The following is a 72,089-nucleotide window of genomic DNA, read 5'->3' as shown; positions in this document are numbered from 1 at the left end:
TCTTCCACTGATTTTGATCTTATTGATTGCAGAATTAGACTGTGCAAAATGTTGAAACTTGCCATTTTATTGCAAACTCACAAAGTGAACGAGCCGGCAGGAGGTTTACGGGGTGAGCATTGCAGAGGGGTTCTTGGCTTTGGCAGGACGGCATGGAAGGCTTGGTGGTTTTGAGCTGAAAATGGGCAAAACTTCCCCTTTCAGCCCTTCTGTGACTGACTTGGCAGTGCTGGGTTGGGAGAATTTACCTTTTGCCTTTCTTTCTGTCAGCAAATAATCACCTTTTTGTCAATTAATGTTCAGTAGTGAGGGACAAACTGATGGACTTTGGCTTGGCTAAAAGAGGAGACTTGACACCCTAAGGAAAGAGCAGGTGAACAATTGGCTGTGAGCTCTTTGTTAATGCAGAGCCCTCCTCTGGGGTTATACGTTTGGCTGCTTCACCGTCAGACTCTGTATATTTTGAAGAGGATTTTGTGCTCGGCTCTGAAGGAACCCTCCTAAAGACGGTTTGATTGGAAATGACTCTGGAAGGCCAGTGGGCGATTCATCATCCAAATGACTTATCCCTCCCCCAAAGTTTCTCTGAAGTTTCCTGTCAGGGCTCACGTGCCCTGAGGAAAAGTGCTTTTTCTTTTTTCATTCCTTCACTCTTCACTAGCTACTTGTGTGGGTGTCCTGAGGTCTCAGAGAAAGTGGTGCTGTGTCTGGATTTGTCCCAGCTTAACTCCACTCTGTTTCCATCCACCTCCATGTGAACCTGGAGTCACATAGTAAAGTTTATGGCGATCCACTCACAGACAGACTTACTGGCACATCTGTCAAGTGGGGGCTTTAGCCTTCTCCAGAGCAGCTCTCAGCTGCTCCCCCTCCACTGCCGCGTGGAGACGCTCATGCAGGTGACAGGAGAATGAGGATCTCTGGGTCCTAAACCTGCTAACCCTTGTGAACAGCCACCTTGGCTTGGGTTCAGCTCTGGCTGGGATTTGCGCCTGGGTATGGTGCCCAGCCCAGGAGCAGAGCCTACATGGGGGTGCTTGGAGCTTACAGCCCTAATGGGACCGGCCGGATTAAATCAGGAAGGGTGGCAAGTTTTCCTTCTGCTGTCCTGCTGTGGGTAGTAGCTGCCAGCTCAGGGACGGTAATAAGCAGTTGGAGAGAAGAGACTTGCAAATTGGGGAGGGAAGATAATGCAAAAGCTGAGCAAAGACATGAAGATCAGTGTTTTGGCCCTGGGAGCATCAGCCTTTTACCTGGAAGCGTGCTGTATTGCAAGGGGGAAATACCTCAGTCTCTGTGCTCTGCTCTTCCTATGAACGCATAAGAAATTGCTTCACCGAAGAGGGCAAAGCTGCCAGAGAGATGCAAGAGGCTTGTGCAGGGGAGGTAAGGTCTGCTGCATCCTACCCCACTCCCTTTTCCTCTCTGTGGGCAGACAGGGTGGCTCGCAGTGTTACCAAGCATAAACGGTGCAGCTCTCTGAATTGGCAGGGAGGGAATTTTATTTTATTTTTTTTTATTATTTTTTTGGTCAGGATTGCACTTGCAGTTTACAACAAGCTGGTTTCTGCTGAAAGGCAGCTGTGATGGCTCTGTCCTGCGAAGCCAGCCCCCATCCCTCCTCTTTCCATCCTGGTGGAGTCCTGAGGCAGGGAAGGCCGTGTACGGCTCCGAAGGGCACACATTTCCTGTCTCTTTGCTCCTGGCAGGTTTTGTCTGCAGACGCTGGCTTGAGTACCCTGTAATTACATTTTCGCATTTTTTAATATAGTAACACATGGCTGGGCTGTGGTAGAGAGCCAAGTGATGTCTTTGGGCCATGAGGACTATAAATAACCAAAGGGATCATTTTATTTGGTTATGGAAGGAAGAAGGTCTTTCTTCAGCAGTTACTATACAAACACAGCTTTGGAACAAATAAAGAAGGATCCTTTTTTCTATATGTTTGGAAGATACCCATGGATTCAGCAGAAACCCCCAAAAGACAAAAATTCTTTGAATTACGTTTCTGTACAGAAGGCCTTCACACACTGTCAAGCCGTCCAAATTATAGCTTTGTTTTCATTTTAGTTGTGGCAATTATTGTGCTTTTGTTAAAAATATCATTCTGTGTCAATTCTAAGCTCTCTGTAGCAAGGACTGTCTTAAAATAAAAGTATGTACAGTGCCAGGCACAAGAGGCCTCATCTGTGCCCGGGACCTTGAAGCACAACTGCCATATATACAGCAAATAGCTGGTTTGTGTAACAAGACGCAGCTTTTCAGGTCTGGATCTTGGCTCTATGAATCTCGAAATCCACGATTCCTCCTTTCCCTCCACAGCGTGCTCCTGGGCACAGGGGCGTGAGCTGTGCCAGATTGCACCCTGCTGCCAAGCAGCCTTATGTCCCCTGCTGTGGTGAAGCCCCTTGCCCGGTGTAGGGCCCCGCTTTCCACATCCAGGCAGCCCCGGGGTCTGTGTGTTGCTCTGACCAGAAATACTGACCACCGGGCAGGATGGTGCTGCCCTGCCACCAAAGGAATTCCCCCTCCCAGCAGCAGCCAGATCCTTTGGCATTTCTCCATTGGGCGGGTGGCCTTGTGTCACACAGACCTGGGATGCACCTCACTCTGAGACCTGGGTGCAGGACACAGCTTTAGTTCCGCTTGGGAGTAAGGTTCCCATGACCTAGTATCTGGGCCGAGTGCTGGATCTGCCATGAACAGTTCGTAGAATTTGAATACAAGCGTCTCCTAACAGAAAAGAAAGATGCTTGTAGCGGTTACAGAGGTATATTGTGCATCTGATATAATGGGTTTGTTTCTACCCTGATTTTGTGCATACAAAATGTGATCAAAGTGTACTCTGACTCTGATAACCAAGCAGGGGAAGAGTTTTTAGCACAGCCTTTCCCATTTCCTTTTGGGGAATGTTTTCTCCTGCACGTGATCCAACTCAGCATAGATGAGTGCCAGACCAAGAGGTTTCTTTCCTAGCGTGTGTGCGAACCGCTACATTTCCGAAGGGAAGGCGCTGTTCCTACGATTGCATCGTTACAAAGAGGTTATATTTGCATGATTGTCCTCAATTAGTGGTGCTGCCAGATCATTCCTAATGTTTTGTTTAGGTAGGCACAGCAGTGCAACGACTCTGCCAGTGTGTATGTTTTGATGTGGCGCAGTGACAGCGGCAGTGTCTATCGAGAACAACAATGACAGATTAAATAGCAGGGTCCTCTCTCTATCACGATGGGGCAGTTATGGGGGAAAATGCTCCCATTGTTTCCCCGGCCATATCGACCAAGGCCTACACAAGGCCCTCTTGATTAAATGAACTGGCAGCAGAACAGCAAGTTCTTGTTAACCATACATGCCAAAAGGCCCTAACACAAACAATCCCCATTATAAATTAGGCCTTTTACAAACAATATTTCAAGAAACTACTTGTCCGTTTTCCATGCCATTATGCATTTTTAGGATGATTACATGTTTCTGCTGGATAATGGCCTTTTGCCAAGGGCAAAATGGAGTTTCAATAGGACTCATTATGAAGTGAAAAGTTTTTCTATTCCTACCCCCTGGAAGGAAAAAGCCACTCACAGATAAAGCCTGTGATATAATTACGTTGCTTTAGATAACCAGTGACATTACTTCCCAAATGATAAGTACTTGTTTTTATCCTTTCTTAATCTCACAAGCCTCTTGTAGTCTTTTAATAGGAAGTGGTGGCAGCTGTGAAGGCCACTTGATCATTTGGGTCCTAGCAGAGCGCGAGGCTGCCCTGCTGATAAACGTTGAGACAGCTCCAGCTATCAGGATCGCTATTAGAGGAGGAAGTGCTGTCTGCAAGGGCAGACCATGCCAGGCAACTTTTCAATGCACTGCTAAATAATTATGTTCCATTATAAACCTTTCCCTTCCCCCTGTTGATTTTACAGAGCCTGATCTTCCCTTGAATTGAGACATGTTGTTTGTATCTGCAATGGGAAGTGAAACGCTGAGCTTGCGGAATGGGGCTGTCAGGGTTGGATCCTACATGGGGCTGAATGACCACAGTATTAGGGGCCGAAACTTGGATCCTGGTGCTGTGCACAGGAGTTCAGCAGCGCTCAGTGTCACAGAGGGGTTATGCAGTGGCTTCGTGACTGGGATCCCGACAAAGGCAGAGGTTGACTGGGGACTGAAAAAAAAGGGGGGCTTATAGTTTAAGCCCTGATCTAGGTCTCAGGAAATCTGGCTCAGTTTCCCGTCCTTGGTTTTGATCTGTCACTCACTGCCCTCCTTTTCCATTTCTTAGATGTCAATGGAAATTATTTCTCCTTTTGGCCAACTCTTAGGATTATAGGATCTTAAGATAAAGACTCTGTCATCCGTACAGAATATCAAGATCAGCAGGCTGTCTGTCTTAGTTGGGATATTGAGATGTTACTGTACCAGAAATCCCATTTCTCTGGTCTGTGACTCGTGTGACCAACTTTCTTTGTAAAGATGCCCATCATTCTCCATTACAAGCTTCCCCCATCATTTCTGCAGGAATTTCATCTGAAGGGCAAAAAATAACTTGATGACCGTGACAACAAAACCCCCATTCATGAAAATTCATTTTGAGGTGGCAAAAGCAATTTATTATACCCATATAGCAATTATTGTCGACTTACTGATTCCAAGATTTCATTACTATTTTTAAGAAGACAAGCCATTTGCACTTTTATAGTCTGAGGTCTTTAGGAACACTAATTAGAGCTTTTCAGCACTCCTGGAAGGGAGTAGATTTTATTGTGCACGGTCACTAGGAGGGGAGCAGGGAGTTAAGCCACTTGTCTGTGTGACAGTGAGAAGTCTGTCCTGACAGCTAAGGAGTTAGGGGACCCTTCCTTGGCTTTTGTTGCCTGATTGTTGCCCCTTGGCTTATCCAAGGAGATGGTCCTTAGGCTCCCTTGGAAGAGCAGAGAAAAAGACACCTCCAGGTGGCAACTCAACCTACTGAACATCCACACCTCCACTCACTAAAATAAATTTCCGAGGACCCTAACTAAGGTGCTGCTGGCAAATTACTGAAGTTAGATGAAGTGAAGCTGAGCTGAGGCCACCTCACCCTAATTCTGCTTCCCTCGAAGCCAGGAGAGCAGAGAGGAGGAGTAACTCTGGGGAAGGTATGTACTATCCAAACCCAGGGTGGTTGCGTGAGTTTGAGTGAGACATGAAGGAGTGGGAAAGGGAAGAGTGGTCCTGGGATTTAAACAGCGAGATGCATCTCTCATGCCGCCACAGTGGACGTGTATGAGGTGAGATGCTTTTATCGCTCTCTTGGCTGGAAGCCCTAAGGGCATGTTTTTCTGTTTCTGGGTGCTCCATCTGAGCTCCATCTGAATTGCAGGTGAGCTTAGCGCTTCAAACTTTGTACGTGAAGAATGCTGTAAAATGCAACGTACTTTGAAATCTCATGCTCTGGACATGCAGCGGTTTTGCCCTGTGCTGGTGTCGTCCTCTTTTCCCTGCTCACGAGGGGAATAATTGTATCTGTTTACACTGCAGAGGAGACAGAGCCACAAGAAGCTCATGTGGAATTAGGGCGAGGGGTCAGAGAAAAAGAAGACAATGGGAGTTTGACAAGTGGGTGTTTGACGGGCATATAAGGAAGATGACAATCTAGGCAATTCCTGTGCTCTGAGCGTTGCAGGAGAATCGAGAATGGGTAGTTACAGACTGTTCACTCAGACAGACAGAGGAGTTGAAAGGTGGTTGCGGGAAGTTAATTTTTAGTCTTTTTTCAACATAAGTGTGTTTTATAGAATATGTGTGTATATTAACACTATATATTTATGCTTATTTAGGAAAATAAGAGATAAAACCATATATGTGTATAAAGAAACACATGCCTGGTGGGGTGTGCCTCTTGGACTATGAAATCTAGTTGTCTCATGCTGTAGGCAGAGTCACCTCAAGGTCTGGGTCACAGAGGCAGCTGCCTGGGCGCCCTGTGGAGGGACAAACATACCACGCATTGCCAGCTCCTGCCACCTCTCCTAGGCAGACTGAAGCACCAAGTGGCGGCAGGTCACAGTCAAGGACCTGTACGCTGCCAAGGGAGTGTCAGAAGATACTCAGGGAGGGTGTCCCTTGTGGTAAGTGTTACCACAGCCTTGTGCAGCCAAGTCACATAACCCCGCTCCTAGATTTACCAAGCTCCGCCTGAAAGTGCCACAGTGATCAGAGGAAGGGGTTTGCAGGCCTGATGGAGTGCTGTCGTTGGCAGGTCACACTTTTAGACAGCCCTGATAAAAGCAGCCATGCTGTTAAATGCATTAGTCATTAGGCATTTCATTACCTCTTTTCACCTAGGACTCAGCCGACCTCTAATGACCAATATTTGTGTTCAGAAGAATAGGGTTGAATTGAAACAAGCACTGTGAGAAAGTCTAATGGCAATTGAAGTGACTTCTTGCCTAAGGTCATGCAGGAAGCCTGTGGCAGAAACCAACTCAGCCATGAAACCAAAGCCATTCCTTGCTGCTGGAGTCACTGTGTTCCATCTACCAGGCTGTGCTCCTGAGGACAAGTGAGAAGGAGGAAATCCTTTCACAGTCCTGGAAACTGGGGGCTCCGTCCCCTTGCCCCTGGAGGTGGTGGAAAGACTCATTGTCTCCTGGACACCAGCCATAGAGACGTCCTGAGGCTCTCCTGCAGAGCACAGGGAGGGAAACTGCAGGCCAGAGGGAGGGCCCACGGCTGGAAAATTTCCTGTGATAATGGGAAGAAGGAGAGAGGAGAGGCACCAGTGCCTGGGTCGAGAAGAGCCCTTTCTGTTCTTCTAACAGCTGCCTCTGGGGCATCACAGCTACACACTTCTGATGTGGGGTCCTGTCCTCCAGAACAAAGCGAACCACATAGAAACTTTGACCCAGAACTTGTGTGTGGAGACCCTTTTGGCATGGGAAAAATGAAGAGCGTCCAAAAGGACGCTACAGAAATTCAGGTATATAGATACTACACTGAAAAGACTGGGGTACTCTCTCCCAGTTAGTTGCCTGAGCCAGATGGTAGAAAGAAGAAGGATATTATTAGAAAAACTAAGCTTTTTCGAGGGGGGAAAAACTGAATAGAAAACAGATTGCTGCAAGGCACTTGAATTCTCTGCTCATTTTTGGTGTCAAAATTACCTAAAGGATGTTGACAAACTAAGAAAAGCTTAGGAAACCAAACAGATAATAAACCCTGATAACCAGCAGGCTCCTCAAAGACCCTGCATGCCTCAGGAAGGGGAATTCCAGTGAAAATCACCACATTTCCAAACTGCTGGGTTTAGTGTTAATCTTCTGGAGCTGTTTTTAAACAAGGTCTGCAGCAGCTTATGTAGCCAGCTGAGCAGATGATGTGAATAAAAGAAATGAGCCACAGATCAAAAAAAAGTCTACATGGTTTGGCTTTTAATTTTACCTCTTCGTCTTTTACCCAGATGTGGTTGTGGGTACGTATCAGCCAAGAAATTGCAGGTGGCATGGTTATCTTGCTATTTACTGTGCGATGATGCTGCTACCAGCTATTCAATAATAGGAAATGACTAATGATGTGGTGGAAATTATGAACCAGGATTAATAAAACTTGAAAAGGAACAGTCTGGTCCGTTTGATCCTCTGAAGAGGAAGTCTGTCTGTGTACAAGTCTTTTCCCTGAGGTGATGTTCTTATTAGTCTGATCTGAGTAGGGAGCAAAGGGAACGGAGTTTGGAAGTGGCTTAAAAAGAAGACAGTAAAAGAGGACATGAAGTATTGTCAAACATCCCTGGGTGACAGGCTCCTTTCTAATGCTGCCTTGCAGGAGGGTGGTGGTAAGTCACAGAAAAGCAGTTCCAGTCTGCATGTCACTTGCAAGTGAAAAGGAATTTCTTGGAGAGCTGCATTTGACTCTGGTCCGATTTTGCTGCTCTTTCTCCTGCCAAGTCCTCCTTGAGTCATTTTGCTTGACGAGGGACTGCAGTGCCGGGCTCCTTCCAAGTGCGGCTCAGCCTTGGGAACAGGAGGTGCCACCTTCTGAGTGCCGTAGCAGCGATGTAATTTCTTGGTGGAGAGCTGGAGGCAGATGGCTTTTCATAGGGCTGTTGCAGGTGCCATGCTTTGAAAGCAAAAATGTGCCTTTAAAAATCAGGCCCAAGAAAGGGAAGCAGAGGGCCTGAATGGAGTAAAATCCTGAACTGAGCTTAATGGAAGAGGGTTCTGGACATATATCCTAAAATGAGTGCGGAAGTCTTGGAGAACTGATTTTCCTGGGTAAAACCACCACCATCTGAGACGGCACCGAGATGGAAGTGTGTTTGATGTGGCAAGGCTGACAGCGAGGACACATGGTGGATTCTGGGTTGTTACCACAAACGAACGGTCCCCCATGTCTAAGAGCTGTGTAGCAGCGGTTCTAGGTCTATCTCCAAGTCTGTAATGGACAGGGTGATGTGGCAGGGTAGGAGATAAATAGGGCCATACAAGTCATGGTAGTGAGGATATAAGGGAGCTCTTGAATAGAGGCTGGGGAAGCTGCCCCCCCCAAACCCCCTTCCATTTCCCGGAGAGGAGACTTGGGGTTTCGTGGTCAAAACTGATGGCTTTCGCTTCAACCCGCTGAGCTCGGGATTGTACTGGATTGAATTAGAGAGAGGGGCTTAGGGGAGGCAGGAGGAGTGAGAGCACAAGAGAAGGGAAGAATTGGAAGGCAAGAACAGACTGCTGTACCCTTGTCCCCAGGGGAGCTCTTTTTGGTACACGCTGGTGCGGAAGCATGGCCCACAGCCCTGAGTTTCAGACCCTGAACTGCATTATAGTGGTTCATTGCTTGCTGCAATTTTCTGTGAAGTCCCCAAAGTCTCTCCCTTGGCATGTATCAGGCATAAAATATGGACCATCATGTAACTGAAACTCAGGCCGTTTAAAGAGAGCATGAGCAATCACAGGAGAGGATTGTGCTTGCTCTGGTTCACAGGACGGCAGCTGCCTGCTCATCCTACCCTGCAGTTTACTCATTGCCTGATAGAAAACATCTTTCTGTTGCTGACATCGCAGGAGCGTGTCATGGTGGCCACAAACACTGGCGAGGTGGGGCCATGCAGCTACTGAGTGTGTCCACAGGGCACTAATGCAACCCACTGGCAAAAGAACCAGCATTCTTTATTTTTTTGAGTGGCACTGTGAGCACTCAGAGGTTTATCTTCATGGTAGTCTCCAAGTTCACTAGGTTCATTAAGATAGTGTAAATCAGTTGCATCCACTCCGGCCACACTTCTAGCAGCTGAGGATCTGGCTTCAGTCTCATCTGCTTCATCAATCCAGACAGAGCGGTCGTTACCTGGTATTTGGACCTCAGGCTTTTAAAGGAATGAACATGTGGTTGCGTTTCAGTGTGTGTGTGGAGGACAAGTCGCCCCCTTGGATTTCAGAGTTTGCTGCTTGGGCCAAGGGACAATGTCAGTGTGTGAGTTTGAGCCCCAGAGGAGTGCAGGTAGCCCCCAGGTAGGGGGGTAGTTTGTGAGAGGCCGCACACCCCTCCTCTCCCATCTCTTGGGTTGTCTCCTCCTCCTTTCCCCTATGCCAGCTTTCTTTTTCTCACTCCTCCTCTGGCTTCCTCTTATTCTTTCAAATAACTTATGTTTTAAAGTGAAACTCGGCTATACAACTGGTTTTATATTTATAAATTGTATTGGGCTGACCCTCTCCTTACCTCTGAGCTGGTATTTTTAAAAGCCCCATTGTTTCCCGCTGCTTCAGAAGGTTAAAAGTCCAATCTCATTACAAATGCCGTGCATATGTTGTTGTTTAGTATTATATCATTACCTAAAACTGCACAGCCAATCATAACTCTGATGGACTGTGTCTCACGTCATCATACGGGTGGGATGGAGCCACTGATCTTTTTTTAAAGACATTAAATCCTGGTCCCTGCTTTGTAATATCTGAGGATCTTCCTTTTGTCCTTTTGGTATCATAAAGCATTTTCCCTCTCTGCTTGGGCAAGACAAAGAAACAGTCAGGGCTTGAAATCCCAGAATCAGCTTTGATCATGCTGCTTTTGGGAAAGTAAGGGCAGATGACTTTGTCTTGGTGGAATGTTCCTCCCTGTGAATGCTTTTGAAGTTATTTTTCTTATTATTTCCCCCTTGATTTAAACCGACCTACTAGATTTTTGTTGCTGTTGTCTTATTCATAAGCTATGCACCAAGTTGCTCTTTTTCTTAGTTTTTTTGCCCAAAGAAGATTTTCTTGACACCAAGTTCATTATCTACTAAGGTGAACAGAAACCTGCCTAATACTTTGATCAAATTAAATTTACAATGTCACCTGTACCTTTTTCTAATTCACCACTAGGAGTTCTCAATACTGAATCTTTAGTTTCAAAAGACTTTGCTTGTGTTTAGGGTGGACCTGGTCCTGTCATGCTTAAGTAACAGTTGTATCTAGGCCAGCGTATTCACAATATACTGTAACTGGTCCCCAGAAAGAAAATAAATGATCAGTCCTTGATTGTGGGGAACAAATTGCAGCTTAGTTGAAGCCAGAAGGAACAAATATAATGCCCTGACCCCATTGCTATTGAACTACAGGAGATTTCAAGCCAAAGACTGCCTCCGTTGAGCGAATCTTACCCCAAAAGGTTAATGATAAAGGTAAGGCTCTCACATACAGCCTTGGCGTCAATTTTGGAAGTGGTAATAATGGGAATAACATCTTTGTGTTACTGCTTCATCCACAAAAGCAGCCTGGGCTCGGCAGTGGTTCCCTCTCTCTATTCCTTCCGTAGAACAGAAGTATTTGCAGAACAGTGTCTGCTCTTTGTAGAAACAGATGCTCAACCTATTTGTTTTTCTTCTTTTTGCTCTAAGCTAGACGAGTATAATGTTCTCTTGAGTTGTAAAAGACTGGTTTTGTATCTCACAGTCACGTTTCAGTATCAGCAAATATTTTAGATATGAGTTAAGAGAGGTACCCCACTGACAGAAGAAGGCTGGCGGAGCTTGTAGTATCACGTCGTAAATTCCCTCTTCTGCTATGAAAATGTAATAAAATATGTGCCACGGCAGATTTACAATGACAATGCTGCTGCTGTGTTAAGGCAACTATTTTATCTCCTTGTTTTAAAACACCGTTTTTACTGTACTACACACAATGAGTACTTCCTCCAAGAAACAATGCCTACGAGCTTCACGTTAAGCCAATATGATATCATAGTGACTCTTCAGCAGCTTGTTACACCATTATCTCTCTCCTGCTAATAAAGTTCAGGACTGAAAATTTACATGCAAATGTTTTATTTCAGCTATCATTACACTCAGCTTATCGTGAGCCTGGTAGTGCCCCCACCCCCTTACATCATCCTTGGAAAAATTTAGTTCAATATGTCTTTTATAGTCTTACTGCAATGTTATATTTTTGAGCCTGACCACACACATGTCATGGGCTTCCCAGTTAGCTACAGCCTGATCCTACCGGGTGGTGCGGGTAGGCAGGGTCTTGCTGGCCTGGGGAGCTCTATTAACTCAGGGTGATTCTGTACAGGATGGGGGTAGCATGGGACAGGGCTATGAGTAAAGTGGTCCGTGTCCCCAGGTAAATCACTTCACTTCTCATTTGTTCCGGCTCTACTTAGGTGTCTCTGGCTGTTTCCCAAGTGCCTCATCCAGGCATATCGGTGTTTTCCTTCTCACTGCCTTTTTTGTTGTTGGGTTCTGACTTGAAAAAGAGAAGTTGAGATGACAACCTTTTTATTAAATATTAAGGCTTCTCCCATCTCCCCCTGTTAATGTTGTCCTAGAGGTGTCAGAGCTTGTCTGATGTTGCTGCCCATCTGATTCAGCAAGTGCTTATGTCTGTTGCGGTCCTGTGAGCACTCATTCATCCTACAAACTGCAGTCAGAAGTGAGAAGAAAAGAAGAGAGGTACCAATGATTGAGCACATGTAATATCAAACAAATAAAACAGTATGGCTTCTGAGCAGCTCACCAAAATATTCCAGTAGGTCATATGCTTTCAGAGGGATGGTGGGGGGCAGGAGCTGGCATCTCCTTCATGTATATTACTTTGGCACTCGAGAGGCCTTGCTATAGATCCAAAGGCCTGAGAGATAAATAGATGCTGTTACGCTAGATCCTAGATGCTGTTTGGTTTGGTCTGTGTTGGTATTGTCATTACAGCATTGTGACTTTTAATGAGCAATGTGATGGGAAATTCTACATGCAACAATAATAAGCAATAACACAAGTACGTATGTGAGAATTTCGAGACGCTGAACCTGGGAGCAGGAAGGTGTAGTTATTTAGTTATTGCTGTTTTCATACTTAAGGAATGTGCATAACTTTTATCCAGATCATTTTTCCAGTGGACTAAAAAGGTCTGTGAATTTTTTCGTAGCACACTCACTGGATACATGAAAGTTGACCTTATTTAAAATTTTCTGACTCTTTTGTTGTTAAGATAATAAAATTAATTTCCTTTTAAGGCAATTGCTCTAATTACTAAGGAGATATCCCATGACTGTTGTGATTGACTTTAATTTGTTAATATGTGTTTATGTGAATGCCTTAGTATAATGACAATGATAAAATTGAGGTTTATGCCTCCATGCTTCCCAAAGACACAGGGGAATAAGCTGATCTCATGGGTCTTTTTTTTAAGTGCTCACCGACTATTTTTCCTTCTTTGTCCAAATTGTACTTACAAAATTGTACAACTGCTTCCTCTCCATGTTTGCAGCTCTAGATAGTCCGTACTGTCAACACCGAGGTAACTCCCACAGACTAGAAGATTGCTAAAGCCAAGCAAACCTTACCTTACTACTTTCCTACTCTGTCACTGAGCAGGCTGAAGAAGACTTTTTGGAAGAACAGCAAAGGAGCCTCCAGATACTAACATCAGAGGCTGTGGTCATTGTAATTCTTAGATAAAAAATATCACATGTAGTCATGGGAAGAGAGCGGGAGAGGAAGCAGCAATTGGAAGAGTGAGTAAAGATTAGCTACACAGATTGGCATTTTCAAAAATTCCTATCAGATTAGAAATATGTGTTACGTTAACTGACTTGTGATCCTTCATCATTCATACACATCTGGGAACGTCACTACAAGCGGTGAAGGGGATCACCTTGGAACGGCGGAAGAAGAACATAAAATCTGACATCAAAAGCAGTTGTCTGGGTAAGAAGAGCTTTCTACTGAGGAACACAGACAAGTTCCCGAGTCATGAAAAGCACATCTTTTTCAGAATTGCATCAAAATAGCTGCAAAATCTTGCATTTTGTTATTTACAAAATGAATTTTTCTCATTTTGACATAAACTAGAATTGATATTTTCATTTCTTCAGTGGCTGCAGCACATTGCTGTGTCACCGAATCCATCTGCTGCACAACTGTCGGGATTGTGGCGCTTCAAACACACAGTGGCTGAAATACCATTCAGTTGACAAATCCTTGCTCAGCAGATCAACGGTCACGTAAACAAAAGGCACCAGTAAGGAGGAGCCTGGGCCCCATGGTATACAAAAATATTGCAACTACAACTGCTTCTAAATCTTCGCTGTTTACTTCTTGATACTTAAGAGACCAGTGGAAAGAAGTAGCTACAATGATGTGTCTGCAGGTTAGTGAAAGCCTGGCTCTGTGTTTGAAGCAATTAGAGCAAGTCATAGAAGAACACTGATGAAAATGAAAGGAAGAGTCAAAACGGCTTTCACTGTTACTCCAGGTCACCAGAGGAGGCTCAACCAACCAGTGATTTAAGATTAACACGTGCATCAACACATACGGACAATTATAGTCAAGCCAGGAACTGTTTTTTTCTATGGCCATGAGGAAAGTTAACTATTGTATCCTAAGTCATCTGACATTTTTTCCCAAACAGCAGAAGTTCCTTTCTCCTTCTGGAGAACTTTGCATTTTGCAAGGGAGTGTGTTTACAATAGATTCCCACATCAGAAGTGGTGACATCAGTGATTCCTCTTGCAATTTCCCATCAGTACCCTGGGGATAGGGCTGGCCTTCCTTCAATAGCACATGCTGAGATGTGGGGACAGCAGGGGCTGTAACACACCAAATCGCTAGTGCTTTCACTAAGCATGAAAGCCAGTGAAAATGGCAGGAGTACCCACAATGCACAGCCTGTATCAGGCTCTGCTTGCTCTTAATTTCAGTGCTCAGTGACAATTAACATGTTGTTGCCCAGCAGTGACAGAAAGCAGCGGCTGTGTTGCTGTAGCCATGTAATAGAAGGAATTTTGATGTTCGGTTCCAAACTAAGCAGGAATGGAGGTATTTTTACCAGTGCAGCACGCACTTTATTTGTGTGGATTATCTCCAGGTGTGGGTAACACGAAGGACAGACGAGCGTGGATTCACTGGGTAGGGTGCTCATTAGCTCATCCTTCATTTGCTACTGCTCCTTTTGCTTTTCAGGTTCTGGGGGCAAGCTAAGGTGGCCTGAGCCAGACACTAGATTATCCCCCTCCTACACTTTGGTCTCTGCAGCCCCAGGAGAAGGTCGAATCCACTCCCTCCTCTCCCTTGAGGGGAATCCGTGTTGTCCCAAGAGGATCTGCATGTGTTGCCATGCTGGAAGCTCTGCATATTCCTCCTACTCCTGTATAACTCCACATGCTGATGAGTCTGCTGCAGGTGGTTTGGGGGTGTGGGTTATCTGCAGTTTTATTTCTAAGGGGGTGAGCTGTCTGGCAAATGAAAAATAGGCTTTTCACTGAGTTACGCTGAATATGACTTTACTCGGGTTTGGTTTTTTTTTTGTTTTTTGTTTTTTTTTGCATTGATGCATATGCTGGGGATGTTCATCTCCAGTGAAATGCTTTAATACGCACTTCACATGACTCCTGGAGACTTCAAGCATTGTCAAAAAGAGATTGGGCTTGTTTAGGATTTGAGAAACAACTTGTTGAGGTCATTTGAGTACCCATGATTTAGCAAACTGCTAAGTGGTTACTTGATAACATACCTGTTAGCTTGATGCTACTGTTCTAGGCATCTGATGAACATCAGCAGCAGAGCTGATAGGTAACTAATAATTTAATTTGGTTGCTAAATGCTTATTTGGCCACTGAGTTACCTGTTTGTTAGAGTTTCAGGTGGTCATCAGAAGCGATCAGTCTTTTGATCACTTAGTCATTGCTTGGATGTACAGTGGGATGGATCAGTTGTTAACAGCGCATTTTCAAACCCGATCTGTAGAAGTCAGTTTATGTTCCCAAACAAGGACTAGGACTCTAACGAATTTTAGACTATTATATGACTTTCCCAAGGCGACGCCCCTCACCAGAGGAACTTTAAAGGTTTGTTACAAAGATGGTTGGAGCTAATCCGACTGAGGTTGCCTGGGCGGAAAGCATGTGTGTGTGTATTTATGTATCCCCACACACCATGTGTTTCTCTTCTGTGCAGTCAGGAAACAGATTCCTCCTCCTGCTATGTGTATTCATCAGGTGTTATCTGACCTCAGGTCCTACTTGAGGAAACATTGAACTGAGGCTGATGGAAGATTTTGCCCAAGTAATGGCATCGTTAACAGCACCTGTGATAAAAGTGGAGTGTCACCCACCGTGATGGTATGGAGCATTGCATGATAGCTGGGATGTCTGTGAAATCTGTACAAAATTAACTACAGCTGCACAATAGGTGATTAAACTAGTTTTCTCGTGGTGTAACTCAGCCCTCTTTAATACTCATTTAAGAATTCTTTTTCTTTTATAGGACTGTAATATGCATGAGCCCATTCCTTTCCACCCTTCCTGTTACTCTACAGCAATGCCTTATTTAGTACCCTACTTTTATTTTTATTGCAGTCAATCTCTTCTCCACAGCCTCTGTCCTGGGAAGCTTAGCCAAGCAATGGGGAACTTCTTGGTTGGGAAAGTGATGGAAAAGTAACAGAACCACACCAAATTTGTTATACTAGTCCCACGGCAGAAGTAGCTTTCCCAGAGAAAGATTGGCACGGGGTAAATTCCTCTCCTGTTTCTGTCTTCACACCTCTGAACCCACCTATGTGGAGTCTGTGTGGGACACGATTATGTCACTTCTTCAGTCTCCTCAGGTCCTTTTGTGGGATAAGAGGAAATTCCTCCCAAGCCTCTGTGGAGCTGGTCTGTAACCTCTGCAAAACCTGTGAAATCTGAAGGATGAGGCTTTCTTGCAAATATGCTTGGATCTGGTAACCACTGCAGGAGCTTTTCCTGAAGGAGAGGAGAAATTGCTAGATCTACTTCTGGTAAAATCCTGATGTAGTTCATCTCAAGTCAACTGGCTACGTTTGCTGACAACTGAGGATCTATTTCCTATAAAGTGAGAAATGTCCTGTAAAAAGGGGCCATAAACAAAGCAAGTTTTCAAAGACATTGAATGCAGTGTATCAAGATTGCCAGCGTGTATCATTCAAAGCTCGTGAATTTGTCACCACAAGCACAAAACCAGAGCAATTTGGGTTCTTTTTCCATCAGTCCCCGGGAATGGTTGTGCGTCTCTAATCCGATCAGCAAAATGTGAGCCAGAGAATTTCACCGTGTGGTTCCTGGGTAGAGTTCAACAGCTCGTGTGTCAGACTGTCTGCTGCCTATGAGAGGATGCGTTATGCCATCTTGACTTAAAGACTTCAAATGAGAAAGAACGGAACATATCCCACAGGTAATTGTTCCAATGGCTAACTGTCCTCACTGCTAAAATACACCTTTTGCTTTTTTGCCTCTGTGATTAATCTTTTAAGATTTTCAAATCTGTGAGGATTTGAAACCCGTTTTAATTTTTAATGAGGCTGAAATTCTTACATAATAACAAGCTGCTGGGACGTGGGGCTTTGAACAAAGTATTTAATAATACAAGACCAGCAATAAAATGGATAGAGTTGGAGGGACTGATACCGACAACTTACCTAGTCTTTCCAGTAGCAGAAGGTAACTTCTGAGTTGTATTTTTTTACTGAAGACATGAAGACTTTTTTCCAGAGAATGAATGAATGCAGCCTGATCAAAGAGACTCCCATCTAGTGAAATGAAACAGATTTTAAATATATTTATCCATTAAAATGTTGTGCTGAGCTTCTCTTGGTCCCTACTGAGCAGAAGACACCTATCCTGTTCACCTCTAATCCCGGAAGCTCATTGCGTCTACCAGCCCTGTTTGCAGCGAGACGCTTGCGGGAGACGAGACCTTGGCATGGGAGGTTGCTTGTCTCCGAGGGCTGTTGGAAGGGGAGCAGAATTCCTTGTCTGCCTCCGTCCACCCACGCAAACAGGAAGGGGTCCGTGCCAGATGATAAGTCCAATTTACCATCCAGGGTAACTAGATGCCAGAGAGGATTGTTTTCATTTCCACGGGATTTCTAATTAAGGGACATGCTTTAACTGTGTTTTCAATGGCTGAACATCCAAATGACAGTTTGATATGAGCAATTTGTCTGGCAGGCTAGATAAATTCATACCAAAGCTAAAGGATTTTCCGTTTAAAATGGGTGCACATCCTTAGCTGCGAATTGGATCAAACATTCCCGTAACTAAAGAATCCCCTTTATATAACAGCTTCTTTTTAACCTCCATTCTTTGCACTCTTGATGATCAAAGTCTCTCTTTCTCCTGATTTGTCCTCAGTCGTTGACTCTGCCAAGTGCCTGTTTTTTTCTGAACTCCCAGTCTTGTTCCAGTTTGATGAATGAAGGGAAATGTCTATTCCTATTTCTGCTGCCCCGCCCGGCCCTAACGAGCAGTAGCATTGTCCGACTGACTCCTGGGGGAATTTGCTACCTGCAGAGCTGTCAGGCTGGGCTGGGGCAGCTGCATTTCTTTTGATCCTTTGTTTTCTGGAGATGTGATCCACCGCCTGGAGAACAGGTAGACAGGAAAGGTGCTGCTCTCTTTCTGTCCAGGGAAGCGAGGCGCAACACGATTAGGCTGTTAGGCTCCATATGTTTTTGGAATATTGGAAATCCATCCAGCCATGAAAGATGTTGCTTTGGTTGAGGACATACTGCCTTTTATCGCGCTCACAGAAATAGATCAAAGACACGGTCGTGATATACGTGGCCGGCAGAGGTGAGGCGGGCAGACGTTAAGTGGGTTTGTTCCTGTAGGATTTCTAGTATGAAACGCTCTTGATAACTTTGCCAGGTTCAGCTAGAAAGACTTTGACATTTAGTGTAGCTTAATAAGAACTGTGAGCTTTGAAGGTTACATGATTGCATGTTCTCCCTTCCCCCCATCATCACATGGCACCATTCAAAATATGTCTGAGTGGAGAATACAGTTATTTTTGGTACTGGCCCAGAAACTTATCAGGTGAAGTGCAATTAATGAATCAAGTGCCTTAAAAATATCTGCCCAGAAGCAGCAGGTACTCTTTTGGTGACTGAGTGCAAGAATTTCATTCAGAAGAATGGCATGGAAAAAGCCTTTCTTACATCATTTCTTCACAGTATATTTGTCCTGCTGCTTCCTGGGACTTTTATATTTTTGCTACACCAATAAAAATCTCCCTGCACCTTGGCAAATCACAAGACTGAAAAAAATCTCAGTTTGTATGTGCTCAGCGGAGATTTAGCTGTAATCCTTGAGGGTTTGTCTGCCCTAAATGTAACTGCAGCCCAGGCAGCTGGGACAGGCCCCCCCATGGCGCTGGAAGGGGTCTCAACATGACTGCGGAGGTGCCTGCTCTGGGAGGGGGATGCAGGTTGGCTTTAGAGCTTGTTCCACCTGTGCTCGTCTTTCCTGAGTCATAAAATGCCAGAAAATGTACAGGTGGAATCTACGATTTAAATTCAGAGGGTACCAGGACTGCCACAAGGATGGAGGAAGGGGAAGATGGGAGCAAGGAGTCTTCCAAGGTTATGTCTGAAGAAGCGGTGCGAGGAAACTGAACAGGACTTGCAGAGAGATGGGTGCCATTAGGCCAAGGGAAACTGAGAATGGGTACGAGTAATGGGATAGAGTCAGTTGGGTGGGAAAGGACACACAGAGCTGGAGGCAGGGAATTGCATGGGGATAATAAAATCAGGAATGCATGGGATAGAAACAGTAGTCTGTGACAGAGAAGGGGAGGAGGAAGCAGGGACAGAGAAGCAATTTTTGTGGAGAAGATGCATAAATAGGTCAGACAGTGGGGACTAGCTTGACCACGCAAAAGGAGGCAAAGTGTTATAAGGGGGAGAGCGAGACTGCGTGTGAAATTGGGAACTCAGGTGAGCTGATGCCGAGAGGAGACCAGTGCTGGCACAAAAGCTACAGGTGGTTCTCAAACAAAATCAGTTTGAAAGGAGTCAGATTTTGGGACAACAGTGGGCAGGTCCGTGTCCATTTGTTCTCCAGGCTGGAACGAGACCTGGGGCCAGGGGCACACCATCCCACCACATCTGAATTCCTCTCCACCTCTGCTATCTGTAGTAGAGCATGCCTAAGGCCAGTGAAGAAAAATAATGGGTCCAACCTAGAAAAAAGGTGCGTACATCATTGCCTGCGCTCCGAGAACGTAAGGCGCAGGCAGTCTTGACCTGCGTATTTTCTAAGTGTGGAATGATGGAATTTGCAACTGTACTAACATCCTCTGAACGTAGTGTTGGTGAATAACACAGCAATGGGTTAAGGAGACAGGGAAGGTTTGCACTGTTCAGAAAGGAACAGCTTTAGCAGATAAGTAATTAGAGATAACAAAGGTGGAGAGCAGAGGGATGATACATCCTGGCTGAAATACCCGTCTTTATTAGTAAAGCCAAGAAGGAAGGACTGTCTCTGTGTTCTTATTTTCTATAATAAAAATGTTTGATAGTCCCAAAAGAGGTCACGGCTCCGGTGCTGGGCACTCAACGCTGTGATGGGAAGATGGTATTTGCATTAAGGAGCCTAGAGTTCAAATAGCCGAGGCAGAGACGGAGTGGGAGAGGAGCAAGAGCACTGAGAGGTAAAGCAGGTGGCAATGGTTAGTGGCAGAGCCGATCCCTGAACTTCTGAATCCCAGTGCACTGATGGGTCTGTTAAATCGTGCTGCTCTTTGCACTCGTACTGAAGCCAAAAGGATGTCTGAGTAAATGCTCAAGGCTAAAAGTGCTATGGGATTTCTGCCCTAGAAACCAGAAGCCAAAATGGGTTGATTTTATTTTTGAAGGAAAAAGCAAATGGATTGGTTCCTATTCTGAACGGTCCTGCTGCCACCGTAGCACACAGTGGGGCCTCTGTTAGGAGAGGAGAAATCCCGTTAAAATGAGTAGGACTGCAGCCCTCGAGCCCCGGTGGGAGATGCAGACATACTGAAAGCTGTTTGTATTGGCTGGGAAATACGCAGGTTAATAGTACTTTTAGCATTTACACAGGACCTAGAAACGTCCTCGATGCTTTGCGCAACAAATAAAATAAGTTGTTAATGACTTGTCCTGAAGATTTATATGATGCAATGTTAGTCCTAGACAAGCAAAGTTAGGGCAGCAAGAACAGCAGCTTTGCTTGCGGAGCGCATGAAGTTATGACAGGGAACACACCAGCTTTGTGTTCTCCCTACCCAGCTCAGCCCCTTGCTCCCGGGGCATTGATTTACCCGATGTTTGCGCAGTCAAATTCCATACTAGATCTAGCAGGAATTTATGTGAGTCTTTTTGTATACAAATCTCAACTCCTCTTCCCTCCTCTCAAAAACAGCTGAAAGTGCCAATACATTGCGAGATTTGTTTCTAGGATTTGGCTGGTCATTTTAAAAAAACGAAAGTTTTAAAATGAATTTAAGTGCTTAGTTGCCCTTCTGTACAGTGATGTTTGACTAACAGCAATAAAGCCTTCAGAAGCAGCGAATCTGGATAGTTATGTCACAACTGAAAAAGGGTATGACAGCATATGTTTTAGTTGAGTTTATTTAGGACATCCTGCTGCTAAAATCAGCCTCCAGAATGGTCAAATTTCATAAAAGTAACGTTCAGACTGTTTGTACTCAATTATACGTTTATTTAAAATTTCCTCTTGGTTTACTGATGTAAATGTATTGTTCATTTTTCACATACCAAGCACTGTTGTTTAGTCTCAAGGGAATTATTGTTACAAATTTAACAACTGTGACATATTAAAAAGCACATTTAAGGAAGAAATTAAGGGTTGAGAGGATGTGACCAAATGTTTCCATGGTGTTTTGCCAAAATGTCACTTAAATGCCAGTGCGATTTTCATAGGAGTTGCTCTTTCAGAACTCATCTTGCCCACCAAAAAAATCAAAAAAATCTTGTCTGCATCAGTAGCAGGCTTACTTTCATTGCACTTGCCAGAAAATCATTTCTGAAGTTTTATTTTCATTTTGGAATCTACTTTTAACTGCTGGGTGATTAACACGTTAGTTCTTCGCGTTATGCAGCTGATTAGCGAGGAGGAAGTCGCCAGCTCAGAGTGCGTAAGCAAAAAATGTTCAAATTAGATGCCTCATGTAGGCACCTGCGTCCCTAATTAACAACTAGCCCATATAATGTCAGGAACTGATTTTCAGGAAGTTCTTTGTTCTTTGAAAGTCAGGCCCCAAACTGGGCAATGAAAAATAGAAACATGAAACATCGATGATTACTTCTGAGAAACTTGAGCCTAATGGCGAAGCAAATTGTGAATGGTGCATGTGCAAGTCTGGGAAGTGCTGTCTGTGCTTATTTTTCTATAATTTTCCTTGCCTTTCTAGACTTATTAAAGCAAGATTGTTGCAAGAAGCAGATTCTGACATATGATTTCCTATGAGCAGAGAGTTTTCTGGGGAAAGCTGGAGTAGTGGTAGAAGGCATTCCTGGGAGATATGTCCCCCAAACTAATCTGTGTTAAGTGTTTTAACCTAGAGTAAAGTTTTCTAGAACTGTTTTTCTGCCTGTGTGGAAAACACCTTGGTTGAAAAGCTCCACATGGGATTTTCTCCTCCCTCAGACCTTGTGCTCTACGAAGGTGGGATGAACTAATTGCCATCTGAGCGCTGTCTCCTGATCACCTTCTTCCAGCTGCCTGCTCCAAGTGTGGCGCTTGCTCTGATGCTCAGGTCCGTGGCATGAGGAAAGACGTACGCTGGTTTTCAGTTAGGATGGCTTGAACCCTGCAGTCTTAGCCCAGGCTGGGACTGATGGCCTTGGGCTGAGCTCCTGGGCAGGGGTGTGGAAGGGAGCCCAGTCAGGGCCGTTAAGGTCTATTAATGCCTTCAGGGCCCTGACATAGAGAAGGAGTCCCAGTGCTGATGTCGATCTCACGGGCAATTTGAGAAACAAAGCGGTGTTTTCTTTGCGTTGTGAACCTTATGCAGGATGATTCACTTTGAGAGGATTAAGATAGCTTATGGTGGCCATACTGAAGTGCAAAACAGTAGCACGGAGGGAGTCAGACCTCAGTGACATTGTCCTCTCCCGTAGGCAGGACTGGGTGCTCTCCATTCCACAGCAACGCGTGGTAGATTTTATTTAATTCTCCTGCAAGGCTGTGATGGTGTATGTCCAGAAAAATATAATTTCTTTCCTTTTTGTCTCAAAGCTAGGAATTATTTTCAGTTGTATTAAAAAAAAAAAAAAAAAAGAACATGCCTGAGGATTACAGCTGCCAGAGCCTCTAGGTTTTTCTGAGTTTTCTCCTGGGAAGAGCTTGGTCCTGCCACTTGCTGGAATGTGTTTATCAAATGCCAGATGCATATGGATCAGCTGTTGGGGCATGTGGGGAAGGACTGCGGAGGACTTTTATGCCTGCAGGAGGGACAGTGAGGCAGCAGCTCCTTCGGACAGTTCAAGGGCACACTTGTGATTTGGATGAGCTTAACTAACCGTACATCACTACCGAGACATTGGGGCCCGTGGCTTGGCAACAGCTGTGACATTAAAATGTTTAAGATGTTACCAAAAGAAGCACTTGGCAAAACTTTTTCGACTTCCCCAGACATAAACAACAAATTTTCTCAACAATGGTAGGTTACAACTGGGGGTGAGTCACTAATGTATTTAGAAGGATGTCCTCTCCCTGCGCGGAGGAGACCACAATTGGCTAAATTAAGTCAAGACAGGGTAACCCTCGTGGTTGAGGGGCACAGTGGGGAATTCCCAGATGGCTTTCTGAAATCTGTGTATTACACACCCCTGCTGTTCTGCGTGAGAGCTCTGCAGGAGCTCTCTGAGTCTGTGCAGGGCAGATTCTCCAGTGCTAGGAAGTGGTGTGGCCCTTTGGTATCTGGGCAGATAATCTCATTTGTACCAGCTGAAAGGTCCTCTTGAGGAGCAGACCCTGGTTTCTGTTGCTAGCAAGAAGCTGACTTGGCCATTTCTGGTATTTCCTGTAGTTTATGGGAGGTACCTGCCATGGAATTCAAAGGGGACTTTGAGCATCCTGTGGTTATCTGGAGATAAAATGTAGTCTTTGTATCTGATAAGCCATTTATGAAACTTTGATTTCCACTTTTGAACTAACCTAGTGCTGGGGAGCTTTTATATATGGCCCAAGCTACAGAATAAATTTTTTATGTGACACCTTACTTTGGAAGAGCAAGTGTGGTGAAGATGTAGTGTCCTGATTGGTTCAGAAAAATCCACAGAAAAGATCTCCAACTTGGAGAAATGTATCTTCATTCCTGGAGGATGTAGTAACAGTTTAGCTCGTACAGCTGATTTTACAAAAATATTTATTTCAGTGAAATCAATTCCAGCTCACTTTTAGTTTCTTCCTTTAGTATTTTTCCTTGTTCCTTCTGTGACGAGGTGAGAGTTGCAGCGATGGCATGTAGAAACTCTTGTTTGCAATAACATCACTCTAACGATGCAGTCTGCTGAGGACCACCATAAGGCCCCATGCGGCCATGTGCGCTGACGCACTGACACCAGGATGTCGAAATTCAAATGGGAAAAGCTTCACATCTGCCTGGTAATGTAACAAAGCCATATTAACATTTTCATAACATGTTCTGAAATCAGTTTGGCTTGGCTCGCCATTCAGATACTCAAGCCAGAGAGACTGTCCTGAGAGTGGTGTAAGCAGAGCAGCAATACATCGTAGTGAGTGAGGTTGCAGGACCTTAAAGGCCATTTTAATAAGGCAGTTAATCCCTTGTTTTTCTGCCTTTGCCTACAGGAAAGATGTAAGAAAACCCTGCACACGGCACTGTACAGTGTCGGCACACTGTTTTCATCCTGATGCTCCCTAAAAAATTAATAGGAAGTTCAACCTTTATTTGATGTTTTTTCTGAAGCTCACCTCACGTACCCAAAGCTTAGGGGAAGGAGTGGGTGAAGTACTGTGAGACAGCCACTCTGAGTATCGAAAGAGGAAGTGAAGAGTGTATTTGACTGCAGTCTGCCCATCACAAAAAGATATCTGCAGTGATTTTTCATCTAGCAGCAAAAGAAATAACACGAACTGATAGGAACCCAAGGATGAACATTTCTGGACAGAAAAATGTAAGCAAATGGCAGCACTGAGTAATTAAATGTTGCTGCATTTTACTAAGGGGTGCCTTGAATGCTTCATCACTGAGAGCCTTAATGGCCTTGCAGGGAGGATACTCTAATTCAGCCATAGTTTCGTGGAGTCAGTGCAGGAATTAGAGGTTGAAATCCCATTGCCATTGGGATCAAAGTTTAATTAGGGTGGCTGTAACAATCCCTTCAACCCTTCTTACTTTTTCCTCCAGCTGGGCTTGCCAGGCTGAGTCTGGTGAGGTCCTTGATAACTCTCTGTCTGTGTATGCCTGGACAGATTTTTATTTGCATGCTAGTTTGGGAATTGGTTGTTCTTTGTATGCGTACTTGTATTTACATGTGAACAAGAATATTTGTTCTTCATCAGCCTTTGTTCTCCTATTTTTAAAAGGCTTACTCATCCCCTCAAAGATTAGAATCAGCTCCATCTGATTTAGGTGACAGTTCTCACCCCATGAGCAGCAAGAAATTGAAATGAACTGTTTCTGGAATGAGCCATTGTTGATCCAAGCTGTCCAACAAGTACTTGAATAACAAATATCTCTTACCAAACCAATGCTGGTTCACGAACAGAGAAAAAGAATCAAGTTCACTGGATTGCTTGTTTGCAAAACACAGTTCAGCCCTTTCATTGCCAAAGTCGAGCTGTCAGGAACTAGATCCTTAACTGCTATAAACCAACTCAACTCGTTGACTTCAGTGGGGAGGTGACAACTTACATTAAGTGATCATCCAGCCTCAAAAGTGCAGCGAGACAGCAGCGTGAAAAAAACGAACGATGGGAAACGGTAGCAAAACATTTCAGAATAGCCTCAGAGTTTTCTGGGATAAACTGTAGATATGGGCTGCTTTTTTGCAAAAATAAGTCTTTTTCGTCTCTTGTCACCTATTTCACTTAGTGCTTGCAAAGATCAAATGCAAAGCAAAACTTGTAAGGGGGAATAATGTTAGCCCAAGTGATGCAGCTGGGGGGAACAGACAACCTGAGGAGCAAAAGCTCTTCCTCTTGACAATTTTTGCCCTTCTTTGCATCAGTTGGTTCAATAAAGAATATCACTTGCAGCTAGAGAAACTGCTGTGCTCATGTTGCTGGGTCATCACCATTACAGGAACACCATCTGATCAAACGCATCAGATTTTCCACTGAAGTTGTGTTTATGGGCTTAGCAGTGCAACTGGCTCAAGTATAAAAAATTGTAACAATTTCAAATGTTAGAAATTCAATCATCTGCTCGATCTTCTCTTCTGTGGTTTGGTCAGGAGACAGTTGTATAAGGAGGCGTCGCTCCCAGAGTAGGAACACTGCGAAACAGGACATTCTTTAGACCCAAGTGAGCATTGTGTAGTATTCTGCACCTGTCCCGTTGCTGTGGCTTTTGAAGTTGTGATGTTTGTCTTTGCATAAATATTATGGGGAAATTGTGCCTCCTTGAACCCAAAGCAGATTTGAAATGAGCTGAGCTCAGGGGTCGGTTGCTGTGGATCCCGATGGGGGTAGAGTTAGCGCTAAGTCCAGCAACTGTATAAGGAAGATTCAGTCATCCAAATGAAACAAACCTGAGGAGTAACGTGACTAAAATGTTATTGCCTTACATTGAAAATGGGTCTCTGGGTGGGTGGAGGCCTGAGGGTCTAAAAAGTGGATTCAGTTGGGCTGGAGAGGAATCTTAATTGAGAAGTTCCCCTCCTGTCAGAATGGCAAAAAACATCCTTCAGCACTGAGCGACTTTCTATTAACATTTTAAAAGCTAATTTGTTATCATTTAGCACATTATTTTCATGGCACTTGGAAACGGGAATTAAATAAGGCACGTAATTAAGGGTTATTAGCATTACTTACTACCAGCATTGTTGGAGTGTTTAGAGGCCCTTCTTGGCTTGCTTTTTCCTAAATCATACAGCTTATACAATACATAAGAAGAGCCGGGTCTTCTCCAAAATATTTCCATTTAAGAACACTGTTAACATTAACAGAAATACCCCCCCAAAGTGTAAAGCAACCTTTCTTTTCTAATGAACAGATATTAGCAGCTACTCAAGATGTGCCAGTGACTTCTTGCTCACCTGCCGCTCCTGTAGGATGGATGAAAAAAAATGCAGGTATGAGATTTCTAAGTTACTTCTGCAGCAAGTAATGCCAGCAGAAATGTTTTGAAATAATTAATCTGTAAAAGCGTGTCAATGCCAGGGCATATATTGCATACTTTAATAGTTAATGGGTTGGTGAATCCTGTAGCTGTTATCTTGTTCCAACTTTAGGAGGCATTTCTAACAAACTTCCGTGAAACATAGCAAAAATCTGGAAATCAGCCGTACAGTTTTAAATCATCTGAAAACAAGAACGTTAGTGAATAGCTTCTCCAGTATCCTGTTAAATTTCAGGAGTCCTTCAACATCTGTAATTGGGAATAGCTTGACTTAGTCCAACAAAGCCATAGCAGCTGAAGATTTGGCCCACAAGATATATCCAAAATACTGCAAATTCCTACAAAAAGGAATTCTTTGTCTCCATTAGCATTTCAACACACACTCACTACAGAGATCTCACTGGGGGTAAAGCATTAAAACCCTTTCAAAAGTGGTTTAGTTGGCTAATTAGACAATAAGCATAAACCTGATGCATCCAGCTGTACAAATAAAACGTGACTTTAAAGTTTAATGTCCTGAGCGCACAGAGTAGTCGTGAACTTGGAGCCAAGGCGGGCTGAGAGGAAGGTGGCTGGCTTACAGCTCGGTAGTGGTGTGTCTGAAGGCTGAAACCTTCGGAGAACTAAAAGAGAGTTTATTTTAAGTGTAACTAAAAGGAACTAAGTACCAGTTACCACAAATAGGGTGATCTTTATCTTCCTTTGTTGGCTTACGTGGAGGGAAAAGAATCTTAAAAGACTTGCGCAGCCGCAGGCTGCACAAAGAGGATATCTCCCTCACATTGCTGACATGTCTCTCATTTTTTGGGTGCTACCTTATGGTTGAAGGAAATTAACAGGTCATTTTAATGCCCTCTTACCCCCTCGGCTCCTGGGTAGGTGTGATCAAGTAGCTAAACACATAACTGACATTTCTCCCCTCCACGTTAATGCACCCACCGTGCAATTGTTTAAGGAAAATTAGGCTCCTCTTGTGCAGTTTTCCACTTTGGCTCTCTTGGAGTGGCACCTGTAAGGGCTCACTTTGAGAGATTGCTAATGTGCTAATTACCCGGGACCCAAAAATGCAAGCTGTAAACAAATGAGGACTGTATTTATAATCAATCAATTTTATGACCTTCTGATGGTGATGATATCAGTGGAGTTTACATTGGGAGCCCTTGCACTCCTCCAGGGCAGCTGTGCCCTTATGTTTTAGTTACCGCTCGAAGAAGATTTTGCTAATTTACTTTATAGTAGGCGTACTTAAGAAAAATATTACCTTCCCTAAACAGCTGAGCCCGTTACCAAGTCTCATTTTTAAATAATGAAAATACACGGACTGTCAGTACCTTCAGGGTGTATTGTCAGGTGACGAGCTGTTTTCAAAACATCCACGGCAGAAAGTAATGACTTCAGAGCAAAATATTGTTCTCATTGGTATAAGTTGCCGTGAGACAAATCCCACACCCTCTGATGTCAATGGAAAGACTCCGTTTGACTTCAAAGAGGTCTGGATCAGGCCCTAAAAGAAACATTGCCATCGTAAAACACCACAAATGCTTTATGGGTTATACATTTTTAAAATGCTCTGGTCGCTGGCGATCTTCTGTGCAGTTTACCTGGCTACGTGTAACTTGTAATTTTTGTGTTTGCTTTGCAATGGATTTATGATAGAAGAATGCCCATAAAGTCTGATTTGTGAGGTGTTAAAATGATGTCCTGGAAAGCCACACAATGCCAAGGTATACAAGATGCCCTGTAATACCTCAGCTCGAGGAAGGCTATCCAACTTTCCTGATGTTACTAAGTTCTCACAAAGAAAAACAATGTTGTTTAACCATAGACAGATGTGTTAAAAATAGTTCGATTTGGTGCCCTTGTTCTTTTATTGGAATCGTTAGCTTTTTAATCTGAATTCTAAGGTTAGATTTCGAGGACAGAACTGTTTCCTGCGTTTCCCAGAGCTTTGCTTGGGTGGTTGCTGTTTTGAGCAACTTTTAAAAATGGGACAGGATGGGGGCCCTCTGTGTCTGTGATTATGAGCCCCTCGAGCTGGAAGCCCAGAGATAACTTTATTAGTTCCAAACCAGCAGCAGATGCAAGTTATTCAGCATAATTCCTTTCTCTGGACATTGTACCCTGATTTAAGTGTGCGTTATAAGTGAGATTTGTTCCTTAGGGTTGTTATGGATGTGGCTTTGCAGAGAGGATTGTAGCTCCATTTTTTCGTGCCCCATAGAATCACAGAATCATAGAATTGCCTGGGTTGGAAGGGACCTTTCGGATCATTGAGTCCGACCATCAATCCAACACTGCCAAACCCACCACTAACCCACGTCCCTCAGCACCGCGTCTGCCCAGCTTTTAAATACCTCCAGGGATGGCGACTCCACCACTGCCCTGGGCAGCCTGTTCCAATGCTCGACAACCCTTTCACTGTAGAATTTTTTCCTAATATCCATCCTAAACCTTCCCTGGTGCAACTTGAGGCAATTTCCTCTTGTCCTATCTCCCGTTCCTTGGGAGAAGAGACCGACCCCCCCTGGCTACCCCCTCCTTTCAGGGAGCTGTAGCGAGTGAGAAGGTCTCCCCTCAGCCTCCTTTTCTCCAGGCTGAACACCCCCAGGTCCCTCAGCTGCTCCTCACAAGACTTGTGCTCCAGACCCCTCACCAGCTCCATTGCCCTTCTCTGGACACGCTCCAGTACAGGGGGGAAAAAACCTCCTGTGATGCAATGCCCGAGAAGACCGCGCCGGAGCCCTGATGCTGGATGACGGATTAAATTAGTCATACAGAAGGTGCTCTGGAGCTCTTCTGAGCTTCTGTGAGTTAGTGCTACGCTTATGCCTATGCTTGCTGAACGCCTTTGCCTCCCTGAGATCTTGGCAGGATGGGGATGGGACCTGCTCCTGCCTGTGGGACAGGGGGAGGGGACCACGCCGTCCCCTGGGGACACCCCGCTTCCCTGGGCTGTGCTGAGCAGACGGCTCAGGGCGCCCCTGGGAGAGTCCTACCCTCCTCTCAGAAAGCTGAGATTTGGCGGTCCCGTTCGCAGGGCAGGCAGCCGGCCAGACAGCTGGATTGCCATGGCAAAGACAGTGTCTGGCCTTTTTAAAAGAGAAACTTGCTAGATTTATGTGCGGGAATGGATGTAGTCCTTCTGGAGTTGACGCGGTCTAATGAATGGGATGGGGAGTAAAATACTTTATACTTGCTATCAGGGGTTAACGACTCCTGCCCTCTCCGTTTTCCCCTGCTCATGTTTTCCCTCTCTCCCCCTCCTCTGCTCCCAGTCCCCCCGCTGCGCCTCTGTATTCTCCGAGCAGTGGCACCACCTGGTTTGTTTTCTGTGTCAGGTATATTACAGACTGTCTGTCAGAGGTGAACTGCCACAGCCAGCTCAGCCTTTTCTCTTCTTGTACCTGCTTTAAACTCCCTCCCTGCCTGGCTGCCTCTTGTTACGTTTCCCAGAATGTAACGGTACGCGGAGAAAACAGCTTTTTTGCTTCTTTTTATTTTTTCTGTGGTTAACAGGATGGTGAGGATGGTGTCTCTGCCCGCCCGTGGTCTTGGGAACCCACTTCGTGTGCCCCCATCGCTTTGCCTGTGTGCAAGACCAAGTGCACTCGAGTTACACATCAGAGACTCTGTTTGCCTTTTCTGCTCTCAAAGAAAACACTGATGTGAATTTTCCTCTGTTGATGCCGACTCTGGCTGCATCCCCAGTCCATATCAAAGAGGTCAATAACCCTCCCCAGCTGCCTACATGGAAGGGAAACTTCAGCTTGCGGCTCAGATGGGAGCTCTGGGATAGTTGTACAGGTGCTTGGCCTTAACCCTGAAAGAAGCAGGGCCTTCAGTTCTGGGCCAAAAGCATATCTGGGCCTCAGAGAAGGTACAGAAAGTCCTGGCTTCTTTCAGGGTTGAGGCCAAGCAAAAAGGACAGTAAGAGGAGATTTAATACAACAGTTTGAAGGGCAGCTATGAAGATGATGGGATCAAACTCTTCTTGGCAGTGGCACATGATACAGTAAGGGGCAATGGCCACGGATTGCAGCGTGGGAGGTTCACGTTGGACTTTAGGGAAAACTTTTTTCCTGGGAGGGGAGTGCAGCACTGGAACAGGCTGCGAGTTGTCGGGCGGGGGGAAGGAGAGAAATCTTCATCCCTGTAAGTTTTTAAGGCTCAGCTAGAAATATATTGTTTCACACGTGGCTTTTCCTCAACAGGCACTGGCACAAGCCCAGGTACACAGTTGCTCAACCGTCTCAGGACTGTACCTCTCTTAACAGTCTCATAAACTACACACGAACCCATCCCCTCAGGAAAACTGTGCACATTTTACTGCAAATCTGAAGGGCCAACCCAAAACTTGCCTTGTAGTCAACTCTCCAAACTGTGAAGGAAACATCAGCATAAAGCTGCCCTTGATGCAACCCCCCTGTACATCTGCAATGGGATGGAGACCTTTAATTGTGTCTCCACAAGCTCTTTTGACCTTGGACCACCACGGTGTTTTGGAAATGGGAGAAATGTCTGTATGAACAATTCCCATTCTCCTAGTAATGAGGTTGTTTTCTGCGGGATTCCTTTCTCTGCTGGTGCAGCAACTGGGAATTGTGTGATGAATGATGGACTGGATGGTCCCAAAATTCAGGCGTTGCAATGCTGCCTGGGAAAGTGGGGCTTCTGTGGTCCTAGGTGGGGCCATCCCTTAACGGGACGTTTCCTGGGGGTCACTGCATGTGTGTGCTGCTCACCTTCTGTGTCCCTGACTTGCCGGCCCACAAAGTTGATCGGCAGAAGTGCAAGGGACCACCAGCAGCCACTTCATTCAACAAGAGCAGTATGTTGAATGCATAATGCAGTATATAATGCTAAGTACCATGAATAATCATGTCCGAGGCATATCGAATGGGGCTCTGAAAATTAATGGGCACTTTTGACCTCTTTTCTGTGCCTCGGCTTCTTGCCTATAAAATGGGAAGTGTACCACTTTCCTGTTTTGCAGGGTGAATAGTAATTGATTAATTAATATTACATTGAAACGCTCTTTAGAAAAACCTAGAGAGAAATTACTAATCTTGCCTTTGGAACAGGGTTTGTGTTGCGAAACAAGGCATAGAGAGATGTAGCGCGTAGTGAGGGGTGACCACGTATTGAACAGCCGCTCATTCATTCATTCATCACCGTTCACTGTGTGTGAATAAGATATGTAAAAATTACCTGAAATGATGCTGTAATTAAAGACTCTATCGTGAAACATAAACACAAGGGAGCTGTAGTGAGAGATCTGCTTTCCTTAATTGTCAGTGCTTGATTTTGAAGCCTAAATGCCAGGTTTTTTTAAATGTAATTTTAAATATGGTTCCTCAGGATGGAAAGCTTTTGTTCCAGCAAAGGTCTTTAATTTGATTAGCCAGGAATTGCAGCCCGCGTGTCTTTGAAATGGATGAATTCTTAGAAGCCTGCCTAGAAATGAAAAGCTTGCCAATACAGGTACTAATGTGACTTCAGAGAAAGAATCAAATTGTAGGAGGTTTGGAAACAGCCTTTTATTTATATAGTTTCAGTCACTGAATAGAAACAGTAACTACATCAGGTAACTCAAAGAATGCAGCAAATACAAATATCTGGATTAACAGATGCAGAGACCAGCTAAAATCAAATCTATAATTCAAGTGTATTTATGCAACACGCTGTATAATTCCAAGTGCAAGTTACTGAGATTAAGGTTATATTTTTTTCCAAGTGATTCAAGATGAATAGGGGATCCTAAAACCAATAGACTAATTGTTAAATACTAGAAATAAGTTTCCTCACTGGAGCAGTGGGCAAAAGGATGGCAGTTTGTGCTGCAGAACAACACAGATGAAATATGAATCAGAACCAGTTCTTAGCTCAGAAGTATCAGCAGGACTATAGTTGGTAATAATAAACAATGCTGTTGTTGACATGCGTTTTACAAAAGTTAGGATTGATTTTCGTAGCCAGAAATATTTTCCCTTGGCCCTGCATTTGCAGCACGTTTTCCAAGTGTTTTGCGTTGCCTGTTAGCCTGTGGAACACTAGAGCATCTCTAGCATCACTGGGTGTCTCTTTGCCAAGTTCCAGGAATAGCAGAACAGCTACCAAGAAAGGTCGTTTTGCTGGTATTTCAACTTGCACAGTGAAATGTAAGGCATTTGAAAAATAAGTCTGGGAACTTGGCTGCTGCTCCTTGGGGATTACCCATCCATTCCCCATTCCCTCCGTCACAGACCAAATGGCAGAAGGGAAATGGGAAGGTTTCATGAGAAGAACAAGTTCCTTGCCTGGTTTCTTACACTTCCATCCAGGAAGAGTAACATCTCACTCAAATGGTGCATTATATCATATTGTCCTCTGTCATCTTCCTCCCAGGCATATGGCTAACAGACACTAACCTACGCACGCACGGAGAGGAGACCATTTTCCATCTCATGGTATTGTGGTGCCCTCAGCCCCCTCAGACCAAAGCGAGATACTGCTCAGCAAGGGACATTGGGACGCCCGAGCTGCTGCCGTCTCAACCGTGTTGGGATGATAAAGGGTGTAACAGCAGACCATCTTTCAGGTCTCATTGCAACCCAGAGAACAAGGAGCACAGTCTTACATTTGCTGGTGTACCTGCCATTGGCAGAAGTAGCAGCAGTTTCCGGGGTGGGATAATTTTGCCCAGCATTTTGGTGTGTTGTTGTAGCTTAGAAGGGGAAGAGGTGCACCCCTCACAGTATATTCATTTTATGCTTCTGGTTTTGATCCCTTCCGCCTTTCTTTTGTACTTATAAGTGCTCGGCGGGCTGGGAGCTTCAACTTTGTCTTAACAATTTTGCAACCGCGTTTATCACTGTAGGCTAAACACAATGCCAGCGGGACAAAGACGTGAACTGAGGTGGTGTCTTAGCTCGAGCAGGTTTTCATCTGTTTTACTTAGACCCCTGTGGATGGATTGAGATTATTCTTTGGATCACAGGTTATGCAGAAGTGCCTTCAGCCTGGATGTGAAGACATCATGTACTATAAAGGGGGAAAACAAATCAGTGAGCTGAAGACAGTCTGCTCAAGGCACTGTCTGTGTTCTCAGAGGGATATTTCTGGGGCATTCAGTATGCACAATATTGGCAAGAAAAATCCCTTTTCCGTATTTTTTCTTGCTAACCTGTTCCAGAGTCCTCCCAGGGAAAGACTCTGATTTACCTCTGTGGTCCTTGTGCCCTTTCAACTTGAATAACACTGCAGGCTTTTCCAGACACCCTCAAATAACATGAAGGTGACCCATGAGTTGAACTAATAAACACAACCAGTCGAGCTCCATAGGATCAGGCTTCATTGTCTCAGTTTCACCATCAGCTTTGGTTACTCCAGGCACTCAGAATCAGGGTCCTGAATTTTTCTCCCTTACTGTTATTTCTCTGCTGTGTTTAACCAGCCTCTCATTAAGCTTCAACTGATATTCATTTTTCATGGGAGCTAATTTTTTTGACCCATGCAAACAATTAATGGTTATTCTTAGAGCTTGAGTGTAATGTCTTGCATGCAGCTGCCTTTGATTACCATGTTTCTGAGGCCCCCCTATTATTTTGCCTCCTAAGTAAAGCCTTGTATGATGTTATAGTCACAGATAGCACAGCAAAAACTTTGCAAGTCTGAAAGAACAGAGTGGAAATAGTCGTTAGGAGCTGGAGGCTTCTGTCCTGTTGCATCGTTGCTGCCTGCTCCTGTAGAGCAGGAACTGGAGTTCAGTGACGGGGAAGCAGTGAGAGACTTTCTGCCAGTGAATCTTGAGTCCTGGTGGCCACCGACATTACTCCTGAGTGGAAATCATTCAGTTTTAGCTTTTTCCGCATTTACCAGGCAGTTGGGTGGGGTTGTGGGTCTAACACGTCAAGCCAAGTGGCTGCGGAAGGGCAGAGCTCACTGGGATGGATTCGATGCCTGTGAGATTGGGGCATTATTTTGGAGCAAGCATTCTCCTGCGTAAGTCTAGAGGAGCCTTGATGACTTGCATGGTTGCCGTGAAACTCATTTGCTTGAATTTTTGTTTCGTTCGTTTGTTTTTCCTTAAACCCCTCATCTTTAGTAAATCCTTCCACCCAACAAGGAGTGACTGGGACTTTGATAGAACCTAAGGTGATGGTCTTATATTGTCCTAAACTCCTTATTCTTCAAGTGAAGAAACAGAAATAAATAGAAGATGGGCCTGCATTTCTTGGGGTCAATGAAGGAGCAACTAACACTGCCTGGAGCGATGTCTGTCTTGGGTAGAGTGGTGCACGGCTCCGAATCGTGTTTAGCCTCTACCAGTAATCCCACAACTGCATCCTTCTCTATATAAAGCAACTTACCCAGAAGTTAAAATAAGTCCATTTCTTTACTATAGCAAGGTTTTTAAGTTCGCTTCAGATATGTTACGTACAGGTTTTTTTTAAGCACAGCATTTCAGAACCAGTTCTGCAAAGAGGCTTACCTTTGTGGGTTGCATTAAAATAAGCAAGTACTCAAATCTTCACAGAATTGATGCTCTCAGTAGAGCTGGCCGGATAATTTTCTGTTGCAACAGTTTTCAAATGGTTCAATGGCTGCCAAAACCCAACAAAAACAGTTTAAGAAAAGACACTTTTTCGTTTTAAAACAAAAAGTAGGAAAATGTTGAGGAAAAGGACTTTTTTTTTTCATTTTCCTCTAAATTTTTCGTAGAAAAACAAATCATTTCCTGAGTAGTTCCAGCTTTAAATAGTTCCTTTAACTGTCTTGGTTTCTTGATTGAGAATATAGCAAACTAAGGTTTGGGGGGGGGGGGTGTTGGTTTGTTTTTTTTTTTTTCAAGCAGGCGCGTGTTCACAGAGATTAGCTACAGATAGAGATATGGATAGAGATACTCCGATATATGCGCAGATTTGGCAGATAGGACTTTAGCCACTACAGAGCTTAAAACTACAAAGCAGTTTTGTCAACTATAGAAAGCCCAATGTATTTTTTAAAAATCAGATATTTTTTAACTTCAAGGGTGTAGCCTAGCTTTTAAAGTGGTCATGTTAGAGTCCCCGGTCTGGGAGCCATTGCATGTACGGGTAGCTTTGCGTATTGCAGTCTCTTTGGTCATAGCTACCCAGTGCCAAAAGCGCAGCCTCTGGTTCTGCTCGGTCCCCTGCCTGCTTTCCACCCACACAGGGCACACCAGGAAGGCAGCAGAAGGGCCACCTGCAGTGTGTCCCTCTCTGATGGGCTCTCTGGAAATAGTTGTGTGTTTTGAGTCACCTGCTCAGGGGTTTGGATCTTTTTACTCTACCTATGCCGTCTTTCTTGTGTTTCGGCACAATTTCTTACTCTGCAGCGGGCTCAGCATTGCGGATCTTAGCAGGGGCCTCTAGGTGCTACCAAAACTGCAGATATTAAGAGCAGTTTGTAAGCCTGGGCACCAAAGTTTGTTACAACACTTATTTATTACCAGTCTCATATAACTCATTCGTGGTAAACAATGCAGGTTTTATTATGTGTAAGTAATAGGAGACCTTTGCTTTTTCCACTAACAAACATGCCATGGGTAATTATTCCTGTATTAAAACGACATGTGGACATATTTGCGACATGCAACAGTTCCATTCCTTTGAAGAGAAGTATTATTCTAAACAAGGTTAGCCACCATTTATTTTGAGGGGCTCTTGCATTTCTGTGTTCGAAGCGCATTGCGGCTTTCCTTGTCTATTTGATAATCATTAACATGTTCCGTCGTTAACCTTCAAGCAGCTTTGCTTGAAACTTTATATGCAACTTCTCAAACATTTGTCTTGCATTGCAGACTGTGGTTTGCTGGGGTTGTTTTTATAATCGCTAGTGGTAAAATCAGGAAGATGAAAAATGGGTGTGTATTGAAGAGCAGCGTATCCAGCATTCTAGGTCTTAAATTAGAGTGATGAGCATAAACATTGCAAACAGAGCTTTTTCAACTCGATTGCAGTTATATTTGAAATTACCTACAATTACCAGTAACTGTCTCAAAGCTAGAAATTAACTTTGTAGGCTTTCCTCCAGATGGATCAGCTGTTAAACGTGCCGTCTCGTGCAGCTGAATGGAGGGGAGGAAAAAAGGGTGAGGAGGCGTCTGAACGGCAACTGCGCTCTCTTCTAGCTGAAGCGGAGCTGGTGCTGCCTGGCATCGATGTGCACGCATTCACTTTGAAATAAACCCCTGCCACTTTTGGAGACCTGATTTGGGAAACTGTTGCTTTGCTGACCTCAGCAGACTCTAACCCTGGAAGCAGAAAGTGACCCTTTATTTTATTTTTTTTTTCTGTGAAAACTGGCAGAGGGACTGCTCCCTCTTCACTGTGGAAGGCTGCATGGGGAGGCTGGGGAGGAATCTGACCCTGGCTGCTCCCCCGGCCCCGCTCCCCACCCATCCTGATGTTAAGGGGCAGAAGCAAAGCTCCCCTGTGGCACTCGGGGTTGCTGGGGGGAGGACCCCAACGTAAGAAGGACATGGACCTGTTGGAGCGGGACCAGAGGAGGCCCTGGAGATGCTGGGAGGGCCGGAGCCCCTCTGCTGTGAGGACAGGCTGAGAGAGCTGGGGGGGTTCAGCCTGGAGAAGAGAAGGCTCCGGGGAGACCTTAGAGCAGCTTTCCAGTATCTGAAGGGGGCCTGTAAGTCTGTCAAGGGACTTTTTACATGGGCATGTAGTGATAGGACGAGGGGTAATGGCTTCAAACTGGAAGAGGGGAGATTTAGATTAGATATTAGGAAGAAATTTTTCATTATAAGAGTGGTGAGGCAGTGGAACAGGTTGCCCAGAGAAGCTGTGGCTGCCCCATCCCTGGGGCCAGGCTGGACGGGGCTTGGAGCAACCTGGTCTGGTGGGAGGTGTCCCTGCCCAGGGCAGGGGCAGGGAATGAGATGATCTTTAAGGTCCCTTCCAACCCAAACCATTCTATGGTTCTATGACCCTGTCTCTCCAAATGGGAACCCCCATCCTACCGTACATGCCTGTACTGGATGCCATGCAATTTGCAGAATCCAACATCCAGAGGTGAATTAATGTGAGCAGGAGAATGCCCCCGAGCAGCTCCCAGAGACAGGAACACACTGCACTGGCTCTCACAGTAGCGCTTGGGTCTAGCAGAGTCCCCTTCCCTTCCTACATGCTCTTCCCTTCTCCGTCGGTGGAGAGCAGGCTGTCCGTGTCTCCTTCCCCCGGGTCAAGTAATGAGCAAAATGTTACGCTTATGGCAGATCCACTTACTGCCTGACCAGCTAGAAAGTAATATTTTCTAATCCCTGCTCTGCTTGATGATTTCCTGCTGTTATTTCTTCAGCTGATCTTCATAATTCATTTGGCTAACTCTATACCAATTTCTTCCATGGCCGCTGTGGCTAGAGAAGTTCAGACTCTTCTCCCTCCTCTTCCAGAATCAATCAGTACACAAGGATGTTGCCGTGGCTCCTTGGCTGCAGTGGACTCACTGATTTTTGGCTAGTGGAGCTGAGGGAGGTATTTTGCCCAAAGCATTTCAGAAATGCTTGTGATTTCAGTTTCCAACATGACTCTGAGTTGGGGAATGAGAACGTGCCAGGAGTGTCAGTGACAGCTTTAGAAATGGATTGTTTGCATAAACTTGAAAACAGTACAAGCATAAATGTATTTCCTTTGTTTAACTTTTCACTCTTGTTTACTCGTCTCTGCTTCTAAAAGGCTTTGCAAGTAAACTCTGCAAATCTTTAAGTTTTGCAGGCATTAATGGGGGTGGGGAGTTCTGGGACGGCTCCTTGGCCCTGCCGTCTGGGAGCTGAGGCGCAGGGTAGGGCCGAAAGGCTGGGATCCATGAGCCATCAGAACCAGCGGGAAGATTTTTACTTTGCCTTGGATGCCTCTGTGCCCTTGGGCTTTCATTGACTCCCCGGGGAGAGCACCCACCTCCTTGGTGCTGTGAAGTGATGTCTGTAGAGCTTGGTGAGCCTCGGCCCCTTCTCCACGTGCTTCAGAGGTGTGTGAGCAATGTGGAAGAGTGACCTGGAAAATTGGACAGGCTCAGGGTTTCCTCAGTCCAGCTGAGGAAAGTAGAGGCTTCTAGGGACTGTGTTTTTCTTTGCTAGAGGAAAACTACTTAGGCTGTGAGTTTTGGAGGGAAATAACTGGGTTTTAGTCCGGTGTTTTACAGCGCCAGTGCAGTGAGTCCTAGTTTATGCCCACTGGGGAAGAGGGAGAGGAGCTTCAACTATGCACAAATGAAAATCCAGGTCTCTTGTTGCCTTTCATAATAATTCCTCCTCCCCTGCATTTATCTACTCAATCACCTTATTAACCTTAGCCTGTACCTCTGATTGGGCTGTCCTTGCTCTGCATGGATTTAAACTGGATGCTGGCGTTGATGGGTGACATTTTAAATGGCTACTAAAACTACCAACTTTCTCCTTGCCTCTTATGGCAGCTGTAGGGGACCGGGAGGCTGGAGCTACAAACCCCTTGGCTTAGCACTGCAAAGGAGGACTGGGACAGCATGTAAGCCTCTTGCTTTGGAGCTCCCAGTTTGACTGGAAAGGCCTGACTTCCCCATCCCATTGTTACACGCATCACTGGTCTGCGGGAATTTATTTCCCATGGTTGGGGCTCACCTGTGGGAGGAAGGCTCAAAATTCAGTTCGGGCAGAAGCGTTTGGGAGCCCGGTGCCTGCCAGGCACGTAGAGCAGCCCGTGTGCCTTGAGCCGCTTTTGTAACCGGGGCAGACCAGAGGCAGCTGTAAACAGGCTCTCGAGCACAGAGAAAAGTGCTTTATAACTGGTGGCTCTTTTGGGACTGGCAGACTGCTCCTGTGGGCTCTCTTAAAAGTTAACAGAGAAAATGGTCAGAAGGCTCAGACTTGCTCTGTGGGAGTCAACGCTAATGCTTCATAGGATTTTGGCAGTTCTGGTATGCTGGACACAACTTGCTCAGAAAAAAGATTTGCTCTTGCAGTTTGGGTTCTGAACCGGCACGTGCAAGAGGTGGGTTCTCTCAGGTTTCCAGAACAACACTGGGCAAGTTACTTAAGCCCAAATCCACAAAGAATACTTGGCAGCTTGATTCCTGTTGAAATAAATAGGAATGAAGTATCTGAACATCTTTGTGGAACCTGTTCTGAAATTAAAATTTTGACAACTTTCTGCCTATCTAGTTTACTTAGACTAAAAGCTTGTGAACATAAGAACTGTTTTCTCAGTGCATATGAATGGAGCCTGGCAAGAACTTTGTTGCAGCCAAGTCCTCCAAGCACTGCCACGTCAATGTGGACATACTGTGTCATGTTCCATAGGGGTTGGAGCTAGATCATCTTTAAGGTCCCTTCCAACTCAAACCATTCTGTGATTCTATATGTCACAGAGCCTTGTGTTAAATGAGCAAGAGTCTGCAATGTGACAAGTGTTCCCCCTGCAATTTTGGTCATTGTTTTTAAAGATGTAATTTTCTGTGGATTCTCTAGTGTTTAGTATGATGCAGAGTCCCACAAGCCTGTGGGACTGCTCGTGCCGGTAGTTGCCCACCATCGTGCAAACTCTTGTCCTCAGCAAATGCATACTCCTACCTGCCTCATGTCCTGTTAGAGGAGCTGTGACTACTCATTATTGCTGAATCTCACACCAAATCAGTATCTGCTGTCAACATTTTATTTCTTTGAAATTGTCTCTTACATCAAAGTAAACCCTGCAGTCTTCTGACTGATATGGGTTTCATTTGATACCACACACCTTATAGAACAATATATGATTATTACTTTTTTCTTTCTCTTTTAAAGGTTTCAGTGGTACCAACAGTCCCTTTTCTGCACACAGTCCATGGAGTAGACCATTAACCCAGTGCATTCCTCAGGAAGGTGTTTGCACTTCCACTGGCCTAAGGACAACAAGGAGGATTTTACATTGTAATGTATGTGGTCACCCTGGATCTTTTCCTTGCCTCCGAAACTAAATAGCTGGGGTAGGTGGGATGCTAAGTAATATTCAGACTTTTTTGTGAGCCTCTAACCTTGTCAGATGTGTATTAACACTGTCAGGTGCATAAAATTATTTGGCGTAACAGCGTGGTTGTTGTAGCTTTCCTTAGTCCTGCCTCCTTTAGCTTTCTCTAAGTCAGTACCACTATCTGCCCTGATGGCTGTGCCCCAGCCACTTCACCCCTGCAACACTCGGTGAAACCTTTCCAGGGCTCCATGCTGGATCCTCCAGTGGTCGCCTGGGGCAGCCTAAGAAGCAAGGAAAGCCATCTTTGCTCTCCAAGGTCATTGCTTTCGCTGCCGGATTACAGCTCCGAGGAGAAAAGCTGCTTCTAAGCTTGGATTGTGCATATAATGGTAAAAAACACAGTTGGTATCAGTGCTCATGAAGGACGGCTAGTGTGAAAGTACTTTTCTTGAGCTGCCTGGTAGGTCCATGTTTCAGCTTTGTTCAGTAAAGCACTTAAGCATGTGCTTAAAATTAAGTGTGCTGCTGACTGGAGGCCTTGGACAATAAATATGCTACCGGAAAAGTATCTGGACCATACATTTATTAGTCTGTCTAAAAGCCCTGTTATTTATTCTTCAGTTCTGAAGTAAATCACGTCTTTCAAAAGCCACAGTTGTGGGTAAATGTCTGATTTTGATAGGCGTTGCTTATTGCAGCTATTGCTAATTTTAAATAAACTTATAGATGCTCAGTACATCCGCAAATGAGACACAGCTTGGCTCCTTTCAGCGGTTTAGTGTTTTTTGAGAAATCGCTCTTTGAACTACCCATCTGCAGGCTTTTCCTTTTTACTGTCTGTGTGGCCATCCTGCAATTACCTGTGGGTTTATGATCCTTCTCTAGAGAACAAGTTGGTTGGACGGTCTGACGATAAAGAAAGATGGGAGTGATAAAACGGGGCAGAGTATGATATCAGTTACAAGCATCACGTGAGTGTCCCTCCAGATTTACACTGCTGCAACTTTGCTCTGGATCTGGCTCCATAAACGGCCATTTCAAGAATTTTGGAGTTTAGTCTCTTGAATAAAAAATGTAGCACCAAGGGTTGGGGCCCTTTGTGATCACAGTGAAGACAGAGCAGAGTGGGCAACTCCCTGGCAAAGTACATAGAAGGTAAATCTGTGGGAGTGGGAGGAAGAAACTAAAACATGTTTTTAAAGGGTTTATGGCTAGCAATTTATTTCCTTAACCCCTGGTTCAATGCCGGGCAACGGTAAACAATGAAGGAGCCATAGTTGCCTCTGAAATGAATTGACCATGCAAAGAAAGGCTGTAATTCCCCAAAGCGGCTAAATATTTTGGGAACCTGCTTGAAATGCTCTGAAAGGGCTGGGGAAGTTCAGGTGAGTGCTTCAGCCCTCTTGGAAAACTGGATTTCTGTGAGGTGGAAGGAGAGCAGATCTCCAAAGCAGCGTTTTCTTCTGAGGCGCTTCTTCGTAAATACTGTCTCTGATTATTCCTCTGCAAGGCCAAATGTTCAGTGGTGTAAAAACCTCTGAAAATAAACAAGTAGAGGGATGAATTCAGGAGCTGAAGTGAGCATGCACAAGTCAACGTGAAGCTTTGGCATTGCCCAAATCTGAAGTCAGTGTCGAGCTGGGCCTTAGATCAGCTATTTTTAGCAGTCAGTAGTGCAAGAGCACAACCAGTCTATATTTACATCAGATAATATTTGCGTTTAGTATGTAATTACCATCGACCCTGTTTACGCATATAATTAACAGTTTGACATCGCGTCCCACTGGGTTGACATCTGTAGAATGCAAAAAGGGCTCAAGATCTCCAAAGAGTGTTTTTGTTTCAGGTTAGACTTGGTCTGATTGTCTAAATTAAAGACATGTCAAACCACATGAAAAGTGCAGGACAGAAGGTAACCACACAGGACGTGGCGTGTGGGCCAGGTAATCACAGTGGTGGAAAGAATGGCCACGCTTGTGAGGAGCCTTCTTCTCTACGGGCTTCGGAAAAAAAAAAGCTCCTTTTTTGTTTTTAGTAGGAAATAAAAATTAGCAAATGCAACCCCTGGCTGCAAGGAAGCGCAAATAAAGCAAACCAGATGTTCATTAGCTAATCACTTGCAATTTTTTCCCCTCTTGTTCTTCATGGAGGAAAAGAAAATTGAGCATGTGGGAACTCGCCTGTTGAGAAAACATTTGGATCTTCAGTCATTTATCTGTTTCACCTCTGACTCGGTTCAGGCCTGCATTAAAAGGCAGGCGGGGTGCTATCAGAAAGAAAGGTCAGCGGGGATCACTTCAGATGCTTTTCAGCTGGGGCAACCCTCGAGGCGATCCCTGCTTTTGTGGGCACGGAGAGGCAGTTCAAAACAAAACAGAAAACCAAACCAAAATCCAGCCGGTGCGGCGGAGCTTTGAACTGCATCACTTGTGTTTGTCTTATTCCTAAATTACAGTGTCATTTTTGTACAGTGCTCGTTATAATCACATACATACATCAGGAAGTGTGTTTATTGCATTGAATACCGATGAATCCCCAATGCCAAGATGCTTATTTCCCAGCGCTATCAAAGGAAAGTAACATAACCTTTATTCGCTTTGGATTGGTGTCGTTTTCTTTTCCTCTCTGCTTAAGATGAGACAAAAATAGGTGCAAGTTTGTACTGCAGTTGGTGGATTTTATCAATAATAAAATGCTAGTACATAAAGCCATCTATGTGCGTAAGCATCAAACCATGTGCCTCTTTGTAACAGTGTTATTACATCAGGCGAAATTACAGTAACTCGGCCAACGCCTCTTTCATGAGTGGTACTTGCTTCATGCTCTAACATTAATTTAAGAGTGTTAATTTTAATGCACAATGGCATAATGATTCCTAGGAAGCTGGCACTACATAATAGGTCGGGTGGGTGTAAGATCTTGCCTACCTTCAAGCTGAACCATCCTCATCATATCTTATCGTCACACCTCATCATACTTTTCACCTGACAGTTGTCACGTGAAAACTGTCTCTCTGCAAGCTGCTTTACTTGGGAACGTTAGTCTGGGAGAGTTCAAACAGCCTTTCTTTGTAAGAGCGAGGCTTTCTTTGGGTTTTATTTTCCTTTCATGCTGGTAGCACTGAGGTTCACAGTCATTCTGCTCCTACGTGAAATGAACTCCACAGCCATGGGCCAGCTGGCAAGAGGGTGCTTACATGGGCGGGTCTCCGCTGGGGCCAGCAGACCGGTGGTTCCTGAGGGGTGTAGATGTCAGGAGAAGTCACAGTAAGAAAGAGCAAGGTGGCGTCCTGAATCATTTGTGTGAGTCCAGGGAGAAGTTATGCCAAACCTGGCAGCTTTCTTGGATTAGATAGCTGGGGTTTCTAGGCAAGAAGAATGCAATGTGTCTTACCTATCTGGACATCAGTAGATCATTTGATGTTGTGCTGTTTGCATGTTTATCACATCAATTGGAGATTAGAACAAGTGCTGTTAGGACGCTTGAAGAACTGACTGAGTGACAAGAAGTAGTGGTGTTAAAAGGGAAAGTATCTGGCTGGGTATATGAGCGGAGTTCTTCAAGGATTCATCTTGGGGACCAATCTCATGTAATATTTTCATGAATGACCTTGGCACAAAACATAGCATGTGGCTGAAGTCTGCTGATGACACAGACTTGGGAGGCGTGCCATGCAGAAAGAACCGGATGACCTTGAAGACTGGAGTAACAGAAATGAGATGAAATCCAGTAGTGCAAAATGCAAAGTCATGAGTTTAGGGAGTAATAAGAATTTCCACTATAAACTGGAGATTCGTCAGCTGTAGATGACAAAGGAGAAGAAACATGTGTGGATTGCTCCGTCCCAGGATGGGCTCTGAAAAAGGTATGCGCAACTTCAAATATAACCCAGGAGGTGTTTCTTCCTGGAGAAGGTAGAAACTAGTTCCCAGGTAGTGGCGAAGCCTCGTGTGGCATCCTATGGACAATTCTGGTCCCCATGTTTCTGAAGCGTGAGTTTGACCTGGGTAAAGAACACAAGGCTAAATGGGTACAAATTGGCCTGAGTACTCTAGGCTCAAGTCAGGGGAAGGTTTGTGACTATGCAGAGCAGGGAGGCTTTGAAACAGCCTTCCAGTAGGAGCTGGGGACAAATAACATCTTGGCGTGTTTGTGGGAAGAATTATAACACTTGGGCTTAGAGGATATGGACAGTGGAGGTTGTCTCCTGGGGAGTGCTGAGCCTTGAATGACAGCTTTCAGTGGGATTTAGACCACTGGTCTTATCAGAAGCCTTTTTGTGGCTGGTAATTTCCTTACCTGGACAGGACCTTGTTTTCAGGGGGCTAACATCATACTTGGTAGGGGCCGTAAGCCGGTCACATCTCAGGGTGCTTCAGTATTTACTCAGGTTTGTATAATTAGAGCTTGGTGGGAATCAGATGTTTTATGTTTGGACTCCCTTGGTGTGTATGTGATTAATCTGGTTCAGTTAATGGACACTGCACTCGATCCTGTGGTTTCTGTGTGTTGATTCTGAGTGTGGTGTGTATCTTTTGGGTGTTTGAGTTGGTTTATGTTCCTGGGTGTCTACATGACCTGATTAATACTCCCAGGTTAATGCAAATGCAAACAGAAACCACAAAGGAAGGCCTGGCCAAAAATTGCATATTGCACAGCATATAACTGGCTATCACTGCGTTCATCAGATAAATAGGAAATTAAATATATTAACCCAGCAATGATCAGGGAGTACAGTTGTTAGTCTTATCATTGGTGGCTAAAAATTAAGTATTTAGGTCTGAAGTAGCATAACAGATAAATATCAGTATTTTTATTTTCAGCTGCTGGGCAAAACCAGCTCCTTATCTTTGTTGTATCCCTTGTTGTACCCCCTGAACAAGCTTCCCGTGAGGCTCAAAGGGACCTTCCATCCTTGCCTTATACGTAGCCATCTCTACTCCAGAGCTGAGAAGCTCCAGCTCAAGCAAACCTGTCTATCCTCCAAACTGAATTTCCCAGGACAGGTCAAAAAAAAACCCCATGGACTGTTAAAAAAACAAACTGAAGAAGAAACCCAGAGAGATGTCAATGAAATCCAGGCTCTGGAAGAGCTAGCAGGAACGTCTCCAGCCACTCCTATGGGCGTAAATTTCACAGGTACTTTTGAAAAGTTGGCCGTTCACTTCAAAAGAGAGGAAAATAAATTATTAGAAGTTAGAAACGGTTTCAGAATAGGAGATTTCTGTCCCTGCCTGTAGCCTGATGCACTGACCCCACGCAGCCTGAGCAGGTGCTGGAAACAGAAACCTCCGGCTGGGAAGGTGGGCTCAATTCACTGCCGTGGCTCGGTCTTACAAAGCTCCACACAAGCTTGTCTTGAATCAGCAGGCACTTGAATGTCTGTGAGACGGGAGGGTGCAGATTGCTCCATTGATTTCAGCCCCTCTTTCAGGGTTAAACTTAAGCGTACGCTTAAGGGCAGTGCTGGATCAGAGCCAGGCTGATCTGCCTCGTTAGATGGGCTGAAAGCAATTCCCGAAAACTCTTTTCTTTCCATCAGCCAACCCCTTGACTTGCAAACTCTCAGCTACTTGGAGCTGCTTTGGCTGTATCTTATTTTCTGGTACCTTGCAGTTTCCTGCAATACTGTGATTAGGAACTTGTGTAAATTCTGTTCCAATATTTCATTTTTGGAGTCCTCCTACTGTGGATGTTTCTATAGCATAGCTCAGCACATCTGGCCACTTTTAATAACCCGAGGGACAGCATGTCAGTTTAACACTCAAGTCTCTCTTTCTTTGCTTTGCTAACCAAAGTGTTGAGCTCCACAAAAATATCTGAAGGGATGCTTGATGCAAAGAGCAAAAATTTGTGTCATGTGAAGTAAGGAAGAAGCCAAAGAAAAGAGAAAGGAGGCTTTTTAGCCTACAGCTTTCCTCTCGCTTGGTCTGACCTAAAGTACAGGGAGTACTCAGCATTTCCTTGGAGGTGGGCAGACACTTTCTCCTGTAGATGGCCATTGCCGTGGTTCAACGGGTACTCACACAACGCTCTTTTCAATGTGTATGGAACGCAGACTACACAAAGTGGATTAGGGAGTGAATCAAGCTGGATGCTTTCATTAGGCGCAATTCATGGCAGGAGGACTGGGTGAAAAGAAATAGCTGGCAATAAACAATAAACCTGGATTTTTCAGTCACCTGGCGTTGCCTTCCTTGCCAGGAAGAGAGCCCAATCTGCCGAGCCATAGCTGTCAGTGAGTGGGGAGTCAAAGCTTTTCAACCCTTCCCTTACAGTCTTTCATGAGCGAAGGTCCTACATCATCTCTAGGTGCTCCAGGAGCTGCCACTTGAAAAATGCTGCTAACTAAGTGGATGAGCACGGGTCCCTGCTGACGGAGAGCTCCCAAAGACCTGTTGCCTCCGCAGGATCAGCTCCTTATACAGATGTGGCAGATCTAATCTGTAAAGACCCTGCACTGCTGAGAGGCCACAGCTTCCCTCCAAGAGGCTCGGCTGAGGGTATGGAGGAGAAGCCGTGATGAAGCCGTGGAGCTCTGATCCCCTGGCTGAAGAGGTATGTGAGAAGGGAGGCTTTTGCTGTGCTAAAGAGACGAGAATTTACTGGGCTGCTGAAGCAGAGAAGGGCAGTCTATCTACTGCTCCCGTTGCCCAGGGCATATTGGCTTTTTGTACAGGTTTTGATTGCACCCTTCATTAAAAGAGCCATTCCTTCATCCAAATTAGGTGGAATCCAGCACTGAAAGAATCCAGCCCGAGTCCCAGTTTATTTCTCCATAAAACATCTGTATTGTTCTTCCAGGATGGCTCTGCCAAATGAGTCCTCAATAAACCCAAAACCTGGCAATAGACAAAACGCTAAAAAGCGCCTTTTTAATATGGAAAAGTATCCTGCAGTGTCGCAATCTTCCAGTGGAGACCACCCCCTACCCCTGAGAAATGCAGAATAGCACCAGGCCCACAATTTGCCTGGGGTAAAGCAACAGAGCTGGGCCTGCGCTGATTTACTCCAGCCAAAGGATCTGGCCTACAGTTTCTCGTTTTTTTTTTTTTTCCTTTTGTTTTTTTCCTAAAGATCCTTAACTTCTCTTTCCTTTTTTTTTTTTTTTAAATTTTTTTTTCCTGTGGATAGAAGCTTTGCAAGTTCCTTCTTTTATTGTTAGCTCATTTGGCAGGAGCAGCTGAGCAACAAAAGTGTTTTATTTGGAAATAGTTGAGGGGGAAGTCGACAATGTCCGAGCTCTATTCTGATTGCGTGAGCTCTGGGAGGTTTTCACCTCTGCTTCCAGGCTGCACCAGGCCGGGATTATCTCATTTGATTTCGTTGGATCTGTGTGCAGTTAAGAAGTGGGGAAAATTAAAGGTTAGTGAAGTTTGCCTTTGTGTCACACTAGAAGCTTTTAGTTATTTAAGTGGGAAGTGCTCGCTCCCTCTTCCTTCTCTGAGACTGAAGTATCATGCAATGCTCTACTTAGCAGATTTGAATGGGTAAGCGAAATGTGACTTACACAGTTTATATTCCATTGCAGAAGAAATCCTGAGGAAGGAGCACGGGGGAGATGGCTACGTTGGCTAAAGCGGGAAAAACGTAGTGTGTGAAAGGCACTGATAGCTCTATCTGCTCCATCTGGGTATCGCACTCAGAAATGCTCACTCTTTTATGGCCAGCAATAATACTTGCTTTTATTTTGATCTGTGATGTTGCCTATGTCTGTTGATTTCTTTCCAAATCTTTAAGACTCCCTTCACAAAAGCTCCACTCGGAAGAGATTAAAGGCTCCACTCAGCAAAGGCTCAAAATAAACCAGAAATGGTGCATTAATGCAGGCAGATCTTTTCTCTTTTCTTCCATGCTTGAGGCTCCTGTGAATCGGTCGGGATCTGCCCCCTTTTGTGCAGTGCTAAGCGCGCACATGAGCTGAGGGTTGTCTTTCCTGCTGTGCTCTGCAGGGCCCATCCAAAATAGCTCAGGGCCAGATTTCTAAGAATTCGTCACCCACAGTCAGGGCCAAGTAAGGAAGTCAAAAGTGATCTTAATGTCATGAGTAGGTAACGGCTTGTGGCATGGGGAGGAGCTGTGTATCTGTGGATGTTTATGTGGGTGTTAAATGATTCACCCAAGGCCAAAGAGGGCCTCAGTGTCAGCACCAAGATTAGCCTTTCAGGGTATGGTTTCACGGGCCCGGCACTATGGCCTGGGAGCAACTTTTCAGCCCTTCATTTTCCACCAGGACAGTTGTAATGAGATGTTCAGAGCACGGTGCACGTGCACATCTCAGTGGGGATGGGGTAACTCGGGGAAGCTGGTCCTCTGCCGAAGTGCCGAGCTCTTAAGAAGCCAGCCCTGGCCCTGGCAGCCTCACTGGCCTGGGGCTGGGACATGGAGCCTCTACGCACCTGCAAACCTTCCCCGGCCACTGCCTGAAAAAAATGTCCTACTTCACTGGCGAGTTAGTAGAGTTAATTAATTGCTGCTTCTAAGACAACGCGATGATAGAAAATGCTCTTTACCAGATAAATATTACTAGTGCCCTGTGGGCATCTGCAATTCAAATGTGCTGTTCCCTGCAGGGACTGACTCGTGTCATTGCTACAGTGTCATTACTGTAGAGCTGCTTAGCCGACTGTCAAATGCCTTCCACCGGCAAGAAACCAATACTTGTCATCAGACAATGCACTTTCCCAATCACTCGTTGGCTTCTCTGTAGCCGCTCGCTCCCTAGATCACAAGTTGGGCCTCCTGAATTGCAAGAGTCTTTTAAAAGTTACGAGATGGCTTTATTCTGTGAATGCTACTTTCAGCCTTTAGCACGTGTTCGGGCCATCTTAAAGAAAAGTGTTTTCTTTAAGACCATAAGGGCCACAGACTTTTTTCTTAAAGTGAAAGTGCTGGATAGAGTGGCGCGTCAGGAGCCTGGGTTTCACTTAACATCCGGGAAGATCTGCAGTAAAATCACAAGAGTTGGCAACAGAGGGGGTTTCTTTCTGAAAGGGCCGGCACAGCTCGACACGCAGACGTTCCAGAGGGCAGCTCCTTCGCTGGTGCAGCTCCAGCTCTACTGGTGCCAGGGGAAGGATGCAAATTTACAGCTGCTGAGGACTCGCCACCCTCAGGCTCGTTGCTGGTCAGTCTCTTTTGCGTTTTGAAGACCACAGAGAAGCACCAACTGATGTGGTGCCTTGCTGGAGACACATGCCAGCTAATGAGCACAGCTGTTAATCAGCTCCCCAGGGAACTGCCCTCTGCATGATCACAGAATCATAGAATCTTCATGGTTGGAAAGGACCTTTGAGATCATCGAGTCCAACCACACACACACAAGCTGAACTCCCTTTCTCCCTGCTCTTCACTTTAGGGGTGGCCGGTGCACAAAGGAAAGTCCCAGGGCTTCTGTTCCACACGACAGTCCAAATAGGGAGGGAAAGATTTCAGCATGGAAAGCCGTGCCTTTGCACCAGCTTTTGCATCCAAACAAGCACAGGCTTTGCCTGCTTTATTAGTCAGGCTTTCAGGGCACCTGGAAAAGAAGGCTGGCTTTGAAGAAAAAAAGATCCCGTCTTACTTTTAGGAGTTGACCTTGAGAGCCTGGGCATGGGGGATTGTCTCTATATTTTGGGGACAGGCTGGCTGCTGTGTTGCAGGGACTGCCTTCTGCGCTTTCGCTGCTGAAATCCCACATCACAGAGCTTCCCGGGGTCAGCCCGACAGCGGCCATCCAGCCGGCACACAGAAAGCGCAGCTTTTGGAAAAGTGAATATAATTTTAAAGTTGGCCTGAGAAGCCTCCATCTAGTTTTCAGGGTTCCAGAATGTTGTTTTATTAGGATTACAGTCTTGTTCTTCTTAGGTTTCAGCAGGCGTTTATGACTGTTACAACAGGAATGAAAAGCTGGGGCTGGAATCGGCATCGCTTTCTCCTGCCAGGCGCAGGGTTCACGGTGGAGGCCAGACATATGTCTTTCTCCCACAGATGCTACTTTTTTTCTGGATGGGGAGGTGAGCTCTATCCTCTCCCTGGAAGAGAGGGCTGGCAGCAGCTCTGAGCTGAGACGCGGGGGCTGCACAGGGGGCCCATCTAGTGAAGGTAATTGCCCTGTTTGGTTCACATCATTCCCCTCTGCCCTTTGCAAGGAGGAGAGACCAGGTCCTGGCGGGTCTGTGGGGAAGGTCATGCTTGTATAGGATGCTGTAGCCTTGTGTTGTTCCCATCTCCTTTCTCCCATGCCTCATGGACACATTTCCCTGGAGGCTCTGAGGTTAGCAGAGGGGTTTGGTGAGCGAGAGAGCACTTCAGGGCCAAAACCATCTGTGCCTACAGACATTTCCCCCTCTGTTTTTTTTTTCCCAGCCTGCATTATTCCAGACCCAATACCATTCATCTATCCATGTTTCTCTCTGTGCAGGTCAAAATGTCTCCTCAAGGGCTTCTGAGCCAGAGAGGGATTCTCTGTCTCTGCAGAGCCCGTGCTGTTGACATGTGAGAGGCACGGGCAGGAAGGTAAGGGTAAAAGAAGCCCCCACCGGCCACCACAAGTCCCCTGCTGTCCTTCTAGATCTTGTGGCTGTGGTGGTTTGGGGAGCTAAATCCCCTGCATTATCCCCAGAAACGAAGGAGTTCAGCCAGCTCAGAAAACCCAGTTTGGGGGGAAGAACTCAGCCTTCCTGTTGGGTAATTTCTGGCTACAGGATAGTTGGGCCCTCTGCACGGTAATAATTAGCAGACAGATCCTGCTGACTCGGGAAACTCATCTGAGGGTTTGTTTGTGTGTTTGTTGTTTTTATGAGAAGGTCCATATGCCTTTCAGATTTTGTTATTTTCAGAGAGTTGATGATCTGAGGAACAGAATGAAGACTTGACATCGTTGGTTGTTTTCTTGGCCTGCTTTAAATAGCAGATGTAGGTTGGTAGAAGGGATACAGCTTGTTACTTTATACTGGTGGAATTTGATGAGTTTTATTGCAAAGACAATAGGGCAGCTCATGACAACGCTCAACCCAGGGAGAAAAGAGAAGGCTTTGTACCTGGCGGGTACTGATCATCCACCAGTGCGCCCCCTCATGTGTTGGATCATGTCCAAGAGGCAATATGGGAATTTCTGCATGTCGTTAAAGTTTATGAGACTGCCTGCCTGAGTGCGTGCGTGTGTGTGTGCGTGCGTGCGGTGGAATGAGGATCTCTAGCACAATGCTTGGTCAACATCCAGTTTCACCAGTGGGATAAGGCAGATCAAGCACCAGCTGAATATGATCCTCGGGGTCTGTGCCTACAGCTTAGACATCGTGTTTATGCCATACAGAGCAACTCAGTAACTGCCGATGCACATGGTATATGATTTACCCCGAAACCCTGAATCTGACCTGGATTTTCCGAATCAGAACCTTGTTTTAAATCTTAAGATAATAGCGCCTGGTAATTCTTGCATTTGCTGACCTCTGGGGCAGTTCTAGTTCAATGCTGGCTTTTTTCTCAGGGATGGAAATCCTGTGTAACACGTAGTGCCTTTTGCGTCTGATTGTTACTCTGAAATGTGTGCTCAACTCAAGGCGTTTAAGAGTTTGAGCAACAGAGTTTGAGCCACAACTTTATCAGCAGAGAGCACAGATATTCAGCTCTAAGTGCTTTCTAAGTCGTGTTCCTTCTTTCATCGCTCTCCTCCTGCTGAATAACCCCTATCTAGTGGTGTCTTTATCAGGTTTTTGAGATTAAGTCCCTTTCCCTTTTGCTATCAGAGCTCCCAATAAATGAGAGCAGGCAGCATCATTTTATGACTGTTTCTAACCTAACGAGGGCGCAGCTTCAGACTTTGGTGCTCCTCTTAGGGTGCTCTTTGTGAACCCCACTACCACGATCCATAGAAATATTCCCCTCCTTATTCCTGGCCACGCTTGCCAGCATTGACATTTCATTTACTGCATCCCTTTACTGGCAGGATGTTGTCCCCTGAGGTGAATCCTCCAGGTCTGTGATCCACCTGATTTCACCAAGCTAGGCTGCTGCAGCTGACCTTCACCTAGTTAGTCCTCCTGTATCCTGACCAGCCTTTTCATCTGTTTTCCACTCTTATCCCAGTTTGAATTAATCTCAGTCAAATACGAACGAGCACAGAAGTCTTGAGGAAGAATCACCAGTGCCCTCTACAACGTCAGTGACTGTAGTAGGATGTTGTATTAGTCCCTGAGTGATCTTGTGGTTTGTATTTCATTTCCTCAGGTATGATATTCTGATCTTCCTGGTATTGGTGGTGTCTTTTAATTCTGTGCCTCAGGCAATTTGGTTAGAAATACTTCCACATTTTGCAGCAGCACTGGTAGGGGCAGTGTTAAATGCAGTCATCCCACGGCTGATAGTGAGAATTCCTCCAGTAACCTCCCTGCGGCTCACTTGTTCTCTCAGTACAACGTGCTATCATCTCCATTCTAGCCAATTTATTATCCTCCTTACAACACTTGTCTTATCCCTATCTTCTCCAGTCTAACTAATAATTTCGTGTGGCAACATATCAAGGGTTTACCTAATATTTGGGTAGAGTAGCCTGGTACAAACGCATGACATCATTGCTATGCCCAGACTGAAGTTTGTCCCCTACGTCACGTTTTGCCACAGCTGTCTTTAATCTTTACCCAATGTTTCTTCTGAAGCTTTGTCTAATATTGATACTGGTGTTATGAGCCTAAGAGTGATCAAATTAAGATCAAGTTGAAAGGCACTGCATTTTCTTTTCTCTAAGGTATCGGTTTCAATATAATAATTCTTATCACCAGATTTGCAATTCTGTATGCTGCTTCTCTCAGTGTTCAGAGATGAATTGACATCGCTTCCTCCCAACTCAAGCACATTCGTGTTTAGAGAAGGAAGCCTTTCGTTTTCCTGCTACAGAGGGCTTTTAATATCTGGGGTTTTCATATATTTCAAGTCAAGTATATAAAAAGTCTTACCTTTCCAGGATACACTGCATAAGGAAGACAAACCGATGTTAATTTGCAAGTGTGGCTGAAATAACCCTACATCTACATCAAACCTCTCTGGAGACGAAGTGGGATAAGGTCTATTCTTTATCCCTTGCTAGCAATTTTTAAGCCCTTGTTGCAAAGAATTAGGACAACAGAACCTTTCAAACCAAAGGGCTCAAGGATTGTTTGAGAAAACCCTTGAGCAGTGTTTGTTCCCCAGACCTCCTTTGCTGAAACAGGTGAGTCATTCCAGCCGATATTAAAAAAAAAAAAAAAAAATCGTCCCTACACACAAACTAACCCTGAGGCCCACGATTAGCGTGAGTTATTTCACCCATATGGCTGGAGCAGGGCAACATTTTAAACCACTAAAACCATGTTCTTCAGAAAGGAAGCATTTAATAATCTTTATAATAGAGAGTAGTGCTATCTCTACCTTTAACAAAGGTTTCGTTCTGCTAAAGCTTATTCCCAGGCTTCATTCTGAGAATATACGTAAGTGTTGGCAGGACCGGTGACCCACATAACTGTAATGCAGTGGGCTGCTATAAAACAAGTGAGAGAAATCTAAGGTTTTATTCTGGCACTCTTAGTGGAGGTGAAATCTGTGAGTCTACTAGCTGAAGCTAGGGGGGCTTTTGTAGGAAAGAAATCCCCACCTGTAATTTTCCCATTAGGAAATTAGCTGTAGAAAAGTAATTTTTAAAAGATCTGGAGGAAACCTCTACTTTTTTTTCTCACAATTTGTTATTTTTTTTTTCTTGATTAAAAAAAGAGGAAAAAGGAAAATTAGTTATTTAATAGATGTCTTTTTGACTTCCTTTTTTTTTTTTGAAAAAAATTTAGTAAGCGACGTATTATTTGTGTTAGTTTCTTCAAGGTGGATAGGGTTAACAAGGGAAAGTTTTATTTTTAAATGTGAAAAGCAAGACTTTTAAAAGCAAGATTAAAGCAAGTTAAAAAGTTTAAGACTTTTAAAAAGCAAAGTACTCACTCATACTTATTTTTAAACAACACTTACTCTTGGGGAGGAGTAGTTTTTTTTAAAAGAGAAAAGGAAACGTTTCCAACAGTTCTCAACTTAAGATGCTCAAAATTTTATTTTTCCATAAAGCCTTTCATTTTGAATTTAAAAATCCCATTTAGCTGAGAAAAATGACTTTCAGATAAAATAGTTGCCTTCAATAAATCCCAGATTTTCAATGAAGAAACTTCAAAGTCTGCTCCGTTTAACTGTTCAAGGTGTAAAATCCAGAGTAGTGAAATTGAACGTGGCAAAAATTGACCTCAAAAGTTTGCTAGGCTCTCGAGCCATGTGACTTCTTTCTAGGCTTTTTAAACACAAAGCTAACGTTCGAAAGCACCAGGGGTTTTCTGTGCTCCGAGAAATGTGAATAGTGACAGTGAGTGATTTTATAGGAGGTGCTCAACCTGCTTCATCTGTCTTTTCTCCAGATTTTAACAGGCTTCAGGAAGTTTTATTGATGCATTTGCCTGTTGTCCACCATCGTTGTTTCAAAAACAAACCAATGGGACTGAGGGCGGTTGAGGTGGCCTAAATCAGCTGATGTTTGCTTATCAAAGAGATGATTTTGCAATGCTATGCTATCTCTCCCAAATGCGTCTCTCGCTAAGGTACAGACAAATGGGGGTTGCTTTCTCGAAGGGCAAGGTGAATGTCCGTTTTGCATATCCCATTTGTGTGCTAAATGGCCGTGGTATCTTAAATAGGGCTACAGTGGCAATTAAAATAACGAGATACATAAAAGACACCTGCTTTAAATAAATACAGTAATCTGCCCAAAGCTCCCTGAATGGACTGGTATTCGGTGAGAGCCCTGAACCTGCATACATACCTATGCTTAGCAACATAATCATTAAAGAGCAGAAACCTTTCCTTCTAATCCCCCTCATACAGGACAACATGTGGATGTTAGCATATTTGGACTGCTTTACATTCCTTCTTGCCTACTTTTGAGAACATACTACATTTTAAAACTTGTTGGGTTCTTTCATGTTTTATTTGACCCTATGTAATTGCATTCCTGAAGGAATAACAGGCTCCCACAGTGATTTATACCCTGTATTAAATGTCAGTTTTGAAGAGACACAGTTAGCAGTTTGGTTTAACCTCCTGCCTTCCTACGTAAGTTCAAAACTGAAGGGGAGCTTGGGATCCAAGGGGAAAAGTAAAAAGATGAAAATGGACTTATAGGCAGCATGGAATGAGACGGATGTGTTCCCGGCCCCGCACCTTTAGAAGCCACCGGAACGAGATTCCATAAAGCCACCTCTATTTTTAACTCTAATTTGTATACTTCATTGCTGCCCTTGACCAGTCGAGAAGGCTGTAAATTAGCACTGCAAAACGCTCTGCTTTCTCCGGGCAGACAACGGCAGCATCTCAAACAATGGGCCAGCACATTTTTCCTGCAAAATCAACCAAATCAACCAACAAACCAACCCCCAGTGGGTTTGGCATGTGTCCCAATAAGAAGGTCAGCAAAATAAATTGTCCTTGTAATTAAGAGTTGCTCCTTTGTTTTTATGTGTTTAACTGTGCATAAATAGCAAGGCAGGATAGGTATGTTATTACTGTTTTAAATATTTCATTCCCTTTGTAGATTTCCTTACGACACAGTTAACAACTGCTTAATCATATGTTATGACCTAATTATGGGGGATCCAGTTAAATAAATCTTGATGTAATGGTGCTCTGATGGCTGCTTTTATGTGCATGTGTGCATTTAAATGTAAAAGTAAATGCAGCCTAGGTCAGGATCTGACACATGACTTAAATGGGCATCATCTTTAGAATCGCTGGTGAAACAAGTTACAAGGAGACTTCTTTTAAGCAAGAATACTGTACATAAAAACCTATTTCCTCTATGCCCAGGAAATTAACATCCTAATGATCACTTTCTTTAATGTGCAACTGTAATGTTTCTTTTCCCAGAAAGGAGATTTAGCTGGAGCTGCTCCAAGGAGGATTCTGTTTTCACACTGAAAGCAATAGATTTGATCCATCAAAGCTTTGCTCAGATTAGTTTTCCCTAAATATCTTTCGCAAAGGTATTTAAATTAATGCAAAGCTTTTGTAGGATTAGGCCAGGGGACCATTGGTAGTTGTTCTGATACAGGCAAATGACTACAGTTTTTCAGCTGAGGTAATTCAGGGCATTTCCATTGCCTTCTCCAGAGCCCCACTTGTCCATAAGACGAATGATGAGTGCAGATCTGGTCTGCTGTTTGCCAGGTGGGGAGGCTGACACTGATCTTTTATTTTGAAGTGAAAAATGTAGGTGATAATGTTTTCTTGGGGTTGGATTTATCTTGCCAAAGACAGGTGTCTTAAAGTCATGGAATAAGTTGCCCTCTGGAAACATGTATCTCTGTTGACTATTCAGGGAGCTGATATGACTAGCTTAGACCTGATGCTTGCCTTTCAGGTCGATAGAGTTGGGTAAGATGAATCCTACCATGTGATGTATACACGGTATTGTGTATCCGCTTCCCTCCTCCTAGACGTGCTGCCAGATCACTATAAATGTTTGTGCCTTGATGTGAGAGACTCTGGGATGGGTCCCTCACCAGCTAATACAGCTGGAATACAAAAATTTCATGGTAGTCTGAGGGTACAAGGCCATGGGGTGCAATTAACATCTCAGGAATATAGGATGAGAGTTGTCTTTCATAGTTTTAGATGGCAGAATGAGAGATATCCATCCCTGCACTTGTCACACTGTCGTCGGTGGAGGGAAGTAGTCTAATGGGATTATTCCTGACAACGTTATCGGTCCAAAGCCAAAGGAGCAAGTCTTGAACTCGAATTCCCGTGCTTCATGGTTTGCCATGATGTTTTTTGTCAGTGTTAGGTTGATGGTTGGACTGAATGATCTGAAAGGTCCCTTCCAACCTAGACGATTCTATGATTCATGGTTATGAGACTTGGTTCCCCTGCGTTAACTAGGATCACCCACAGTAGCTGTTCCAACTTCAGGATCATGAGTAGCCTGTCCTAAACTGATTTGCATTTCCTTTCTGGTCTTTATTTTGCCATTTGTGCTACCTAGCTGGGACTGTGGGCTCCGTGGGCAGAGCGTTGTCCGTTCATGCATAAACTGAGAGCAGAGTTCAGCTACGCTGGTTATAGAGTGGGAAAACGTGAAGGTGAGCTTGAGTTAAGGCTCTCATTCGATGGGCTCAGGTTTAAACAGACCTGTGCACGTGCACACTGCGGCATGTTTGGTTATTAAGTGACTCAGGTGGTGATGGCGTAGAGGTTATATCCTGGGTTTAAATCTGTTAGCCTCCCTGGTAGGTTTGATTCAAGAAGGAGGTTATCCAACAGCAGAAAAAAAATCTTCAACTAGTGTGAGCAGATAAAAATTGATTCCCAAACAGCGTCAATGTATCAGTGTGGTTTTTATTTAATTACACCCAGCCCTACAGCCAGCACTTGGTCTCAGTAGTAATAATTAGGAATTAGAGAACCAAGTGAGGAGTATCTCCTGGATTTCTCAAATCTTTTAGAAAATACTAGTATTTCCCAGCCATTCAAGACACTAAAAGCTAAACCAGCAGAGGGAGACAAACCCTGTTATCAGACCGGCCCAGTCCAGCAAGACCTGGAGGATTCCCTGCTTTTTTATAGGAAGCTGAACTTCAAACCTGAAAGAAGAACACCTTTTGTGGAATGGTGTGTGCCATTAATGCCTGCACATATTTAATAAAGCGTGAACTTAGGGATGAAAGAAATTCCCTTAAAAAAAAAGTCTCTCGGTACCACACTAAAAGTTTCATTGGCCTGAAATACATTAAAAATGCAGTTATGCTAACAGTTTCAAAAATTTGTTTCAGGTGAAAAATCGGAACATTTAAAAAAGATTCACCCAAGTATTCTTGCCTTTTTCTGTTGTGGTTTTTTTTTTTCCTTTTTTTTTTTCTTTTTATGTAGGGTAAACCGTTACTAGACTTGATGCAAGTATACTTTTAGGCTTGGCCACCCTCAAACTGTGTTTTCTGGTGAATCACGTAGCTATCTGAAACATTTTAATCAGACCAAATTGCGATGGTTGTCCTCAAGTAAGAAAGCAACCCAGACTTCCATGGGTAAGTTAATTGTAATGCCATTTGAAAATAAATTAAAATAATGAAGAAAGTGAATCACAAAAGCATTCTTAAGGTGTAAATGGCAGAAGGTATTGCCTCAGGTTAGCTACTTTTGCTCTCCAGACGACACAAAAAAGTCACAAGTGGATCCAGAACCATTTTGCTTTCATAAAGTTTAGTGCCAAAAGAAACTGTTTCCTTTGCTGTGCGTAGCCTCAGCCCCTGTCTTGGAAAGAGCAGAAGTGGAGAGAAGATGGAAAGAAAGACCTGAAAATGAACGTGTGTCTTCTGCTTTGCAGCATAATTTTTAACCCTTTCCTCTTCTGTTAGGTTGTGAGGCAATCTTGGTTTGCTTGAGGCCATAAGATGGAGATTTCTTTCACCATCGAATAATTACATTTGTATTTTCTTCACTGGCCAGAGAGGTTGGTTTTTTACTCCTCTGGCTGTGCATCTACGAGGATGATTGTCTTGAACTAATGAATATGTGGAGAAGCATCCCTTTGTTTGTGTACACTGAATATTGCATGTGCTGATCGAGGGGGCAAATGGCTTTTTATGGCAAAGGATTGCTTGCAATGGTAGGAATCTGCGGTGCATTTTTCAAAAAGCAATTCCATTGTCCTTTGCATTGGAGATGAACTGGATGGGTTTACACAACTGTTACTAGCAGAGCTGGGGTTCAAAATTCAAACTTTAAATGTGCGGTGGGCTTGAGTTGCCCACCTCAGAAGGAGAGGGCCCTTGTTTGCCAAGGTTAGCCATCGGTGCATGCTCCATGAACGTTGTAGTGCTACGTGTTTCCTGCAAAACTCTCATTTTGAGCAGTGCATGGGGGTGACGTGTGTGGTTGTAGCTATGAGACCCAAGGATCTGAGGTGGAGGAAGCCCCCTCGGTCAGATGATGTTCGTGTTGGCCAGGTCTGCAGGCATCACTTCCAGGCAGGACGAGATCTGCTTGCCTAGGAGTCCCACATCTCTTATCTGGAGAAAAGCTTTTGAATGGGGTGCAGACCTGTCACTTTATAGCATGAACCATAAGAGAAAACATGTGCAGGGGGATAGGTCTGTAAAAATCATCCTTTAATTAATTGTCTAAGTAGAAATAAATGTGTACGCCTTCAAATGCACTGCCACTATAGATAAAAACAGCAGTAAAAATCTCTGGGAGTGTTGAAGAAAGATTTTCTCTTTCCCTACTATGGAACAAAGATACTTGTGGTAATTTTGACTGATATAAATATGTCCTGGTAGGAAAAGGGGCAGAGGGGACCTTGAGAGATCATCTGTCCCTCTACCACAAGGCAAGATTTGCCAGGTCTGAGCCTTTCCTGGCAAATCTTTGCCTCAACAGTGACAGAGAGTCCGTAGCTCCTTGACTAATTTGCTCCAGCCCTCACCTGTCCTTCCTCTTAGGAAACATATCTAATGTTTGACCTAAATCCTCCTTGCTGCAATTTAAATCCATTATTTCTTGTCTTATACCCAGTGGACATGGAGAACAATTTATTACCTTCCTATCTGCAACAACCTTTTACATAGTTGAAGGCTGTTATCATGTCTCCCCCTCAGTCTTTTCTTCTCTAGACTAAACAAACCCAATTCTTTCAATCTTTCCTCATAGGTCATGTTTTCTAGACCCCTGATCATTTTTGTTATGGAAATAAACATCCTTTAAATCAAGTTCTGTGAATCAATCTTGTGTAGAAAGGAAGGGAAACAGAGAGGTTAGAGTTAGCATTGGGAACAGGAATCTGGTGGTGAAAGAAGTGAATTTTCTGAGGTCTGTTGAGAGTACAGCCTTCCATTCTTCTTTGTGTTTAGGAAGTATATTGAACAAAATTTTCTTTCCCCAAATTTCCTTGGGAAATTTTTTACCTCTCTGCTACCGGAAGGAAGACATTATTTCATTTCCACAGGTTGTGTGCAAAGTGGTCTCTGGGAAAGCATTGGCCAGGGTACCAGAGAGAGGTAATTTTTAATTGTACGGCGTGTCCTTCATGCAGACTTTCTAAAATCCACTTGCCTGCAGTGATATCAACCCTCATTCTCCATCAAGTGATGTAGGTCATCCTCAAAAGATAGTTTAAAAGTGGATCATAGTATCATAGAATGGTTTGGGTGGGAAGGGACCTTAAAGACCATCCAGTGCCACCCCCTGCCCGGGGCAGGGACACCTCCCACCAGACCAGGTTGCTCCAAGCCCCATCCAACCCGGCCTTGAACACCTCCAGGGATGGGGCAGCCACAGCTTCCCTGGGCAACCTGGGCCAGGGGCTCACCACCCTCATCATAAAGAATTTCTTCCTCAGATCTCATCTAAATCTCCCCTCTTTCAGTTTAAAACTGTCCCCCCTCGTCCTATGTCTCCCCTCCCTGATCCAGAGTCCCTCCCCAGCTTTCTTGGAGCTCCTTTAGGGACTGGAAGGGGCTGGAAGGTCTCCGCGGAGCCTTCTCTTCTCCAGGCTGAACCCCCCCAACTCTCTCAGCCTGTCCTCACAGGGGAGGTGCTCCAGCCCTCTGGAGTAGAGGGGCAGAATCGCCCCCCTCACCCTGCTGGCCACACTGCTGGGGATGCAGCCCAGGATGTGGTTGGCTTTGTGGCCTGCGAGCGTACATTGCTGGCTCATGTTGAGCTTCTCATCAACCAGCATCCCCAAGTCTTTCTCCTCAGGGCTGCTCTCAATCCATTCTCTGCCAAGCCTGTATTTGTTTTTGGGATCATAACTCTTGGACATTTAATACAAACAGAGACTCGACAGAGAAGATACTGATGAGTATTTCCCTTCTGTTTTGATTGTAATATTCTCCTTCATAACATGAGCTGCTCAGAGAGCATTGGAAATACCAGTACAACTGTATCAGCCACAAAAACATATACCATCCAAGGCTGTAGTAGGCTGTAGTCCAAATCTATGGCTGTAGGCTATAGTAGTAGGCTGTAGTCCAAATCTATGTTGTAGAAAGGAATGCTGTAAGGATTACCATCATTTCTCCCTGTAAGGGTTTCTTTGACAAGAAGGAGGAGGAGACAACTCTTGCTGCTCCTGTGTTCTGTGCAGCCACCTACCAGAGCCCGGAAGGGAAGAGATAATAGCTATCCCAGACTAAGCATGCACAGAAGTGCTGGATCAAGATATTGATCCAGCAGGTCCTGAGCAACCTGCTCTAGCTGACCCTGCTTTGAGGAAGGGGTTGGACTAGGTGACCTCCAGAGGTCCCCTCCAAACTCAGTAATTAGGTGATCCTGTAATCAGGACATTATATTTGTCCAGCAGCTGATTTAGGAGAGTGCCTCATCGTTTAAAGCCAATGGCTGAAAAGGGATTATCCTTAGATGGACATCTTGGGCCCTTTTGCTTTTGAGATACTATTTTGGGATTCAGAGAAGGTGGATCTACTGCTTCTTACAAAAGCTTTCTGTCTTCTGTAGAGTCGCTATGAGCTGGGTCTTTGACACTGAAGAATCAAGACATTAAGGAGATTACCACTGTCAACTTAAAAACTGCGGGCTGCAGAAGGATCCAAGAGAAGTTTCCTGTGTTTATCCTCCTTTCCATCCTCAAAACAGCATGGGCTGGCCTGAAGCTATTTTAGGTGGTTTTCTAGATCCTGGATTGTGGAGGACTATGCTGCTAATGCTTCTGGGCAAGCGAAGCCTGTAGCATCCTTTTGTTCTTGTTGGTTCAGACGGGCGATGCACTGACTCACGACTTCCCTGTTACTCAAAGGTAAGCATGAAGCTGTGGTAAATCTCGTTTCAGATCAAAGACGCTGCAGCCACATGATATAAGGTATTCAAACAATCACTTTTCTTTTAAAGAATGTTCTTCTGAAGGCTTTATGCTGGGTTCAGATATCACCTGTCTTTCCACAGCCTGTGTAAACAGTGAAGCCAGCGGGAGCGCCAGACTGCGTGCTTTGGTTAACCTGAGAGAAATGTTGTGTGCTAACATCTGATCCAGATTCCTCACTCATGGACACAGAAACATGGCCTCATTGCTCGGCCTGCAGAACAATGAACCTATAAACATGGGACAGCGTAAAATTTTATAGAGAGAACAGAAGGGCCAAGAGCATCTTGAAGTGGATTGCACTGATGTGCCTTGAAAAAGGAGTTCAGGAAGATATGTCAAAAGAAGAAAAGATGGGAGCGTAGAAGCCGCAGAAGGACAAGTTTCAGTCCTTGCAGAGGAGATGCTGAAAAGGCGAGAGGTTTCCTGGTAGCTGATGTGTGGTACCTGTGTGAATGTGAAGTAACCAGTAGAAAGTGCAAGTAGTTCCCAGACAGGCAAAACCCTATTGAAAGGACTGTTTTGCAGAGAAACTTCCCAAATGTTTTCTCACCAGAGACAACACGGATTTGACCTGGCAGACATGTTATATTTCAGGCCTTGTCTGTGATCAAGATAGCTGGGAGTTCTAACACTCTTTAGCAGAGGTCCAAAATAAACAAGGTGTGGTAAAGAAAAATGCGTTTTGCTCTGTGCAGATTACTGGGAATGGTCTTCCTTCTGCTGTCTGACCCAATGGTAAAAGCTCGCTTATCTTCCAAGAGCCAGACTTTAAAGGATGCACGAGTGCTTCCTCTAAGCAAAGTGAAGGAGGCCAGGGACAATATTTTGGCTGAAGTGAGACACATTTGCTCTTGAGATGACAGTAAACACATGCATTCCAAAAAGCGGTTTTGCTTTGGTGAGTTTGGTCACCATGATGGGTCTGTGTTGTAGTAATAGCCATGAAAAGGCGCTAGTTTTAGATATTCTTATTTTTACAAATATCTAAGAAACTCTACTTCCCTTAACTACTTATACATGGTATTTTAACAGAATCAGTCTTATAGCCATTGAAGACAGGCTTCCAATGTTAGATGCAATACTCAAAGTTGCACTTCTGAGATGATTTCCATGTAATTTCTCCCATATGGACCCTAAAACCCCAGATGCTCTGAGACATCTTTAGGGCCCTGTAAGAAGCAAGGGCCGTCACTAATTAGCAAAGACCCTGTGCACGTTAATTTTAAGCATGTGCTTTTCCCTCCCAGCAGTCCATAGGATTTAAGGACTTTAAGTGATATGGATATGGGATATGGTTTAGGGATATGCTTAAAGATAAGCATGTGTTTAGTTGTTTTCTTGTAATGTGGCTTTGTTTTTGCAGAAGTCAGAGAAATGAAAGATCTTATTACAGATCAAACACAAATAAATGTCCAAAACACAGCAGGGAGCCTTTAGGTCTTGGTTCAGAGCCCAGTGAAGTCAATGGAAAAACACCCCAACACCTCAGTGGACTTTGGACCTAACTCCTTAGAGGACTGATGATGAACCCACTGCAGAAACTTATGGAATACCTCATGTTTCTTTGCAAGGCTCCCTTATCTTGTATCCAGATGTTGCTAACAAGGATTTTTATTAGCTGCTGAGAGGCATGAGAGCGTCAGTTTTTCAGCTCTTGAAATACACGCACATATAGATGGGGTAGAAACCATTTGCTCTGCAGTAGCGATTAGGGTCTGTGGAGCTGTGAGTGTATTTCAAAAGATTCTCGGTTCTTGTCAGTGGAACCATTTCTTGGTCCCATGGATTGTGAAGTGTTTGCACTCTTTCTTTCATGAAGTGCAGTGAGGCAAGTGTGACTCTCCCTAGGGTAAATGTTGCCTCTCTGTAGAGGGAAAGGTTTACACAACAGGAACAGCAGGTTCCTTTGACCAGCATTCATCTTTTGTGCCGTTAGATCTCTATGGTGTATATAGCAACACCCGAGTTACTCATTTAGATTCCCTTCTCAGGTGTGCAGGGAAATAGCCACCATTTGAGAGCAATTCGATCTATATTTGGTGTTCATTTCAGGAGGAGATGATGCTGGAGATTTCTCCATTTGATCAGCCGAATTTCCACGCATACAGCCGGATTTTGATCTTACAGTGCAGGCTGAAGCTTTCCTTAGTTCTGCAGAGACTGCCCTAACCAACACCAGCAGAACCACCTGAGCCATCAGCCACCACCCAGGGGGGAAAATGATCCTGCGCCGTCTTGTCAGGCTTGTCATGAAGGTAGGCGTCATTAGAATGGATGTCTTTCTGCCTCCTCCTCAGAAGTCATTTGGGTTGCAGAGCCATGGGACAAGCTTGGTCCAAGCTAGCAAGCAGAGTGCCCATCTAGAGTCTCTGGAGAACTGGTAAGCAGCTAACACTTGCTAAGCTGATATTGCTTCCTCTTCTATTATTACTTGTGTTTACTAGGTCAAATTGACATTGGTCTGCAAGGATGTGCCACGGCCACATCAGAATGCTCATCCAGAGTCTCTGGGGAATTGCTAAGCTCTTACTACGTGCTAAGCCCATGTCTATTGTCTATTATTGCCTATTTTTGCTAGGTCAAAGTGACACTGATCTGCAAAGATGAGCTGTGCTCACACCTTCAGCTTTCTCTGGAGGAATATCCTCTGTTGCTCCGGGCCTTACTTCCCCATCAATGAAAAACTTCTGGTAGTATCCGCTGATGGGAGCTCTGGGAAAGGGTCCCATACCAACCGCTTAGCACAGTGGAGTTGTACCATTCTAAGTTTAATAGATTAAAAGATAATAAAGTGATATTATTTGCAGCTTGAATGCTCACTGGGTGAGCCCCACAAAATCCCTGTCATGTTTTATTCATTTTTGGATTAATTTCTGATATCTTGATTTTTAACTGAGATCTCATTTTAAGACTAGAGAAAAAAAATGCCAGAATTCACCAAATTCCAAAATGCAAAAGCAAAATGTTGGACCTGGTCTTTCATTTCCTCCGTGGTTCAGAAATTGCAGGGAAAATGATTGGAAGCATTTTCTTCCTATAACACCAAAACAGAGCCTGGCTTTTAAATTAGTATTTCTGTCAAGCCATTCCACAGAACTGGAAGACACAAATCACTTGGTGAAATCACTAGTACTGTAATTATTATTTCTACTTTTCTTAATGATTATGATGACAGGAAACGTTTCTTACTTGTTCCCTAGAAGAGTTATTTCTTCTACCCAGTCCGCGTCTTAAATTTTTGTAGTCCTCTGAACAGAATCTGCAGTCCTTAGTCACACCAAAAAAACCTCCATTGGCTTGAAAGGAAAATGTTAACTTCTTCAACGAGGGGAAAAATGCTTCTGTTGCTTAAACATAGGTAATTAGACTGAGGACTTTCTCGAAAGTAAACCTTGACAATCTAACAATCATCTGTGGCTTTTGCACTGCATGGAGTTTCTTTTACATTGTTAAATGCATTCCATGTTTCAGTAAATGACACCAGACTCACCAGCAGTGACTGAGTGATTAGTTTATCATCCTCTTAGTGCAGCCATCTAGATCTTTAACTCTTTAAGCAGTGGCATTTAAGTCTTGAGAACACCCAGGATCATGCCTGAGGCTTTAGACATTCTCAATTCAAGCCAATCTTGGATATCAAGTGAAAATGAAGAAAAGAAAGTAGGTGGATGCATTCTGATAACACTTTAAACAAGTCAGGTAAGCTAAATTGCAAATAAACACCAGGCTTTTTGCAGAGGAAGCCAGTTCCCCATTCCTGGGACCACTTAGGTCATTAGGTGTCTGAGAAGCATAAAATTACACAGAGAAAATCTAACAGCGTACAAAGAGAGTGAAGGGTGACAAATCTACGTTTCCTAAGACCCAGGGATGTGGGAGAGGTTTTTTGGCTGGATTTACTATTCATCTCTCATGGGGCAGTAAAATTAATAGTTTTACAAAACAATTGATAATAAAAAAAATTATGTTAGCTGAAACACACTGTGCCGGTGCTCTTGTGCTAAAATTTCGCTCATGCGGAGATGTTTAAGTACATAAAGCCTGGTAGCAACAAAATTCTTTGGAGAACGAAGGGTTTCTACTTGCTTTGGAAAAGAAAGGTGCAGGAGGATCTTGAGCCAGAAGGAAAAGACTTTGACCTGCGAGCTGCTGACCAGCTGCGCCTGCTGCTCAGCATCATGGATCTTCACCTATCATCTGATCCTGCTCGGTAAAGTGAGCCAGATCACTGTGTGTGCCCTCTGCCATGGGAGACATGGAGCTGCTCACCCTGGAGAGACAAAGTGCTTTGGGAGCTCTGTTGCTGGGAAGAATCTGAAATGTATAAACACGGCATTTACATGCCTCAAGCAACAGAAGAGAGCCCAGCCTTTATTTTTTTATTTTAAAAATGCCTTTCATCTGCTGGCTGTGGGGTTTTTTTTGGGTTTTGGGTTTTTTTCAGACTGGACCTTGAGTTTTGCTGGTTTGGGTGAAAGGAGTTTTTGCCCAGCAGTGCAAGGATGATCCTCCGTGGACAGGGAATGGGTGATGCTAGGATGAGATAAATTCTCTGTATCCTGAAAAGGGTTGAGAGTGGATTGGGAGCTACCTCTGAGACAGCAGAGCGCTGCATCTCCTGCAAGCACAGGCAGACTAGTTAGGTCTCCAATTTTCTGGTGCCTATTGCTTAGCCCCCTGGCCGTAGCCATTTTTAACCCTGTAGATACATTCACGCACCTGCTTGAAGTACCTCTACCTAGCGGAAAACATGATGGAAATGATCTAGTTGTGCCACCCATTTCAAGGCATCTCCTCCGTGGTGTTCTCACCTTGGGCTCTTGGTGGCTTACCAGCTGGGAAACCTCTGAAAAAAAAATGGTGACTGTGCTGGTGTCTGCCAGTGGCCTCAAGAGAGGGAGGGAAATGAGCCCCACAACAGCTTTGCAAGTCTAAGCTGTCCTCATGGTACCACACTGAGAGAGATTCTGTCAGGCTCACCTTTGATGGCTGCTGTTGTGTTAGATCTGGGGTTTGTCTCCACTATCCTTGACCCGAGTCAATACTCATTGATTCTAAGTCCTCTTTGGCCTTCTCATTTTATCCTCTGCTCTTCAAACATCTGTCTTAATCCACTTCAGCAGGAGGATTTCCTGCCCCGCTTTGCCTCCGCACCCAACGGTTACCTGGGGAAAGAGTGATGGGAGATGAAGAGAATTGCTGAGGGCCTCTGGAGGCAGGAGAAATGACTGTGCTTTTGGCAGCCATGGAGTTAGCTCCATGTTGCGTCTTTATGAGGAATGTTTATGAGCTAATGCCACATTTATAAATGACATTGCACATTTGGTCTTTGCAAAATTTCTTTGGCTAGGGGCATGGTGTCATTTGAATACGATACCTGGTTCTGCATCCTGTTGCCTTGTCAGGTATGTGTACAGAGGGTGGGAAAAGGCAGCAGAGTCAGCAGGATGGAGACGGAACAAGCAGGAATGCAGGGTGCGACCAGGGGATCAAACAGGTCCTCAGGGAAATTGCTGCAACTTAGTTTTGCTTCCCTGCGCCTCAAAGTGTAACGCCAGCGTGGCCAGGGGGCTGGGACTGGGAGATACCAGTGTTACGCTAACCCTGGATCCTGCACAAGTAGGAGCTACTGGTTCAGACCCTTCGTCCTGAGCTTTTTGTTCAAAAATCTAGTTTTAAGCCTGTTCCTCTTCGCATCTGGGTGATGCTGTGCACCTGCCAGTAGCATCACTCTGGGTTGTCTTTGCAGACCAGTGCTAGCCCATCGTGACACCTTGGTGCCTTTGGCTTCGGTCCCATTTTCTAGAATTGCACTTGGCCTTGCCTTGGCCCTTTGCCCAGACTGAATTTGCCTTCTTGGTTTTCACTTCTTTCCCATATCGGTTTTCTCTCCTGTTCTGTCTTCCTGCGTATCCTCTGGGGTCTGCCTCTGTAAACCCTTCTGCCCAGGTGGACCTGTGTGGGTGAGCAGCCCCTCGCTTCCAAGGTCCCTTCGTACAACCCAAGGTTCCCCCCCTTAGAGAGAGTGAGATACAGGATGTCTTCAGACTCGCTCCCTTTTTGCCGCTTCATTTTCTTTCTCCTTCCAACTGATTTTTAGATATTCCTCTCCTAAAAGTCCCTCTTCTCCTTTTTTTTTATGAGCCAGTTCCTCAGTTTTATTCCTCTGTAAGCTGTTTGGTAACTGATATTTTTAAAAAATAAAATAAGTAGATCCTGCCAATGGCCTTTAATAGAAAGCCTAGTTTGCCTGTGGGATTAGACACGCACGGTACACACGTACAACGCTCATTTGCCCACATCGTTTGGATAAGGTATCAGAGAGTACAGACTGTCTTTGCATTGAAGCCTGCAGGTCAAGAAATTGGCCTCCCTTCAGTTCACAGGCCGTGTGGCTGCCAGCCAGTAATCTAAAGCCCTGACGACTATTTCTGGAAAATGCTGGAAACCCACCTCTGACTACAATGTGTTTCATTCCTAGTTTCCAGGCGTATTCACTTTCGCTTCTTCCTTCTGGTGGAGGTTTTCCTTCTGTAGTTTGTCAAACGTCCCACAGCAGCGACTCCATTCTGCTCTTCTTCTCAGGCGGGTGCGACAGGAGAGAGTCAGCCCAGGTCTTTCTGCTGTAGGTGAGACGTGAATCACTGTGTGTGTCTCCATGATGTGTGGGGCAGTACGGCTTTTGTTTCATGTGCTGTAAATGAGAGATCATACAGAGTCGCTGAGTCATGTTACTCTTCCAGTACTTCCCCGGGGACCGGAACCCCACTGAAATGGTTTGAAAACCTTCTGTTTGCTGGGTTGGAATTTGAGGAGCTGTTTGGAACAAGTGTTTATTTTTGCTTTATTTCTGAGAATGGTGCAAAATGCTCTTGTTCTTCCAGAATGGAGGCTCTGACATGCCTTTAATTCTAATTGCCTCCTTTCCCCATTTTTTTTAATTACTCATCACTGTTAAGCATATGCTTAGCCACCTGGATGAGGTAGGTTCCTGGTGATTCAGCCAGTGTCACAGAAGGACAAGGCTGAACCTAGACCTTCTGAAGTCCAAATCAACTCCATCATTAGGCCAACCTTCCTTTAGGCATCCCAGTACTTGCAGCACTGCACCAAACCTATTGCCTTTGAAATTCCCAAGTAGCCAAAGGCCTCCTTTAGGCTGCTGAGCCAGTGTCTGTATATGATGGAAGCAGTGGAGGGGAGAACAGGTAATTGCTTATGTAGAAAAGAGCCAAAAATGAAATCAGATTTCACTGCTGTTGACACAAACTGTGCCCCTGCTCAGGTGCTTTTGGGTAGTAGTTGTTTGGGAGAGGAGGTGGGCTTTGATTCTGCTTACAAGTGGTGTTGGTTGCCCCACAACGGAGCAGAGCAGGTAACAGTAAGTAAGAATGTCCCTACCTTGAAAATAAACCCAGCTAACACCTCACTCGTTCGCTTGCTTTATCAATAATAAAACAGAGAGCCTTGCTGCACCGTAGCAAAGTAGGTCCTGCTGAAGTGTTTGTCGGAAAGGGGCGCAGGTTCTTTTAGCTCCTTCCTTCTGCCGTACGGGGCATTACCCCTTTCATAAGGATTAAACCTGGAGGATATTTGCAGTGAACTGGGTTGTCCTGACAAAGCTGCTGCACTAACACCGATTGTTTTGTACTAGAATAAGCCATCAAGGTCCCACCTTGGTTAGGGCCCTGCTGTTCTCAGGATGTTTTAGCCAAACGCGATGGATACATGCGTTGTCTGTGTGTGTGTTTCTGTGTACGCATATTTATATGCATGGTACATGTGACACTGAGCGAGAAGCAGGCCAGTGGCTTGACAAGGAGCACCTCCAAAGCCCGTACAACCTGCAGCCTCACATACAGTGGTGCAGAGAAGGAGCCTTTCCCTCAGAACTGACCTCTTCCTCGTCACGTGTCTGTGGGAGGCTCATGCTCCATTCATACACGTTTGTTGTGTAGGGTTATTTGTTGAGTACTTTCTAAGAATGATCCTTGGGCTGCTGATTATTTGTGGGCATGTGCTTTGTCATCAGGCAACCGGTACAAATGAACCCCACCAGTTTATTACTGCTGGAGATGGAGGCCACAAGGCACGTCCGTGTTTCCCGACTGGGAGTCCCTTGCAGGATCCGTCCTCTCTGCTTTCAGGTGAGGATGTCCACAGTAATGAACTCCAAATTCAGGGATGGGCTGACATTTCCCAGCACTTGTCATAACGTCTACCAGTAAAGTCCTTTGCTGTTGCTGAAAACCAAATAGGGCTGGTGTGATCTATTTTTGCAGCAGCTGGCCCGCTCTGCTTATTTACGCCTTGTACGAGTGTCTGAAACCATTAAAGCGTCTGATGATAGCAGATCTCAAGATACAATTAAAGGACAAAGACAAACGTCGGCACCCTGGAGGTGCCACGTGGTTGTGTGGAAGGGTAGATTTGGCAGCGTTGCTAGACAGCGAGGAAGAGCAAAGCATTTGAAATATCAGAGTCGCAGCCGAACTCAAAGCCGCGTATCAGTGCTGGAGACACGCTGGAGTGGTATGTACGGCTAAGGGAGCTGCCAGCGCTTGTGGTATTCTCAAAAAGTATTCATGACTCAACAGATCCAAAATGAATCTGCTTATCTGGGATAGCCTGATGACAACTCAGTGGCCGTATGGTGTTTGTTAGAAGGATGATGGTCTTTATTAGTACCAGCTACAATTTCAGAGCAGGAAGAATGCGTTCTTCATCATCTTCTGGAGGTCCTTCTTGCTTCTCAGGGACGAGGCTTTGATTGAGTGGAGAGAAACGCAGGGCGGAAACAAACGTGTGCGAAAAGCAACATTTCTTTCTGAAAGCTGCAGGAGATCAGTGCATTTTCTTCTTGTAACATTGATCAAGGAAACCAATCGATGTATAGATGATTTTACAAGACAAGTGTTTCTAACACAGTTCAGGAAAGTTTTAATAGCAGACTATTAAAATGGCTCTACCTTTATTTCGTGAGTTGTATTGATGAAGCACTTCCCTAATACTCAGGCCTCCTAGTTTTGGTGCACCGCACAAACGTCTCTTAAGGAACAATATTTAGGAGTGGAGACCTTACACTTTCCCAGGAGAAGACCGACGATGTATGTATGAAACACAAGGGGTGAAATTTCTAGGCTTGCTCAGTCTTGGGGATCTTTGAAAAGTGAAAAAAAATGAACGAGTCAAGTAAAAGCAACTAAACATTCTCCCTGTGTGGGGGCAGTAAACCCTTTCATAGCATTCACAAAACAACAAAAATCATCCTTAAAAACTTAAAAATAGAAAAAGCAGACAATCCTACTGTTTCAGCTGCTGTGTATCTGATTACCAAAGGCTGCCTTTTTATAACTGCTTTTTTTTTTTTTTAATGCTCCCACACAGTGTTTTTATAAGTATTTGTAAAAAATGTATTTGGAATAAACCAGCAATCCTGAACCTGATTCACTTCTAGGCTCAGGAGTGAGTCGTTCTAGACGTGGTCCTGACACCTCAGCAGAGACACATTAATGTAAAGCCGAAATAAAGTCCAAGCTGGGCCCGGCCCTGTGTTTCAGGAGTAAAGTACAACTTTCTTTACTCAAGAGAAGGTAGAAAATGCTGGTAGAACAGGCCAGCTCTGAAGCGTTCAGAGAAATCAGGAAAATCTCAGAGTGGTTGTAAAAAATGTTCTTTTCGCCATTCAAGCAGCTGCGCTTGTTTTCACCGGTTGGAGTCCGGCTTTTTAGTGAAGAGCTACTTTGGAAAATGTAAT

Source organism: Rissa tridactyla, chromosome 4, assembly GCF_028500815.1.
Source record: "Rissa tridactyla isolate bRisTri1 chromosome 4, bRisTri1.patW.cur.20221130, whole genome shotgun sequence".
Classification (NCBI taxonomy): Eukaryota; Metazoa; Chordata; class Aves; order Charadriiformes; family Laridae; genus Rissa; species Rissa tridactyla.
This window is presented reverse-complemented; position numbering follows the sequence as displayed.